Below are 60,948 nucleotides of genomic sequence, written 5' to 3' on the forward strand. Positions count from 1 at the left end.
AAGAGGGCAGAGTCCCTTAGGAGAAAAACAGGAAGGTCAGGCCAAGCCCAAACCCAGAAATAATTAAGCGCAGTGTGGGGAGAGTTGCAGGTATGGGGCAGTTGAAGGCGACATGACAGCCATTGGATATGGGATCAAAAAGACCTGAGTTCAAATCCTGGCTCCGCAATCTGAGCCAATATATTTTAAGTCCCTAAGCCTCAGTTTTCCCATCTCCAGCAGTACCTACAGTGACAGATGCAGAAGTTCCTAGCCTAGTACAGGACTCTAAGCAGGACCAGCTACATAATCTGCAAGTCCAGCGTGAAATGAAAATACGGGGCTTTTTCCTCCGCAAAAAATAATTTCCAGAGGGCCTTCTAAGGTACAGATCACACACGTGAGAAGCTGGCCCTCACCCTAAGAACACGGCAGATTGTATAATGCTGTAACATTTTCTCCATCTTTGCTACTCTCCTTCTCCCAGGTCTGTTTCCCTGTAGATATCAGTTGAGAAAAAAAAAATTCCTTTCAAAAATAAAGAACCTCAAAAGAAAATTGAAGGGCCTTACCAACGTTAAATTTACTTAGGTTGATAACCATACCCTGCTTATATAAGAGAATGTCCCTATTTCCAGGAAATTCACACTGAGGTGTTTAGGGGCAAAGAGCTATGAGGTACGCAACTTATTCCCAAATTATTCAGAAAAAATAAGTGTGGGGGGTGGAGAGAGAGAGGATGCGCAAATATACAATGATGAGGCCAATCAGGTAAAGTTAAGGTAAGTAAATCTGGGTAAAGGACGTACGGTGGTTCTCTGTTGCACTCTTGGTCTTGCAACTTTCCTACGAGGATAAAACTATTTCCAAAGGAAAAGCTAACCTAAAGTTTCCATGTGAGCTGCAGGGGCGAAAAGAGGGAACAAGAAGATAACAGCAAATATAGGCAAGATTGTATGCCCTGTTTAGACAGGGGCCATTTCTACTTTGTTAACTGCTAAATCCCCAGCACAGAACCAAGGTCAAGACATATTTGAGGCAGGAAGGAGAAAAGGGAGCAGCATCCCGTGTTCAAACTGGAGCGGGGAATAAGGACCCGGAGCAGGGACAAATGACTGATCGTCACACCAGTGCTTGGCAGTCAGCGAGCTGCCTCTGTTTAGAATGAGACCAAGGAATCTTGTGAACATGGACACACAGTGTGACACGATACAACCACACGTTGCACTACGCTGCCCAAGGCCTTGGTCCTCACCACTTACTAGGAGTTTGGTTAGACCCTGCTGGGGCCCACCAGTTACCCTTTCCAGATTCTCAGAGTCCTGGCTGATAAAATGTAGGCGTTACTAATTCATCCACCAAGTACTCACGGGACATCTCCCAAATGCCAGGCCCTAAAGTCATGTTCCCTGTTCTCTACAGCTTCCATTGTAGAAGGAATCTCACATTAAATAATTTCTCAAGGGCCTTTAGGTCTTTTCCAGCCCTGGAAATTCTGTGCAAAAACTGAGGCTTTTTACTTCAAAAATAAGAGTGATCATTATAGGATAACCTCTCTCTAAAGTACTCATAAGCAAATGCATCTCTCAAAGGTGAAAATATATTCGAGATGCCCTATGTTTCTTAACTTAGAAAAAAAAAATCTGTACACACAGGCAGTAAAATGCTTCAGAGCAGATATAATTAAGCCTCCTGCCAAAAATCAGGTTGGTTTTAGTTGCCAAAATTCTCATTCCTTGGCAAGTTATACAAATAGCAAGAATTCTGAAAATCTAACAGAGCTCTGTAGCTAGAAAAAAACATGATAAAGGTAGAAACACTTTTTCAAAAGCAATAAATTTATCAATGAGAGAAATAACTTTGAAGTGCAGATTAACAATTAGTATTAAAATTATAACATCAAACATATTTTAATTTTCTGCTTCATCAGCCCCCCTCCTTCACAGTCCGCTAGCACAAAGATGGTTACAAAGGCTAATTTTGTTAAAGACCTTGGAGAAAAGAGGAAAGAATTGCTCCTTCATGAATACTAAAGATGATCAAATAGGAAACCAGTAACATTTTAGCATCTTATATAAGTTAATCTAATTTAGAAATAATTTAGGACTATGATTTATGCAAAACTTATTATCTAGCCAAGAAAAAATCTTGTATTACTGGTATCAGAAACATGGTACCTACAGTTGCCAGGTAGGACACATCAACACAGATTTACATAATTTAGGAGAAATGGTAAGGGAAAGGCGATCAAAAACTATCAAAATGATCAAAGTAAGAGGCAAATGAGAGTATTATTTTCCAGACGGGTTCTCGGGAGCTAAAACAGGTGCACACATCTATGAAAGACGGTCTTAATCACAGGCTGCAAGTTGAGACACTGAGATTGAGTATTTGTCCTTGAAAAACCACTATTCTCCTGCCGCTGTCATAACTCACAAAGATCTAGACACTCTTACTATTTCTCGGTAGACGCAAAGAGGGACCGCTTTAAAGAGTTAACTTCCACAACTAAAGGCTATTCATCTGTGGTTTTGCAGAGCAGCAGCTTTAGAAGTTTCATCCTGAGAAATGAAAAATGTTCTAAGTGTCCTTTGGAATCATGGAGTCAACACCTTACCAGACAGTAAGTTACCAGATAGTGAAATCATTATTTGAGCTAAATGCTACATAGATTATGTTAATCTATTTGTCAAGTTCAGCACCTGGTTCCCCACGGAGAGTTAATAACCATTTACTGGCCATGAAGACACAAAAAAGTCATTTGGGTGCCACCAGGTGGGGAGAGCCCTGTCATACAGAGCCCCGCTGCCCTTGGTGATGGAGAAACCAGGGTGACACTCAGGATCCCCAGCCCTCCGGCAGCTCTGCAATGAACACTTGGCACTCATCTGGTCAACACGCAGAGGCTTTGCTATATTTTCTTGTAAAACTGCTTTTATGTCACAATATTCCAATATAATAAAGCTGTAACCATTTCCAATAATCAGAAAATGCAGAGATTTGAGCTTTATTCCACAGAAAATCCACTTAACCTTTCATAATACTCAGCTCAGATCATAAAGGCCAGTTGAGTAGGAATGGCAGAATGTTGGCTTTTAGAATTAACCCTGCTACTAGCTGGTTGGTATGAATATGAATATGCCTTCTCATCTATTAAAGGAGAGTGGCTTTAGTCAGAGGTTTATATGGTTCAGAAGGGGCAAGAAGTAACAGATTACTTTGAAATATGATGAAAGCTGAGGACTTTGTTCATAAGAGGGGGATGCCCAAAGTATATGCATGTACACATAGTGTTTGGAATTATGTTTTTGAGATTTCACAATGTCCTGAAGCCCGACTACAGGTTCTGGTCAGAATTCCCCAACCAGGTGGCATCTCAAGTCCTTCCTAGTGTTGTTATGCCATGCATCACTGTGGACCAAGGTGTTGCTTATATCCTTAACCTGATCTTCTAGGAAAGCTGTCTTCTAGAGGCTCACGTTTTAAAGCTCATTCTACATAGAAAACTACCTGGGCATTTGTAGCCTTCAAGAATCCTAGTCAGGAATCTGAGCATTGGGACATCTGAGGTCTTTGCCATCAGCTGCCCCTCACATACAAGCCTCCATCCTCTAAATGTGCTGGTTGGTGGGAGTTATTCCCTTCCCTGTAACTCATTCCTCTCCCACCTGTTTCCTGAAGAAAAAGGACTGATCCCTCACTGCTGAGGACTCACACCCAAGCCCTGTGGTTCTGTAAGAGCCATGCTGCTCACCCTTTACTGCGCCATCACCTGGGGATCTTGTGAAAATGCACATGCCAATTCAGTAGGACCCAGGTGGAGCTGTGAGACCGCATTTCTAACAAGCTCGCAGGGACCACCCCAGCAGATACCTGCTCTCGTCCCCCACACCAGTTCCCTAAGCCCCCTTCTCAGCCTGAGGACAGCACACCATGGTGTCTCTTGGAGTCCTCCAGTGCCCTCTAAAAGGTCTGGAAGCTCTTTTAAAATACTTAAATCCATCACCCACCCCCAATTCCCAGTTGCTTTAAAAGAGAAAACTGTATGTGACACACCATTGTGTCACAATAGCGAAAAAAATCTGGATTTCAGAGTCTGACAAACCTGGCTTTGAACACCATCATCTAACGATGTAGTTTGTGGCAAAGTGTTTACCTCTCTGAGTTTCACCTGTCAAACTGTCCTGCAGAAAGCCTTAAAAGGGATAACACTGGTAAAGCAAACAGCATCACCAGTTCTAATGACCACCTTCTTTCAGCATCAGCCCTAACATTTCCTGATGGCGCCCCAAGAATATTCGAATACAGAATCCACCGATTCGTCCTGACAAGGGCTAAACTTAGTTATCTTAACATCGGCTTCAAATTCCTGCGTCCCCCTTACCACTCGAATGTGCAAAGAAGGTACCATCACGCAAAACAAGAGTGATCTGAGAAGACAAGACTTCTCCCTCACAACTCTGCACTTGAAGGAAGAATGTTGGGACCCTGAGCATCAGTTTTCTCACATGTTAGGTGTTGGGGGTAGAACAGATGTCTGCAGGGACTGACAAAGTTTGCCATCCACAGTAAAATGGGTGCACCTCTCTAAGCCTCTGGGTAGCCCTTAGTTTTCCAGGGTAGACAGACAAGCACAAGTCTCATAATCCTCGAGATTCATCTGACGCACTCCAAACAGCGGTACTGTTCTCCCAGTTCCTGTGCTTATCTAGAGATAAGCTTCTGCTGGTTTACTTCTGCATCAGTCCTTTCAATTATCCTGCTGTGAACGGTGGAGTCCTCATTATGGATGAGTCAAAATAAAACACTTAATACATTCTCTGCTGCTCACTGTTAATAGCCTTCCCAGAGTAATTCTACTTACCATCAGGAGGCCATGGAAAACCTTGTGAGATAAGTTAATGCTCAAAGGTATCTATTTGCATCACGAAACAGATGTATCAGCCGTCAAGCTAGGACAAATCACACTTTAAAGGCACTAAGAAAGCAACGATTATTAAAAGGAATATGAAATAAATCTGTTAGTGAAAAAAAAGACCATATGAAGGTGAGCATATCACCTGCCCCTCCCCACTCCTCTGTATAAAACCGAGTTTCATGTAGCACATTTGCCCAAACTAGTGAATAATTACAAAAGATACCAAATCAGTAAATTAAAACCTGATTTAGTTCACTAACCCAGATCAATATTTTAGTAAATCTACAACTTCAGTCCAGTGACTCTCACCCCTTCACAGCGCATCAAAATCACTTGAAGTTAAACAAATACAAAGATACTGATATAAGGAATGAAAGAATGAAGACCCCAGGATGCCAGCCCCATCCCGCAGAGATGATTTAACTAGGATAGCATAGGACCCAACTTTCGGTACTTTTGAAGCACCCCAGCAGGTTCTAATGTATAACCAGAGGTGAGAATCAATCTTCAGTCTTTGGGTTTTAAGTCACCTGAAGGAAATGCAGGCTTAACACATATTGAGATTATAGATTATTTCTTTAGTCTTTTCTGTGCTCTCCAACTTTTCAACAGTAAGCCTGTATTGTGCTCAATTAAGTGAAAAAAAGAATTTTACAAAAAATGAGCATCTACAAAATCCCAAGTGTAAATGACTCTACGTTTTCTGCTTCCATATTCAAACACATACTTATATCCATATTCTTTTGAGATGTCCCCCCTTCCCATACCTTCAGTATAAAACTGGCTATCATCACAGAAAATAACCATTATCAAATTCATGAATTCTACAGTTCCATTGAGAAAGTATTTTCCACCTTAAGTCTGGGGTTCTTAACCCACCAGAATCTAACTGGCTGCCCACTGGAATTATGTGCAGAGTTCCAAAAATTCCCCGAGGCTCTGGCCATACCCCAAATCAATTAATCAGAACCTCCGGGCTGGGACCCAAGCAACAGTTTGCTGGGTTTTGTTTGTTTTTTTAATATCCTCAGGTGATTCCAATGTGCAGCCAAGGCTGGGAGCCACTGGCTCAAAGAGTTAATTAATACAAGTCTCTAGAGATAAGCTTCTGCTGGTTTAAAAGCACAACACCTTGAAATTCTGACAGTGGTATAATTTCAGAAAAAGTGGTCATCTGGATACGCATTGATATTCAACTTCAAGTTGCCAAGGAATAAAAATAAGACACTAAATAATAAATATGTTTCCTCTTCTCCATTTTAATTGGGGATAAGTCACCATCTTCTACATTTAAAGACAAGTTCTGAGAACACTGTTATATGTCAGTCACATATTCTGACCAAGAGATGAATATGGACAAAACAATTCTGGACCAAAAAAAATGTTTTCACAGGTTCTACATTTATCCTCACAAATAGGTGTTATTCTCGTAGTAACTTTGCTACCTGGATGTCAGAATTGTACTCTCATGCTGCTTTAGTTTCTTAGATAAAAGGCCTTAATGCCAACCATTTTTCTTCTCTGTAAATCTGAAGTAAAAATGCATCTTCTTAACTTTTAAACAAGCTATGTGCTGTTAAGTTATTCTCCTCGCGTACCCCCAGGCCTCCTTCCCTCCTCTTACTGACAAAACTGGTGCTTTTGTTTTGGTGCAGGTCTACTCTGACCCCCCAGGGCAAGAATTACCCCACAGACAACACTCACTCCTGTGCCTGGAGATTTTCAGACCCAAGCAGCAGAGAATTTTAATAGTATGCAGAATAACTGCAATTAAACAGCTTTTAATAACAGTGTTATTTTAACAGACAAAACCTCCATTTTCAGAGTCGAATAAAATAAACACATACATAACCAACATGGAAATTCTGGAAAGTATTATTAAATGAATTCAGAAAGTCTAAGAAATTCTTTTAAATACATGGCTTCGCCCCTCTCCATTTAGAGGCATTCTCCATTTGCAGTCGTCTTTTCTAAAGCACACTAGGATGCTCAGCAGAGCGGCCTTTCCCTTCTCAGTCTCAGCATGGCACGGTTTATACGTATGCTTTTGTTATCCAAGGCAAAAGCATGGGTGAGGAAAGAAGACAGTCTGCAGCCAGAGAGCGATGCCTTCCAAGCACCAGGATGAAAGGCTAGACTGGAGAGAGTGCAAAAGTAATGCAACAGTAGGTGGTGCTTCTCTCCCCTGTTAATTGCCATGTTTTAATGAGCACCTACTGTATGCAATGCACTCATTGAGGTACAGGAGATGGAAGTCGGAACAGTCTCTGCTCCCCTGGAACTTAGACGTACGAGGAGGGCAGAAACTAAACTGGTTCTCACGAAACTGTTTTATGACAACAGTGATCACACCACAAGGCAGTGATGCAGGGTGAGAGGAGAGTCTAAAAGGGGGGCTGACCGGATCTGGGAAGTCAGAATCAGCTTCTCTGCAGAGGGGGCCCTTACTCTGGGATCTGAAGGATGAGGTGGCAGCTGGCTAAGCAAAGAAGGGGTCAGTTTTGTGGGAAAGGAATGTGAAGGTCAGTGTAGCTGTGGTGCCAAGAGGGAGGGAAGGCACAAAATAAGGCTGGTGAGGCAGCCAGGTACCAAGGGAAGAGGGGGTGAGTGTGAAGAGCCGGGGGCCTCTGCACAGCTGCGGGGAGGAGGATGCGCACCTGGGTACGGCGCACAGAGGGATGCGCTAAGCCAGGAACACACTGTTGGGAGTTACTGGTGTATAGATTCAAGTTGAAGCTGTGGGAGTGGGTGAAACACACACACTGGGCTATGGGCTTCAAAAAAACAAACAAACAAAAAATCTGAACATCCCTTTGAAACCAACAGTTTGCACATGTGCTAACCCTAACGATACTTGCTGAAAGAAAGAAGCCCTAAAAAATATAAACTATGGCAGGTTTTGGGGGATGACTTTTCATGTACACAGTATAAAGGAACAAACTGGAATTTCTAACCTTTGTTTTGATAGATGGGAGACAGGAGGGTTTTGTGATTATAAATAACAATCACTAATAATTATTACTGTGGTCCAATGAAAAACTCTGGATCTTTTGTATAACTAAATTAAATAATTATACTGCCCTGAAAGAACCCCGAATCCACCCGTGGAAAGACATTTCATCCTCCCACCCATCTCTGTGCATACTTTAGGCACACAGTAGAAAAGACAATTGGGAAAACGAGACAGCAGAGGAAAATTAATTATAATTATGGAAATGCAGCTTAAAGAACAAAGGCTTAAATTTGTAACAGGTCTGAGGGGATATAATTCTCATAAGTAACCACTTAAAACGTGAGAAGTCTACAAATCTGAAGAAGTTGACTGTTTATTAGTTATATTTCTTCTTTCTAATTCAGTAATTAGAAAACTGGTGTTCCCAAGCATAAAAGAACACAATCAAGGACCTTTCTGCTTGGCTGGACTCCCAGTGGCCACAGGTTTAAGAGAATTTGAGAGTCTACTGGGAAAGGCCAGCCAAGGATATCACTTAACACAATAGGCTTGTTTCAGACAACAACTAAAGCTAGAACTTCAAAGACTGAACATTGTTAACTTCTCATCCACCTGGCTTCCCAGGTGTCCAGATCTTCAATTTGCCCTTTTGCAATGCACTCTACCCGCATCTGTCCATGCCCTCCATCATTACGAAGTGTGAATCACCTCGACACAGAAAGCATGACAAAACAGAACACAGTGGGTTCAGTTACCCAGCGAAATCCCCCCATCAAGTTAGATTCCTAGTGGGGAAGAGAGGCTGGGACACCTCACCATGGGTTTTTCTAAATCTAGACAATTGCTTGGTTCTAATCAATCCAGCTACACAGCTTGCAAGAAGCAAGCACAATAAAGAACACCAGTACCTTTGGGGAAAGGAAGTCACTCTAATCCAAAATGTTAGTGGACAAGGGCCAGCCTGGAGTGGCTCCAGAGGGGCCCAAGCAGAACTGTCAGGGGTGAGGAGGGTGGGATTCCATCCATTCCATGTCCCAGTACCTGAGCCCTATTATGTGTACAGCCTGGGTGCCTGGGGGGGCAGGCAGTGCTCTGAGGACTGAAATCACTCCTAAAGACGAGCAGGGGAACAGCTACTGAAGAGTAATTCAGAGACTTCCTAAGGCTTATGGGAGCAGCCCCCACGGCAGGTGAGACGAGACGGAGAGACTGCGTCAGTAGGTCTGGGAAGAGGACGGAGCGACTGCATGCCCAGCCCATCCTCCACAGCCTGCGGCAGCCAACACAACTCCATATGGAGAAACACAGATATAAGAGAAAGGGCAGAAAGGGCGGGGACTAAGCGGCTGCCCAAGAGTCTGCAGGGCAAGGGAAGCCATGCCTCAGCCAGAGGGAATTAGAAACAGACAATGGGTGGGGCCGAAGGGGGACAGGGGGCCTCTCTGAAGAGCCTGTGGTGACAGAGGGGGCCGGGGCAAAACCAAATATCCAAAGAAGGTGGAAACAAAGAGAGAATTATTTCACCACCAGTGATGTACCAATAGGTGCTGGGATGTGGGTCAAAGATTTCTGCTTCACCCGGTCTCTTCCTTGTACCCAAATCTGAAGATCTAGGCCTTGAATTCTTCCTCAAGGGGAAGAACTATAACAAAGCCAGATGAACCCTCACCCTCAACCCCCAACATTCAGGTCAGGCCTGTGCTGGACTAAGGGAGGAGGTGGGATTTAAATGAGTTTGAGATTAACATTTTAAGCCAGATTAGACCCTCAGTGACCAAAAGGAGCCAGAAAGTAATAGAATCTGCCCAAGCTGCTGCAAAGATTATTTTTTTAAGTATTAATTGGAGAAAAAATAAAACATTTTTGTGTATATGCTGCATTAAATTGAGAATGCTCAATAAACCAGTTACAAATGGAATGCCCATCATGGGGAAAGGCTCCCCCAACCCCCCTCAAAAAAACCATTAAATGTTAATATAAATAGCATTTCACTGAGGCTCTCATTGAGAATTTTCTCCATCTTCAAGAGATGAAGGAAAAGCACATGTTCCGAAAAGGGTACAGAGTAGGCTTGTTTCATACCAGCTCACAATACAGTTTGTGTACTAACTAGACGGAAGCAACTACTTTTGTAAGGTCTGAATGGCTGGCTCTGCTTTGTCTCGGGCAAGGAAGAAGGACAGAAATCACTTTGGTCAGTCAGTTCGCAGCAAACTCCCCAATCAGCCTCTGTTTAAAAGTAGCCTGAGGAGAGGAAGTAGAGAAGCAAGCATTTCTTGAAATTTTCCCACTTAGAAAGAAGTTTAGAGGTCATGTGTCCTAAATCAAATCTCTTGGCTGACATGGAAACTTAGTCCCAAAGGGAACAAATCACCCAAAGCAACCTTGCAGGAGGGTGGCCCCTGCAAGATGCCACAGCTGGGTCAGGCCTTGCCTCCCTTAGCCGAGCCTTCACTGCACCTCTGGCATGTTTGCAAGATGCACCTGAACATCATAGATCAGAAAAGACACCTGCCCTCCATGCTTTCTGCCTGGTGGCCACAGTGGGGTGACTTGAGTGTGGGGCTCAAGTGGAAATCCACTGGGCAAAGCTGCTTCCAGAATTAGTTCTATTATAACTTATAACATTTAAATGACTCAAGTATCTTCTCTCCCTTTAAGATCTATCTCCCCACCCTGCAGTTTCTCAATTTGTCTTTGAAATTTTTTCCATGCAGTGTTCTTCTCCAAGAGATAATACTTTTGATCTTAATGATGCTCACAAAATCTTGACTATTATTGCATGAGTAGGAATTCTCTGTGCACTGGTATTTTCCTGGACTTAGAAGAGGATGTTTATACAGTCATCATCAGCTGGAAAAACCAGGCTTTGACTCAGTAAAGGAATGACGCTCTAATAAGAAATCTAGTAATGTCCCAAACCCCTACAGCAGGCAGGCTGCTGAACTCATAACTTGCTAATAAACTGGCCTAAATCCACTCCTGCATAATTTCATTCTCCTTTCATATTTACCAGGCAGGATCTGGCATTCTTCTTTCTTTTTCCAGTGAGGACGGAATTGCAGTGAGGGGCAACTTCTCCACTCCTTTTTTGAATATCATGACATTTGTCCTGAAAGCTTGTCAGTCCTCGATCCTGCTCTCTGCATGGTCAGGAGGGACTCAGGAGGTCCCTGCACACACACACACACCTCTCCCTAAAGGGGAAATGGAGCTTTCTGCCAGCGCAAGGGTAGCTACAAAGTTTACAGTCAAACAGGACTCTCACCCCTCCTCCTCACCATCTAGCCAGGCTTCCCACCCCGCGTTCTGGCCTTAGGGCCCTTCCGTTCACCCCACGTCCTGCCCGACTACACGGAGACTGCCACGTTTCTGCTAGAATGGAACTTTGGAATCTGGTAAAAGACTCATTTGAGAAATAGGGAAACTGAGGGTCCCCTAGGTGACAAAGGCTACATCAGTGAGTAGTAAAGCTGGAGACAGAGCTAGTCTCCAGGATCCCATCCCAGCCTGTCTTCCTTCACACCGGCCATCCAGTTTCTATCCTCATATCACCAACGAGGCCTCTGGCCAGGAAGGGAAGGCTGGGGGAAAAGTAATTATTTAATTAAATCAATTGATTAGTTTCCTTAGAAGGTTGTTAAGAGGCAAAGTAAAAGTACACAGAAGGCACTTTTTAAAAACACATACTACATAAACATTTAATATGAGAAAAATCCTTAATTTTATCCCTAGATAGTGAAAGATACTTGTAATTTCTAGTCTAGATTTATGACAGTCATTCAGAAACATTCATGTAACAACATGATAACAACAGAAATAAATTTCATCATGAAGTGGGGTGATACCATAATAACGTGCAGGAAAACAATTTTTCCAACATCACAATTATAACTATCAACGCATGAAAACAAAAATTGCCACCTCCAAGTATATTACACTAAGGAACTCCAATGTTTGAAAAAGCTTACATGCATTAGAAATAGTGTGTATTAATTGCAAATCCACTGATCACTGGTATAAGAATCTGTGTCCTAGGATGGAAAAAAGTGCTGCAATGCGTGACAACCAAGAGAAAGAGCCGAGGGTAGAGGTAATTTTCAAGTAATAATAATTCATGAAAATATAAGCCATTAAAACAAAGATCATACTACAGAAATCATTCTTTGCCCAAGTTTTTTCTCTATGAAAACATATTAGAACAAAGTCAACTAGAGAAAAACTCTAGCAATTGGCTTCTTTGATAGGCACACAATCCCTTTGACTTCAACAGGTTCCCTAAAAATCTAGGTAAAGGACAGACAAGTGGGAAACACAAAACCAGCCCATCATAATTCCTACAGGGGTCCTTTCCTCACTGACACAGAATTAAGTCAATTCCAGCAGCTCCTTTCTGGTGGCCAGCATTCACCACTGCCGACCTTTCCCAGATGCTCCATCCCTACGTCAGGATTGCTATGAAGATGAAAGAGTAGGTAAGAGACTGGACAGAAACAGAGAACTAGTGTTTCTCTTTGGGTTGTGAGTGTGTGGGTAATTCTCAAAATTGTTTCCAATGAGAACATACCTCTTGCATACTCAGAAAGTGAATATGCTTTATGAACTGTCGAAGAGTATACAAATGTTACATTTTTATTTTTACCCTTTTATTGACCACTTAAGCCCACCTAGTCCTCACTTTAACGTAGCTTTTTTCTCCTGGGAATACTGCCTAAGTCTAGCACATTTTGCCCATTCAAGGCTGCATATTCTAAAAGTCTATTATATTGCAGGGGAAATGGCTCTTTCCTGTTTCTAATGGAAGGGGTTTTGTTTCTTTTTATTTCGATTGATTTGGTTATGTAAGAAGAGTTACTGGCAGACAAGAAGGTCCTCCAAAAGAAATCTGACATTTCTGACCCAGAGGGGTCCTGTCCCCTCTACTCGCTCAGAAACGTTCTGAAATCCTCTGCAAAGTTATTGTCACTAGCACTCCCTTGGCTTAAAGTATACCTCAACTCCTCACACCTCTCCATTAAGTTAAATAAATTCCTATCTTAACAGACATTAATTTTCTGCAGAGGTAAACAAAGAGGAAGAGCAGAAGCATCATACTTTCCCAAATTACATATCCTTTGGCACGGAGATCCAAAATGGTATCTTACACTATCAGAGAGACTTAAAGCTATTGCTTTGTCATAAGTGAATATAATCATGATTCTAATTGGCTTTAATACTTTTAATCTTGGGAAGATTTGATATCTCTAAATCCTCTCAAAAGAGTAACTCTTGAATGTAAGAAGTAACCAACTCATATTTTAAGTATTCTACTGCCCCCTTGTGTACCTCACGTTTAGTGACAAGACAGCTCGCAAAATATGTAGTCATTGTGCTTCACAGAAATACTTCAATGTAATTTCATAGACTAGAACCAGAAAGAACCTCAAAAATCATTGAGCCCAGGACACTCACTTCACAGAGGAGAAAACAGATCCTGAAGGATTATACAACTTGGTAAAGATCAGACACTGCTAGTTGATAGCAGAGCAAATACTGCTGAATAGAACTTAAACCTCTCAGAGTGTTAATTTCTCTCCTGAAATGGGGGTGGAGCCTGGAAGAAAATAGTGGGGTTTTGGAGTTAAGCAGATGTGAGTTTGATTTTACATCACTTCACAACCTCCCCAAGCCTCTGTTTAACCATCCATAAAGTAGGATGAATAGTAACATTTGCAAAAGTGTTGAAAGGATTTAATAGGACAACGTTCTTCAAGCCCTCGGCATAAATACCTGCAATCCAGTGATGCACTAAGTGGTAACACAACTATAAGAATACATAGGAAGTTGTTTGTAAGCTGTTACAGCCTTTGAGATCTTGGGACACAGGGATTCTAAAATGATGAATGGAGGCACCTCCATCTGACCTTGTTCAAAATTCGCACAAAATTTGGCAAATTAAAGCTGATCTGTCTAATTCCTATGTTTCTTTGATTATCACATTTATTCTTTTTTAATACAAGTAAATTTGTAACAGAAGATACCACACAGCAAACGCTGTCAGATGAGATTCACAGGAAAACAAAGTAGAACTCAGAGTGTTAAGTCAATACTTTGTCTCCTTTGCTAAGAGGCCTTTACCACTGCAATGCCAAGAGAGCCGGCCCGGAAAGGTAGAGGCTGGCATTTTAGATCTGACCTTATTAACAACTGGCTGTGTCATCTTGGGCTGGTCATTTCATCTCAACTTCCCTTTCTTGACCTGTAAATGAAGCCATCCTCCAACTAGTCAAGTCCTACAGTGAGGAGGTATCATGAACAAGAAAAACACAGCACAACGTGCTTTAACAAAGTAAACAGGGTTAAGTTTGTTATCTTAAACTTAATCTGAAGCAATAAAAAACATTAAGTCTGTCTCTAAATTGGGAAAGAAAAACCAAACTTAGAAAGTCGAAGGCAGCTAAGATTACAGGATTCTGTTAAACAGCACTCCACTCCCTGTGAAATCTCTCGCTTCCCTCTACAATTCCACCAGCTTTTGATGGAGATTAGTCCAAAAACTCTGGCAACACATAAATCTCTGACTCGTAAGTAAATTTCATTCAAGGGCATCCTGATATCAGCATTGACAGAGCTGATCCCTGACGGCCTCACAAAACAAATACACCATCAGGGTAAAGGCGATTCGTCTTAGTTTGCCATGAAAATGACTAATATTGATGATTCTCTGATACACAGCTGCAGTAATCCATCCAGATAGTTATGGTTTGTTGCTGTGACCTGCTCTGTTTTTATCCAGAGTCTGACAGAAGGGACACAGCATGCTGGTAATAAGCCCTGACTGGTGAGCCACCAGTATTAACCAAACACTACCTATGGCTCTAGCTCCCCAAATTTCAAACATCAGAAAGGGGTACTACTGGAGCCGACGGTGCAGTGGAAGAGGAAAAGCACTGACACAAACTAACTTGCCAGGTAGGAGGTGATGGCACCATCACAGTCATCCGGATGGGCGCTTGCTTCCAGCTGTGGGACACGGGTCCCGTGGGGCTTCTTGGGTACTTTTTCATCAACAGGTGAACTCAAGCTCTTGGTTCAACCCAACAATTATCGCCTATTTGCATCCAGAGTGCTGGGATAAAAGTGCTATCAGAAACAAAATTAAAGCTCTAAGGACGGGAAGACAAAACGCAGCTCACCATGAAACAGGCTGTTGTCCACCAGGAAGTGCCTGCGGTACTGCACGCTGTTCTTTTTCTCCAAGTTCCAGTAACTCATTGTCAGAAGATTCCTGGCACAGCATCAAACCCAAACTGCCCTGTCAAGGGAAACAGAATCAGACCAAGATGAAGCCAACGGCAGCCACACACCCACATGGGTCACCGGATGCCGTCAGCCTCCGGGCATTAGGGGGCAGCAAACGGGGCTCACGGCTTCTCCACACAAGGAGCCGGGACCCCCCAGGTCCCCAGAAACTTTCCAGGTAGTAAAAGGTCATTTACAACATACCACAGCAAGAGCTTTTTCAAATAGCTCCCTACAGGGCTCAAAGTTACCACTGCCCTGGAGGGGAAAAGATCAACCCACCATCAGGGAACCAGTTTCAGGATTAGTTTATGTGCTCGAGGCCTTGCTCACAGTCGGCCAGGACTCAAACCAGTCTGTGCTAGTAACTTTTCAGAAATTTCTGTTGCAGGAGGGTAGATGGGACAACAGAAGGGTGACCGGTCATTCCCACTGTTAGCACCACTCTGGTGAACTACATACATGATCATTTTATAGAAATCTCAGAAGTTGTATGGGCATCCACATAGCTGTAGGCAAAGGCACACACAGGAACAAAGCTTACGACCCTCTTGTGGCTTCAGCGTGGGTGTCCATCCAGGACCACTAAGGCCTGCCTCTGCCCGGGCTGACCTTATTGGTGTAACCAGAGCCCAGTGAACCAGGAGCAGGCCTGCTCCTCCGTGAGGGTTGGCCCTGCACAGACAGAGAAGCACAGTGCTAACCAGAGCAAGGACTTGAAAAGCAGAGATCTGAGCTGATGAATTCAACTCCTCCAAAAGCTGATGTGCATAACCCGGAACAAGGCTCCCTTTGTTCATGGGAATGGGCTGAAGCAACTTTTCAGAATTCCAGCTTCTCTTCTGGTCACAGAATAAAGCCAGGCAAAACCAGGCAAGGCTGGCACAAAGGAAAACCCACAGGTGGGAAACAATTTGTCATCACGTTCTGAAAGCAATCTCGAGTCTTGTAAAGGCACTCCAGGATGGAGGCGGTACTGAAAAGAGTGGATGACCAGAGCTGGGTCTATTCACTAATGGAACCACAAATGGTGTAGGTTCCTAAAGCTTTTGCCAGAGCTTCCCCTTCATTCCCTAAACCTAAGTCTTATCCCTCCTTCCTCTAACTGCAACCTGCCCGATCTTTTCTCTGGCTCCATGCCTGACTCCCCTTTCTTCTTACCCTACCCCCATCCGGCTAACTCTGGCCCCTGCTCCCATCCCCTCAGGCGGAGGGTGAGCCCCATCTCACTGAGATAACATCACCCAGGGTAACCAACTCTAAAATATGACAGAAAACAGATGACTATGGAGACAACCCTCCCTGCTCTTTCCCCACCCAATACTGCATATGACAGAGATTTCTTTAAAAAACATTTTAGTTATATAGATATATATGCTCATCGATTTAAAAAAAACTCAAATATTAAAATTGATCACAAATTTTTTTTTCAGTGAAAATCCTCTCTTTGAAAAAAAAAAAAAAGAAAGAAAAGAAACAGAAAATTCTCTCTTCTCTCATTTCATGTCCCTTTCCTGGAATGACCACTTCGGGGTGTATCATTCCAGTCTTGTTTGTGCATTTACTTATCTATACATATATTTACGTATTCAGTGTTGAAGACATGTTTTTAATAAGAATGCCTTTTCTCAAGAATCAGAAATAATTTCCAGTGCTAACAATAGTAACTATTTCCTACAAAAGTGTATTCATGATTTATATTAGAACTATTTTAGGTTACATGGAATTAAGGAGAACTCTATTCATGCTAATTTTTCCTTTCTAACTTGATCATAATTACAGCTTCATGTGTCATAATTTTGCCCTCTCTGTTCATTACCAATCCAAGGACGACAGTGGAATCAGAAAATCAAATAATAAAGGGCATTTGTATATAATTTAAAAAATTCAAGCACATCCCTGACTATCATTTGATCATTCCTTTTAGCCAGATGAAAGAAGGAGAGAAAAGGATGTCAGAATAAGTGACTCACTCATGCTTCGAGGAAAAGTAGCAATGGGACTTGAAACCTTATCTTTGGATTCCAAACTCTGCTGGGTAGGTGTTTTTAAGAAGAGGCGACTGAGTTTAAATGGCTGAGCCAGACACAAAGGTGTGAGTAACTGAACCGTACGGTCTCCAGGCTGCGTGCTCCCTATTTTGGTTCATTACTAGCATGTCTTACCTCCCCTGGTGTCTGTTTGCTGCTGCAGGGCAGGCAATAAGCTGCCTCTGAGTGCCAGACCTGAGCTGGGCACACATCACAGGCCCTCCGTAAACATCAGAAACTCCTCCGTTATATGCCCTATTTCCTAGATCCCCTCCAGTCAGAGACTGGAGGGGGACATGTCCACTCTGGCTTCCAGAATCAGAGCGAATGATTTCAAAATGTAGAGATACTAGAGGTGGAGATAATGACTGAAGTTAGAAGGGCTGAATGAAGCAGGGGATGAGACAGCTGTGCAGTAAAGCCAAAGCATGCAACAAAGCTGTTTTCACGTGTGAGGCAAATCCATATCACTGCTTTAGCATGAGTTTCGTGGAACACTACAAACCTGTTCAAGCCACCTGAATAGCTTAATAAAAGGCAAACTACTCAAGTTTGTGTATGTAAATCGGAGTTCTAACACTATGCTAAAGGAAAAAAAGAAAGTCCTAAAAGAGAACTTTCGGAGGCAGAAAACATATGTACTTACATTTTTATCTTTAAGTACAGGGATTTGTCTACTACATGCTGACTGTCTCCACCTCTTCCTCTGTGACTACTCCCCCCAACAGCCCATTCTCCTCTGGCACCCCTCCACCATAAAAACCAGCACTCTCACTCCCATTAGTTTAGATTCTTTCTTAAAAATAATTCATTATTCGTAAACTATTTTGTGGGTTATACAATATTCCCACTCATGTCTTGTCTGGACTTTACAATAGCCCTGGAAGTCACGCTTTATTAAGCATGAGTTCAAAGAGGCCAATAGGAAACAGTAGATTGCAAATTCATGACTTCTGGCTCCAAATCCACTGTCCCAGTCCTAGGGTTACACTCTTTCTAGCCTCCCTGACACTCTGCTTCCTTACAGAAAGAGCCTACGGTTGTATTACTCATGATAACCAAGATTAATTCTTCCCACCTCCACTACTCAACCCATCCCCACCGTGGGCCAATGAAGGAGAAGAGACAGGAGAAGAAGAGTTGACTAAACCTCACTTATTCAAAGAATACTTACCTTGTCCCCCCCGGCAGGAGCCTTTGGAGTAAACACATTGGAGGGGATCTGAGCAAAATGTCAGTCCTTTGAGTATCAAACGGCGGCACTTTCTTTGCAGTAAAATTTGCATGAGCTACTTGGACTAAGTTCAGAAACACCAGGGCCAAATTTTCGAGCCAGATGCCATTGTGAAAACTGTCTGAGGGGCTCATGTGTTTTCCAAATTGCTAACAACAGGGAAGAAGGCTATGGCCAGAAATTAAAGCAGTGCATCAACTCCCCCTGTTGTTGGAACAGGAGTGACTAGTTCATGGGATGCAGTAAGGCATCAAGGGGCAAGGGGAAAAGGACCAGTGGTCAAGACACCTGAGCTGCAGCCCAGGTCTCCCTCTAACTCAACTGCCTCAGGTGCGTCTCTTCACGCCCGTGCTTGGGCGGCCTCATCTGTGAACAAAATGGGGTGGTGGTGAGCGAGATGCTCTCTCCCTCTCTGAGCTCGCTAATAAGGACTATGGGCAACTCCCCCCCCCACTAATATCCCAAACCATTCATCTTTAATTATAGATTAAAATAGCCTTGAGAAACTACAGAGTTAATTCCCATTAGTATAGCCTTTAACTCGTACAGAGAAGTGCCAATTTCCTTCTCTTTAAGCCTCCCTGAGACACAAAAGACATAATTAATAGGCTCTGACAGTAATATTTATAAAACAGTAAGTTCTTAGAAACAGGAAGGCACAAGGAAAAAGGTCCCCAAACTGTGTCCTGCACCTCACAGCCTCTGACACAACACATTTGGGAATTTCTGCACCAAGGTCTCCCTCAAGGTTGAGAATTCAAACACAGTCCAGTTAAAAGCTGCAATTTCAAGGACATCTGCTCTTCTCACACTTCTGCACTAACGTTGAGACAAACAAATCAAGAGAATTGCACAGTGCAGGGATGGGCTGGGAGAGACCACGGCTCCTGTCCTCTGGCCAAGGCCTAGACTAACAGGTTCCAAAGCAGTTCAGAGGCCTGGGTCAGACGGGCCAGGTCACTGTCCTCCCTTCCCCCATCATAATTTCCCTCCCCCACTCCCTACAGGTTTCCAAGCACTGCCAAACTGGTTGTTAAAAGGCTCTGCAAACAGCCTAATTCCAGAGCTAGCCCACCTCCCAGCTATGTACACACAGAGGAAGAAATAAAAGGGGACTTTGTTCATTTTTTAAGGCTCACAGGGGACACCACTAAACCCCAAGTTCCTGGTCTGTTTTCTTTTCTTTAAAGCGATCAGGAGCTGAAAATGCTCTGAGCTAAGTTAAGCAGTGAGATACAATCACCCTCCAAAGACACATGGTTGCTTCATTTGAAAGGGCTGGTTTCAAGTATATAGTAGTATGTGTCTAGTGCTTGAAAGAGTTCATACCTTTTGGTTCAGCAATTCAGCAGCTGGAAATACATCAACAAGAAATAATTAAAGATACAGACAGAAATGAATACACAAAAAATATTCACTGCATCATTTCTTATGTAGGGTAGATATTAACCACTGCATTTGCAAAAACTTTGTAAATGAGCACAGGAAATGCTCATGACATGAAGCTATACGGAAAAACATAGGACAGAGTATAATATCAACTGTCAAAAGCAATACTGCCAAACATAATGGATCTCAATCTTAACAAGAAACAAAATGCTTTTAATATTTCACCACTGTAATATTTGCTGTAGGTTATTTGTAAATATTCTTTATCATGTTAAGAACACTCCCTTCTGATTTTTTGAACAGCTTTTTGCATAATTCGACATTAAACATTATAAGACACTTTTGCTGTATCTACTGATAACATATACCTCCACTAATCTGTTAATATGAATTTTCTAATGTTAAATCAACCCTGCAGTTCCAAGATAAATCTCATTTGTTCACAATGTATTATCTTTTTAACATACTGCTGGATTTGGCTTGGTTTGATGATTTTTACATGTATATTTCTAGGTAAGGCTGGTCTATAGTTTCCATTTCTCATATTGTTCCAGACAGGATTTTTAGGCTGAGGTTATCATAATGTCAAAAAATGCATTTCTATCCCCTGGAAGGATTTATGCAAGTTTGAAATTGTTTCTGCCTTGAGCACTTGGTAGAACTTGCTCATAAACCCACCTAAACCTAGACCTTCCTTTATGGAGAAATATCTGACTACTGGTTTATTTTAAAAATTACAGACTTATTCAGTCTATCTTTTATAATTTAATTTTGGTAAGTTATACTTGTCTGGAAATGTATTCATTCCCTCTAAGCTCTCAAACGTTTTAGCATAAGGTAGTTCCTAATATTATTTTTGTAACATCTACATCTGCTATTCCATTCCTAATATTGTTTATTTGTGCCTCTCTCCTGTTATTTAAATCAGACTTACCAACTGTTCATCAACATTACTAATTTTTTTTTTTTTACACAGAGCTGAACTATTGTTTCTGATCCTCTCCACTGAATAACATGGAATTATTACTATTATTTCCTTCCATCTATTTTCTCTGGTCCTATTTTCCATCTTTTTTCTAACTCTCCGACTTCAACATCTAGCTATATTTTCAGGCTTTCTTCTTTTCTCATATAAGCTTTCTTCTTCTTTCATTCATTCATTCATTCATTCATTTAGTGGAAGGGAGATAATTAGGTTTATTTATTTATTTTTAATGGAAATACTAGGGATTGAACCCAGGACCTCTTGCATGCTAGGCATGCAGTCTACCACTGAGCTACACCCTCCCCTGCTAAGCTTTCTTCTTTTCTAATATAAGCATTTCTACATGCTTTAGCTGCTTACCCTCACTCCACGTTTTGACTCATAGTATTTTTGTTATCATTCAGTTAAAAGTATGTTCTGATTTTCCATTGCAATTTCTTCTTTGATCCAAAGGCCATTTTAAAACATATTTCTGTAATTATTCATAATCATCTTTTGTTACCAGTTTCTAGCTTAATCGCACTGTGGTCACAGATCTGGTCTATACGATACCAATCGTTCGCTGTTAAGACTTGCTTAATGACAGAGTTTGAGGTCACTGGTTATAAATGTTCTGTGTTCGAAAATAATATGTATCCCACGGTTTTGAGATGCACTGATCTTCACATGTCTAACAGCTCAAACTTAACTGTATTTCTCAAATCTTCTACGTGGTAACCAATCTTTTCCTCACTTTACCAAGTACTGATGAAGTATATTAAAATACCACTGAGAATATACTGGTTTCCCATTGTAGTTCTCAGTTTTTGCCTAATATATATTGAGACCACATGATAAGAAGCATACAAGTTCTTTCTTTTCTGGTGAGTTCAAACTTTTCAATCAGTATGATCCTCTTTTGTCTCTAAAAATGTTTTGACATTTAAAGTCTAGTTTATGTGTTATCAATATTGCCAGCTTTTAGTTTTTGATGTCAATATTTTCAGCTTTTAATCACTGGTTTACCTTTTTCTATTACTTTACCTTTACCTTTCTGTATACATGTCTTTTACAAACAGCAAATGGCTAAATTTTCAGTTTTCATCTAGTCTAACAATCTTTTGTTCTTTAGATTATAGTTACTGATACATCTGAATTTACTTCTACATCTTATTTTGTGTTTGCTCCATGTCTTGCCTATTCAATATTTCCTTTCTCAACTTTCTCAACTTTGAGATTTATTAATTCTCTTTTTCCCTGTTAACTGGAAAGTTACTCATTCTTTTACTAAATTTAGTGGTTACCTTAGAAGTTTTAACATACACACTTTACTTATTCAAGTCTAAATCTCATCAGTGTGTCTAACTCCCTCCCAAACTATACAGCAACTTTAAAAGACATTGACTCCTTTTGCTTCTTCAACTTACATCCTTATTTTATCTAGTTCCCACTGAAGACATCATTATTATTTTATACAGTCAGTGTGTGTGCTTTAGTTACAAATTTTCCTTTTCTTTGGTCTTCATTTCTTGTTTGAGACCTTCCACCTGGGAATAATTTTCTTCTGCTTGAAGTGTATCCTTTTCATGAGGATCTGGAGAACTCTCTAGGTTTTTGTTTTTGTTTCGTTTTTTGAGTCTGAAAGTCTTTATTTTGTCTTTGTTTTTAAAATTATTTTTAATGAAAACTGAATCCTAAGCTGATAGTTAATTTCTATCAGTGCATGAAATTTAATATTCTACTGTCTTCCAGCTTCTATCGTTGCCGTGTCAGGATAATTTGTCATGTCTTTGAAAATAAGCTGCCTCTTCTTTCTGACCTTGCTTAAGATCTTCTCTTTATCTTCTGTGTTCGGCAATTTAATTATATTTTGTCTCTGTGTGGATTTCTTTTTCTTTATTCTGAACAGAATTCAGATGACTTCATGAATATGCAAAGTGATGCTTTTTATTGGTCCTTGAGAATTCTGTTATTATCTCTTTCAGTGTTGCCTCTTCCCATTTTCTCTCTTCTGTCTTAAATTATATTTAAACATATTGAATCCGAATTACCTATCTTTCACATTGATTAACCTTTCTTTTGGGTTTTTCATTGTTTTGCCTCTCTATTGCTGTCTGAAAACTTCCTTCAGCTCTGTCATTCAGCTGAAAATTTCCTTGTTCAGTTTGGGTTAGTTTGCTTGCTATATGTATTCACTGAGTTAAATTATTTTCTTGAAAAAATTATATTTGGCTTTTTTTTTTTCAAATCAGCTTGGTTAGTCTTTACAGTTTCTTGTTCTCAGCTCACATCTTGTGTTTAGTGATTTTTTTTTTAATACTCTGAGATGCTCCTTTTCCTTCTAATTTCATTGGTAGGGGTTCTTTGAAGTCTGGGATAAAAATAGATTCGTCCAGAGGGGGTTGAGCCAAGATGGCAGAGTAGAGAGACTCACAGCTCGTCCTCTCCCACAAATACACCAAGAATAACATCTACAAACCCACTGAATTCACAGAACACCTACTGAACTCTAGAAGAGTGTCTCTTATTTTGAAATACAGGAGGATTCTCACAAAATCTAATAATCAACAAGTTTATACTGTATAGCACAGGGAACTATATTCAATATCTTGTAGTAACTTATGTGAAAAATATGAAAATGAATATATATATGTTCCTATATTACTGAAGTATTGTGCTGTACACCAGAAATTGACACATTGTAAACTGACTATACTCCAACAAAAAGAAGAAAAACGAAGATTCCTCCAAAAGAAGGGGGGACATTGGTGTTTGCTTAGTACCAGGGACAGTTATAATGTGGGAACTCTTTAAATCAAATTTCCATCTTTAAGTTTTTCTGACCACCTCGTTATTGGGATTCCAGCTACACCTGTATTAGAGCTGATTCAGAATCACAAATTCTCAGGACCAAATAATCAAGATCTGCTCAGAATCAAGATTTTTGATAGGTGATTTTCTTTACAGTCTTATAGGGTTGGAAAGAGGGTAATTAACTGCTTTATTTTTGTTTCTGCTTTTATTCCAATACACCCTCGTGACGAGGGAGAAGCATTTTGAAGACCTAGGCTTATAAAGGGTCCCTCTCAGACTTCTTACCTTATCTCTTGTTGTCCCTGTGCCCTCAGGCCATGAAAACAGAAGTTCAAGTTAACCCGGTTTGGCAACTGTCCTCAAGACAAAAAGCCAGCTTCACTGTTCCGTAGACCCCTCTTCACTTAGCATTTGGCCTGAATATTCATTACTTTTTCTACAGGTCCATTGCATTTAAGAAAATCATCGTTCTATTGTACCCAACACTTTTAAATAGTTTCAGTAGGAGTACTGGTGACCTATTTTGCTAGACACAGTATTCAATTCTGGGAATTCATATTGAAAGCCACAGAACCTTGCAGTCTGACAGCCAAATCAGGACCTGATCTAGCCCCAAAGTGTACTAGCTCCCTGCCTGCTACTTTGTAAAAACTGCTGATACATTTTAGTACCTCCTATGTGCCAGGTGTTGTAGTAAATATTTTACAAGTATTACTTTATTTCCTCTTTACAACAATCCTAAAAGCTAGGTAGAATTACCCCCATTTTACAGATAGAGAAACTTAAGTACAGAGAGGTGAAGTAATTACCTAAGGTCCACAGCTGTCAAGTGTCAGCACTGGTATTTGAACTAAATAAAAATCTAACTCCAACGATTGCACTTTTAAGGTCTACGTAATTTTGCTACCTAATAATGAATATAAGAGGTGAAGCTTTCTTTTTCTCTAAAAAGAATGAGAGAGAGAGAGAAGAGAGAGGGAGAGAACACACTACTAGGAGTGGCAGAGCCAGTAGTGGGATCTGGACTTTCCAATGTACAGTCCTTTCCAATTCCCTATGCTCATGTCAGGGTTGGCATATTTTCATCATTTATATATTTCATCATTTTTTAAGTGGGCACAAAGTGCAAATTGGAAATTAAAACTACACTGGAAAAAAAAAAAAAACACCCAAAGGAATGACTGCTTGGTAATTAGATTTCAACTTTTGGTGGCTGTCAGTCTTGAAATCCAGCCCAATATTAACACCTTGGATCATGTTCAAAGACTCTTCCTGAAGAAACATTACCAGCAGACTTTTTTTTTTTTTCCCACAATTCTGGTTTTCATCTACTTACGTGTAGGTCTAACATCCTTGATTTATATTGATTGCCTCTAAACCAATGATTCCCATGCTTTTTAAATATTAGAAATGTATTTCAGAATAGCTCCACCCCAATTTCGCTACCTACACAAGGTTGCCAAAAATTCAGACGCAGAGAGGGCAACCCCCAGAGAAGGGTAGATCTACTAGTTTTCCTGAGTTCATCTTACCCTCTATCCTGCCCACATCCCCACACACTAGTGAGACGAGGGAGCTTACCACGGGGAATGTGTTATATTTCCATCTTTGCCTGCATTCCCTACCCCTTCCATCAATAATGGCAGCTCTAACAAGAGATTTGCCCTTCAACTGGGCAATTAAACCTCCAGTCAACACCTTCTCTCCTTCCCAACCACACAGCAGGGTATGGAGGGAAAGTGCCCCCCCCCCTTTTTGTGCTCAAAAATAGGAGTTCAGGAGCCCATGAGGTGAAAAAGGCTCTAACTGCCCCCAATCGATTTATGAATAAATAACCCACAAGGATGCTCTGGGCCCTACTACAGGCGCTATAAGTACTGACGGGATGGAGAGATGCCTAAACACCTTCCCAGTCATCAAGAAGCCAATGATCTCGATGAGAGAACAGTGCACAGATAGAATCAAAAGGTTTATACAAAACTTGCACCAAAAATGGCAGAATGTATGCTAGATGGCCAATGAAGCATACTGTAAGAGTTCAAAGAGAGGAAACCAAGGCTGTCAGGGAAGAGTTCCTGGAGGGTGGGAGGATAGAACCAGATCTCAAGAGAGAGCAGTACATTTATAAGGGAAGATGAGAAGGGAGGGGAGTGAGCAGGGCAGTTTAGGAGGAAGGCACTGTAGGTGCCCAAAATCCCGCTCTCAGTTATCAAGGTAAAATTTACTAATGTACATTATTCACATATTGTTTAAACACAATGTAATGTAACAAAGTATACATAAGGAATTTGTCAAAAATAACATTTCACCAATAATGCCTAAACATAAATTATTCAGAATGTAAATCTTGAGATAGATCTCTCTTTTAAAAGGATAGTAGTGATCATAAAGACAGTAACTCTGCAAAGATTTTAGCCTAAGATAATGGTGGTAAAGTTAAAAAATCAAGTTTAGTTTCTCTAAAGCCAGCAGGGATGTTAACCTTCTAACTGTTCAATAGAGAACTTATATCAATGCAAATATAAGAATATCAGAAAAAAATAAAGATCATAAAAAGGAAATACAAAAGGTCCTTAAAGCAGTAAGCCCCTTAAAGCCCCATCTCCTCCTAATTTGGTCACAAAAATTCTCAAGCTCAAAAGATCATCAAAAAATTTTAAATTGTGGCAACTCTGCTTTGTTTTTCATGTGCTGAATCCTTAATTTTCAAGAAGCTCTGGGGAGAAAAATCAGAAGCTGATGGAGGTAACCCAAGTTCAATGTACCCAACACACTTCACGTTAACTTACTCTCTTCAATCTTATAAGTTCTTGATTCTTTAAGGCTAACTAATAAACAGCCCGTTTGAAATTGCCATCTGAAGAAAGTGTCATAGAAAGCGTTAATAAGACAAAATAGGGAGATAAAACCAAACCAATAGGGAGTATTACAAACTCCTCAGATTAAATTTATAGTGTGGGTTTTGGTAGGTTTTTTTTTTTCTTAAACTAGTGCAAAAAAGATATAGATACAGCAGCATTATTTACAATAGCCAAGACATGGAGACAGCCTAAATGTCCATCAACAGATGACTGGATAAAGATGATGTGGTATATTTATACAATGGAATACTACTCAGCCATAAAAACCGACAACATAACGCCATTTGCAGCAACATGGATGTTCCTGGAGAATGTCATTCTAAGTGACGTAAGCCAGAAAGAGAAAGGAAAATACTATATGAGATTGCTCATATGTGGAATCTAAAAAAATAATAATAATAAATAAGTACAAAACAGAAACAGACTCATAGACATAGAATACAAACTTGTGGTTGCCAAGTGGGCAGGGACTAGGAGGGGACAGACTGGGATTTCAAAATGTAGAATAGATAAACAAGATTATACTGTATAGCAACAGGGAAATATATACAAGATCTTGTGGTGGCTCACAGCGAAAAAAAATGTGACAATGAATATACATATGTTCATGTATAACTGAAAAACTGTGCTCTACACTGGAATTTGACACAACATTGTAAATGACTATAACTCAATTAAAAAAAAATTTAAAAAAAAGATTATAGATCCAGTAATGAACTCCTGGTTATTTGCCCCTGGCCTACCTATTTTCTTCTATTGTATTCTGTTGCATAGTTTCCTTCCTTTGAATACCTAATATGTTCACGCTAAAATCACGGGAGCTGGAGTGAGACAGAATATTCTAGTGGCCGGGACCTGGTTCACTGCTACCCTCAGCATCCTCCATAACTCCAATAGAATCTTGTCCACATTCAAGGAAGAGCAGGGATCCCTAGAGTGTCCAAAGAGCATCAGAACCCACCAAAGTCTGAATGCTCAACATATCTTCTTTCCTTCAGTAATGCTGGGACACAACCTATACAGCCACAAGAGCCATAAGGAATTCAAGACAGCTTCAGTTCCAGGGAGTGGGAACCAAGCAGCGCTACCGCCAAGCCCAAGGTTGACACCATCCTGCTAGGACTGGAGATGCTTTAGGGTACCAAAGGCATCAGCTCTCCTAGACCTGGGGAGATGAGTGAAATGTTGAGACTTGGAAGAAGTGTGAAAAGGAACTAAAAGCCTATTATTTAAGAAAAGTAAGTGTACTGACTTTGATCCTCTATCATGCAGTGGTTCACTTGCTTCTTCAAAATTGATTTTTTAATCTCTACTAGAAAAAAATGAAGTGACACCTTCTACTCTGAGGCTCTGCTCAAAATAGAAATTTGTAAAGATCACCTGTAAGTGAATATGAGAAAGTTTTATCTATACCAAGATGCTAACTTTTTTACCTATCAGATTAGCAAAAGTCAGAAAGTTTGATGACAAACTGTGTCGGTGAGGGTATGGAGAAATCATCATATAATACACTTCTGATAAGAGTATGAACTGTACAAATTCTGTGGAGGCCAATTTGACAATATTTATCAAAATTGCAAATGTAAATACCTTTGCCTTGGCGATCCCACTTCCAAAAAAAATCTTACACACTTGAACATGTGCAAACTATGTGAATATAGGGTTATTTACTGCACTGTTGTTTTCAAAAGATTGGAAGCAGCCTAAGTGCCCATTAATTCAGTTAAATTTTAATTTATCCACACAATAGAAAATATGTAGCTATTTAAAAAAAAAGTATCCAGAATAGCCACCACAATATTAAAGAACAAAGCTGAAGATTGACACAATCCAACTTCAAGACTTACTATAAAGCTGCAGTAATCAAGACAGTGTGGTACTGAAGAAAGAACAGATAAATAGATCAATGGCACAGAGTGGACAGCCCAGAAACAGACCCACATAAACAGCATCAACTGATCTTTGACAAAGAAGCAAAGGCAATACCACAGAACAAAGACAGTCTTTTCAACCAATTGTGCTGGAACAACTGGACATCTACATGCAAAAACAAAACAAAAAAATCTAGACCTCAACCTTACACCTTTCACAAAAATCAGCTCAAAATGAGTCACAAACATAAATGTGAATCACAAAACTGTAAAATTCCTAGAAGACAATGTAAGATAATGTAAGAGAAAATCTAGACGATCTTGGGCACGGTGATGACTTTTTAGATACAACACCAAAGGGATGAGAAACAAAGAACTGATAAGCTGAACCCCATTAACATTTAAAACTTCTGCTTGTGAAAGACAGTATAAACAGAATGAGAAGACAAGCCACAGACTAGGAGAGAATATTTGTAAATGACATCTGATAAAGGGCTGTTATTCGCCATATACACAGAATTCTTAAAATTTAAAACTCAGTAATAAAATTTAAAAAAAAAAAAACCTGATTAAAACCTGAGCCAGAAATCTTAACAGACACAACGCCAAAGAAGATAAACAGATGACAAGAAAGCATTTTATGAAAAGATGCTCTCCATCATGTATCATCAGGAAATGCAAATTAGAACAATATACTACAATAGACCTCTTAGAACAGCCAAAATCCAGAATGCTAACACCATCAAATGCTGCTTAGGATGTGAAGCAACAGGAATTCTCCTGCATCGCTGGCAGGAATTTAAAATGGTACAGCCACTTTGGAAAATTGTCTGGCAGTTTCTTACAAAACGAAACATATTCTTACTAAACTATCCAGCAATTGGGCTCCTTGGTATTTACCCAAAGGGGTTGAAAACTTATGTGCACACAAAAACCTACATATGAATATGTGTAGTAGCTTTATTAATTGCCAAAACTTGGAAGTAACCAAGATGTCCTGCAGTAGGTGAATGGATAAATAAACTGTGGTACATCCAGGCAATGGAATATTATTTGGCACTAAAAAGAAATAAAGTATTAAGCCCTGGAGGAATCTTTTCACATTATTAAATGAAAAAAGCCTATCTGGAAAGGCTACATAACATGATTCCAACTATAGGACATTCTGGAAAAGACAAAACTATGGAGACAATGAAAAGATCAATGTTGCCTGAGGTTGAAGAGTAGGAGAGAGATGAATAGGCAGAGCGCAGGATTTTTAGGGCAATGAAAACAAAGTGTATGACATCATATGATGGAGACAGGTCATTATACATTTGTCCAAGCCCAGAGAATGCCCAACACGAAGAGTTAACAGTGGTGTAAACCATGTACTTAAATGACTATGATGAGTCAGTGTAGGATCATCAACTGAAACAGATGTACCGCTCTGCTGGAGGATGTTGATAATGGGGAGTCTGTGTATGTGTGCAGGGCAGGGAGTATATGGGAAAGTTCTACACCTTCCCCTCAATTTTGCTGTGAACCTAAAATTGCTTTTAAAAAATGAAGTTAAAAGAATTAAGAAGCTCTATATGCTGATATGGAATGATACACAAAATACAGTTACAAGAAAAATATGCAGAATCATATGAATAGTGCATTACCATTTGATTTTTTTAAAGCATCCATATGTATTTGCTTGTATATATATATATATATATATATTTCTTTCTGAAAAATTACAAAAGACACTAACAGTACTATTGGTCTTTTGGAGAAAGAACTGGATGGCTGAGGGACAGAGGTGTGAGAGAATTTTCACTAAATGTCCTTTAGCTTTCAAAGAAAATTCAAGCATGAGAATGTATGATCTATTCAGTTACTCTTTTCTAACAAAAGTAACATAGCAAGAAGAATTCTGTGAGGTTTTATTTACTTCAGCAAATCTGAGATGAGTTGTTTTCAAGAAAGTGCTGAAAACTGATCCTGACTTGTGTCATTGTTTTTGATTGAAACTTGGACGCTAAATAATAGATTTCACATTTCTCTCTTTTGAAGAGTGAAAAAGAAGTTGGTACACAGTTTGTGTTCACTCTCCTCCAAGGGTGCATTTTAATAGTTTACCCAGCAAACAGAAAAATTCTTCCAATTCACAGGCTATTTCAAATGAGAAAACCATGGTTCAGGATAAAACATTTGGATGCAATTCTATTTTTCCGTTTTCAATTTGAGAAGACAAGATCTATCTGACATTCACACACTCATATTAAGACACTGCTCCGGAAAATAAAATAATCACATTACAGGGAAGAAAAACAAGGGGTGGGGGAACTTTCTAGCCTTGTCTCCAGAAACACCCTAACAGCATAAGACAGATTCAGTGGCTCAGGAGTGGGACAGGTCTGACTCCCATTGGCCTCCTGAGTCTGGCTGCAGCCAATAGCTGATGTTTTCTGAACAGGAAGAAAACTATGAAAATTCAAAAACAAACAAAAAAAACACCTCCCCAAACCCTGTTATCAAAATCCAGAAGAGCTTAAAGAACACTGCTTTTAAAAATTATTAAATATGAAAAAAAGATTACTAAATACGAAAAAAGGATTACTAAATGTGAACTTCAGTGAGACCTAAAAAGATGGTAAAAAAGATAATTTCTTTAAAGTTGCTTCCCAGTTTCCTATTTCTACCACTTAGGAGCCAGGAGGTGGTTACTTACTTCTTTATTATTGAAACCCAAATATTTTTGTTTAACTTTAATTTTACTTATTAAGTTTCAAAATCCAAAGGCATAAAAGGGTATACAATGAACAGTTTACCTCTGGTATCTGTCTCCCAGCAACCAACATTATTAGTTTCTAGTGTACCCTCCCTGGGATATTCTATATGCAGACAGGAAAATCTCCTTTTTTTCCCTCAACTCTCCTTTTCTTTCTGTTTTATCCAAATGGTTGTATGGAAACAAAAGTCTCTAAACTGAAATAAAAGTTAAAGGGTCTTTACATAATCCTGACTCCTTTTTCTATAAAGAAATCTCATTTTTTTTAAATTTCTTTTCAATAATTCCCATATCACTCAAAGTTAAGTAACAGTTGTTTGGCAAAAAAGAAATAGGTGGTCTAGAAAATCAAATTACATACAATTACACAGCAAATCAACTCACTTAACTCCTGGTCCAGTATTCTGACTCTTGAAAAAACTGTATTGATCTTCAAAGTTCCCACCAGGGGTAGTTTTGCACAGGTCCCGTTAGCACTCCAGAGAGACCTGTTTCAAAGTCCAGAGGCTCCTTCAGTTAAATTCAAGAGCAAGAGAAGAGGGAAGTGGGAAGCAGAATTCAAATGTTTGGTTCTTGTGGACTAGCAACAAGGAAGTGAAGGCAGATGAAAGAGAAACCATGATTCCCTTAGATCAGTTAATCAGTAACTCACATGTGATCGCACCAAACTAGACCTTTCTGCCCTCCAGAGGCAACTTAGTAGCTAATGCAAGGGCACCTGAACAGCTGGACAGGTTAAGTCCCTTGCTAATCTCAAAAGAACGAGCCACAGAGAAGAGAGGATGCTAGTAGGTAAGACACAGAAAAACTCACGAAGAGAGAAATCCAGTGCACGCTCCAGGGTCCTAGGCAGTGCCTGACCAAGGCTGGACTGAATTCCAAAGTGGAGTCCATCATCCATTCTTCCCAAACCCTCAACCTTTTCTTCTCCCTTGGCGTCAGAGACATAGGAAGGAAAGAAGGCCCAGGAGAGAAGTGTGCTTTTAAGGCGTGGTGTGCTAATAAGGTCACTAGACCATGTCTGCTGGCAACGGCAAGGTTCAAGTCCCAACTTGGCTGTGTGAGTGTAAATATTTCTGAGACTCTGTTTCTTCATGGGTAAACTAGCTCAAATTTACTGCAAATCTGGAACCAGCTCAGGAGTCTCAACACCATGGCCAGAGCAGTTGTGAGAGCACCAGAGCTCCAGCTTCTGGCCTAGGTTTAGAAATTTTCAGCAACTGTCCAACATTACAGAAAGACACCATCTGACTCTACCCAGCAGTAAGTCATTCTATTTCAAGAAAAGTAAGTGAGCAAAGTTTATATAAGATCAAATCAATATTTAAGTCTTGGGATACCAGAAAACACACATTAAAATCATGAGGGGTCCTTAAACCCAGGGCTATTTGACAACAAACTCCAAGTGATAAGTGGGCCACTTTGATGTGGAAAAGCATTTGCAGAAGAGAATCTAAACACCACTCACTTCTAAACAAATAGCCAACACAGTTTATAAACAAAGTCTTGAATGTTTTTCTGGAACCAGGCCTGAATTTATAACCTCCTCAACTATATCTAGGGAACACAGCTTCTCCACTCACCGAAAATCTAATCAGAACAACTTCCAAATGTCTGTATTTTGAATGGCATGGTGAATTTGAAAAGAAAACCAGCTCAATGTTTTCTATAAATTTAGCTTTGCTTTTCTGAGTGGGAACATGTTGTAATAGAGCATGGACGAGGCAGACAGCTCAAATTCCAAGACAATTCCATCCTCACTTAGATCTTGGGCAAGAAACTAATCTCTAGGAACATGGGATTATAATTCCTGAATCTCTTGATTATTATGAGTTTTAAATAAACCTAAAATAAATGCCCACACCCATGGTTGGAATATATTACTGTTCATATCCTTCTTTTCTTCCAGAACCCCTTGTTTAAGATATTTACTGGACAGTAACCAGAAAAGCTGTTCTGCCTTGTATTAAATCCTAATCATGGCAGAATTCCTCAGGCCAAAATACAAACTGAAAGAGATCTCTTTTGCAGTTATGCATAGGAACCATGTATGTTCCCATGATATACAGGTGCGTATAACCAAATATCTCATCAGGAGAGGCCTACTGTCAGTTCTACTCAGGGAAATTAGACTAAGCCATGAAACATTGCTGATGTTTAACCATTTTATAATTACAACTCTAGGAATTTCCCATCGTTACAGATACCAAAATCTAGAGCAAGGGTTTCACGTCTGCCCTCCCTAGACTTCTTGGAAGCAGCAGGATCATTCGAAATTAGAATATGTTCATCCCAGTTCTTTCATTTATTAGCTGTGTGACTTTAAGAAAATCATTTAGCAACCTTGGGCCCTGGTTTCCTGATTTATGTAAGGTACATGGTAGGGGTATTTTCCTGCTCTGTAATTTTATGAGATTTAATGAGGCATAAGCGTTAAGTGCATTGAAAATGCAGACTTGGTGAGAATTTTTTTTTTCAACTTTGCTATAAAAGTTTTCTTAGTTGTCCCTTCCTTATCCATCCTGCCCTCTTTCCTTTGAAGCACACAAGACAGAGACCTTGATGATAATAACACAAAGCTGTGTAAACTTCTTCACGGGCTTCTTGAAATGCACTTCTAATTCGGCACACCGACCACAGCGGTGCTGGATTTCTCCTTAAACAAAAATGGTCACGGGTGTCAAAGGGATGTGAGTGAGTGTCCAGTGAACTGTGTCTAAATGATTTTCCTTGTGAGCAAAGCCAGCCTGGGATAAGCCCCTGCTAGTGAGGAGACAGAACATGCTTCCCAGGCCGAGGAGGCATTGTTCGAAGTAATGAGTTCTGCACCACTTGGGCCACAATTCACAGCTGAGTCGGATTTTCCGAGACAAAGAGCAATAACCAAATTGGGGTGCTCTTCAGCAAGCTTCTCCCAGCTGATAATTTTAAGTAGACTCATGAGGTGGTGAAGGAAAGGAGGCTTCGTTCTCCCTAATCTGCTGTGTCTTAACTGTGTCCTAGGAATGACAAGAGGAAACGTTTCTCTACCTTGGTCAATATTATGCCAGGGGTTTGTCACGGCTGTAATGGATTTCAATAGAGTCTAAACTTACGAAAAACGCTGAGAAATTATTCCAGCTCAAAAGTTAAAATGTTTAAATACCCTACTGTATTCTTTTTATCCAACTATCATAATTTTATATCCCCACTCCCTTTTCTTTTTTGCTCAGAGAAATTATAGTCATGATCCCTCAAGCGTGCAGACCGACACTATTCTTTGAAGGGAGCTGCAGGAGGTTTATGATGTCATGAAACACGGAGCCAGAACAAAGGACTACTGAATCACTCACCTTATCTTCATCTAAGAAACCTGAGAATTCAAGGGTTTCTGTTCCTCCCCAACTCAGAGCTGTACTTCCAAGACTGCAGGTTTTAGGGCTGACTCTCTACTACGAAAACGTAAGAAAATATCTGCCACAATGCTTCTTAGCGTATATAGAGAATCTTATCTAAAATGCTTAAAAACAACGTTCAGGGTTTTTAAAATCAAAGTTTAAGCAATTTGTTCCTGAATCTAGATGTCTGAGTGCCTGGCACTTCATCAACTGCTTTCCTTAAGAGAACCACAGATATTATCTTTACCCTGAAAACCTGAAACAGAACTAGAATTATTTCAGAACTCACAACGCTTGGTTCATTGAGGGCAGAAATCTAGATTTCTTTAGGTCTTATATATAACTAGTTTTCAACATGTATTTATTGACTAAATGAATAAATTAAGAAGAAAACATGTAAGCATTTTCCCAGTATAGTACCCTAACATAAACTAACTTTACCTATTCTATTTTTATAATTCTACCCTTATAGTTATTGAGAAGCTTGATCCTAAAAATAAGTTTCACTGATGTTCATGTGAGAAAATGTATCAAACAGAAGCAATGACTGCAGCAGCTTTTATGAAGAAATCCGGTGGAGCTATAAATCCTGGCTCTGCCCATCAACCTTCCCTCCCTTTGTCTCATCCCACTGCCTCTCCCCAGCCTTCCCCCAAGCACTGCCAATCTCATTATCCCATGATCTGCTAAACTGCAGTTTACCTCCTGGAACCAGCAGAAACACATGTCACTGAGAATTAGGGAATTGGAGCCAGTTACAAGCCACCAAGTAGGGTCACAAAGTATCTGAACCTGAAAATTAAGTTTTTCTATTTTTTTATTTATGAAAAAAGAAAAAACCTTAATTGGCCATTTTTAAACATTTCAGCTAGATGGATTGCATAATGTCTCGGCTTTTATAATGAATGGGATGGGAGAGAGAACTTTAACAGCATGTTATTTACTAATCATCTGGAAAGTAATATTATGTTGACCTCATTTGCTGATGGTGGAAGGATATTGTCTGAAAATTACCACTAATCAACATTTACTGTACTTGAAGGCAAATTATTTAAAAATAGGATACTGCAAGACAGTACTCACATATTACTTTATCTATTTTTATGCCACACTTTATCCCAGGAAGAATAACTCCGTTTTAAACTTTCACTAGCAGTTACATTAATTTTAACCAATATTTATTTAACAGCAACGAGGTGTACCAATCGTGCTGCCAAATATTGATACACCCTAAGAAAAAGCGAGCAAAGAAGCCACAGCTCCTTCTACATACCCCTTGAGTTGTGCATCCTTGCCAAATGCTAACCTGTGCGTAAACAAATGGGATTTTAAAAGGGGGATAGAGCTGTCCAGACACAATTTTAAGAAAAGGAAAATGACTCAACAGAAAGCTTGAGGAATCTGACTAGCTCCTGTTAAGGTTTCTTGAGACATTCCCTGCAGAAGATTAATCCCCTAAGTGATCAAAACGCCGTCGCAACTGGAAAAACAATCACTTCTTCTGGGAAAGCCTTTGTTTTTTTCATTGGCATTTTACTTTGGTCCATTTTGGAGCGCATCTCGTTTTCATTAACAAGCCAAAAGGAGGACACAGGTGTTGCCAGTTTGTACACGCCCGGCTTTTCACCTGCGGTAAGGCGGCACAGGTCTGTCCCCTTAATGCTCAAGAGCCAGCACCTGGCTGAATTCTTTTTAACGGCCTCACCAGGAAGTAAATATATTTTATTCGTCCCCACTTTCATGGGCTAGAAGAGGGAGGAAAAAATCTCAAATGCTACCCCCAAAAGCAATTTCTCACCTTCGTCTATGATCAAAGTGGTATTGTGTGGGAGGTGGGAGAGGTCTTTAAAATTTTAGTTGGTTACTATTTTAATGCTGAACTCCTAATTTCAAAATGAGATCATGAACTTATTCCGAGTTACAAACAAAGAAAATGTCTGGGGGAGCGGGGGATACGCGCCACAGACGCTCAACTGGGAACAAGGCTTCGGGGGCACTCCGGGCGGCGTCTCAGACTCGCGGCGCCGTCGCCATGGGAACCCCGCGCAGGCGCGGAGCGCGCCGCCAAATGGCCGGGACTTGCCCCCACCCCCTCGCGCCGCTCTGGTGCTCCTCGTTTATTCCAGGAAAGGGCAATGGAGTAAATCCTCCTCGAACTGAGAGCACCTGGTCTTCTCTCCCTGAGAGGTTCCTGAGTGGGGTCACCGGGCGCAGGAAGAACCGTGAGACTGCAAGTGTAATGGACACCGCACTCCCCTTGCTGGGAAAAGAGGACGTGCTCTCTCTGCGGTGTCTGGCGGTCAGAAACCAGTCCCGGGGGTCCCGTGTGGGAGGGGAGCCTCCTGCAGAGAGCCATGCTTTACCCTACACGGGGCGCAAACCCCACTCACCAAAAGAGACTCGAGGATTAAATTCTGGCGCGGGCTCACACATCCACATCCTTTAGAATTACGGTACCCCAAGACCAGCCGTGGTCCAGTTCTCCGCACAGGGGTTTGGGGAATTCCTACTCACACCACCACTCGAGAGCGTGTGCCGGCCGGAAACACCTGGACTGCTGTACCAGTCCTCTCTTTCTTTCCCGTTCCTCCTCAGTCCCCCAAAATCACTGACCTGTTCAACTTTGAGCGTTCGCAGATGAAGTATTCCTCAGAGTCCCGGACAGAGGGGCAGCCTCCAAAGTGCCGGCGTGATGAGTTATTAGCTCCTGATACTCCAACTCCAAAACCGTGTCGAGGGGCAGAAAAGCCCCCCAGAGGAGCACTTCTCCACACCAGCCTGCAGAAAACCCCGAGACAGGCTGGGCAGAGTGGGGCGCCACCGCCACAACCTGCTTTCTCATTCAAATCCTCACGCTCACTCTGGAGCCCCCTCCCTCCCAGCCCCGCAGCTCCCTCGGAAATCAGGAACTGGAGCTGGGGAGAGTGGACTGGAGTTCCCGCCACCTTCCACTGGGTGTCGGGGGCCGAGCTCTGCGCCTACACCTCCTCAGAGGGCAGGCAAGGGCCAGAAGCACTGGGAATGAAGTCTCCCTCCACCCGCCCCCTCGCTCAAGTTTCAAAGGTTCCCAAACTCAGGGAAACCCCCTTGATACTCAGTTTGGGGCTGTGCTCCAGAGAGCGTCTGTGGTGGAGAGGTAAAGGAGTTTGGCAAAACAAAGTTGGAGAGGAAGGGCGCAGAGATTGTGTGCAGTTTGCCCCAAAGTAAAAAGTTCCAGAACCACATCTTAAAGGAAATTTTGAACTGCCCATCTTATTTCGCCTCCTGTTTTTTAGCATTCTAAGAAAATAGCATCTATTATGCTGTTAAAACCAATGAGATCTGCTTCGAGTAGAGTGCAGCTAACACTGAGAAAGGGGAGGTATTTAACACTCTGCTTTTATTCTTCCCCCTCCCCCATCCACCCCCCCGCCCCGTCTTTCTCCAGGTGCTTCTCCTAAGCATTAACAGGCCATTCAATCAGATAAGTTGGTGGCAGGTGGACTCAAGCGGCCACCGTGCGATGACGTGGAGTCACGGCCCTGGCAGAGGAAAGCTTGCACACAGTTGGCACTCAAATGATGCTGAAACGATGAAATCTAGTCAGCGTCCTAACGTGGTGAGTGACCAAGTTGGTGCGGCTGCTGGAACGCGGACAACCGCTGGCCCAGGCAGCAGCGGTGTGATCCGGCTTCGGGATTCCAGGATTTGCATTTATCAGCCTTCATTCAACCTGCCCTATTGTTAGTTCAAAGCCTGGCTGGGAGGGACTGGGAGACGCTGCTCCTCACTCACCTTCAGTTTAAAATTCTCCACCAATAAGAAGGTCCTAGAAAAGCTGGCAGCTTGGAGTTGGCAGGGATTTTTCTGGGCTTAGTGACAACATAAACTAAAGTCATTTTCTTTTTCAAGCGTGAATTTGCTCAGGAAGTTACAAATGAGTGTTGGGGCTCCGAGAACCCGGCCTGGCTGCCCGTCAGCTTTGATGGACAGTTGGTGTGGGGTGGGGGGGTAGCACCGTGACCTCTCAGAGCGAGATCTAGGGTTTCACCTTTTCATCCCACTTCGCCGATACCATAGAAACAACTCATTTGTATTATTCAATTCAACAGAGGCAATTACAATGTTACAGCAAAGCACCATGGGCAAGAAGAAACTTTATCCAGAAAGCAGTCCTGGACTCTCAGAAAAAAAGGAAAAAAGCCACCAGAAGAGTTTTGGATTCCTTCCTGCCAGGGTACCAGGAAGAAATCAGTTTGGGAAAAGATGTATAAGGAAGGTCCTTTGGCTCCATGGAAGGAAACCTTCACAAATTTTCTTACCGCGCAGCAAATCCCCAATTTATAAGAAATAAAACAGATAACCTTCTACCCCTAGATTGCTTTTTAGAGATTTGTTTGGCTGGTAATCTCCATGGTGACTAGAAAGTACCCCCCTCCCTGGCAAAAAAAAAAAAAAAGAAGAGAAAGATACCAAGACCACCACTAAGGCAACCATGGAAGTTATCCACCACCACTCCCGCCAACCTCCTGTGTTTGTCTCTCATATGTGAAAAACTGCAGATGCCCATGGTGAAATAAACTCAGATACAAAGTTCATAACAAGCGCACTTGTTTGCTATGCATTCTTTATTTTGATGGTTTTAATAAAGTTCCCTAATTTTGAGAACTTCACATTTTTTAAATCATGCAATATTTCAAACCTACCAAAAACAAGGCAAACACCCATATAATAAACATGCTCCCCCGCCCCTTCTTTTTTTAAATAAAGCATCACAGATACAGCTAAAAACAGTATCTCCGGGCCCTTCTCCCCAAAGGCAACTATGCTGAAGTTGGTGTGAATCATACTTAATCAGGGTCTTAAGTGTATATATCTATAAATCTTAACTGTAGCTTTTCCCTCTGAATCTCTTTTTTTCACCATTAATCAGAGAAAAATTACCAACCAAAACCAAGAAAATATTGTTACATTGCTAAATCTTTAGATGCAGGACAGAACAATTTTTCCCAGCTTGTGACAATCAGAGGGAACAATAAGAAAGGGGTTAGACAGCGGGTAGTAAACAGCCTCTCTAGGTTACACAGACCCTTCCATGGTTACCAAACAGTCAATAGGAAAACAAAACAAATAATACCCCCTTCTTCCTTCGCTGGTTACAAGCGAATTGGAGAAAATGGGACCTCAGTTAATACTTCTTTGGGCAAGTAAAACAAAAGCCCTATATGGTAATAAAGTACCTTTTTTGAATGGTCTCTTGGTCACGTAAGCTAAAATCTTTTAGTAAGGATTTCCAAGTGTAAGGGACTCCTACGGGTAGCGCAATTCAAGGTTGAAAACCGCCCTGCTGAAAAGTCTGGGGTTGAATCCTCCTTGCTTCCCTATACACAAGGACCTCCATCCATGTAGGGAGCTACAGAAAGCCCTTTCCAGCAGTCCTTTGACTTAACCTCCTCCCAACAGTAAAAGGGCTATGAAAGCACCAATTTTTCTTAAATGCCATTGACTGGTGAAAGACATCCTTCCCAACCCCCACTCTCCTCTCGCTTCCAGAGCGATGACTCTCATTAATTATACTGGCACAGCACTGCCTGGCCTCCTTTCTAAATAGCTGCCAGATCTCTACATATCACCTCTGCCTTGATACAGAATGTGCCCTGACACCAAGATCACAGAAAATCCTGTAAAAGGTGCCTGATACATGGTAAGATGATTGATGTGCCTCATGGTGGGCCTGGTGTGCTGCATATCGTAAAGGCTTTCTTAGAAAACTGCACTAGAAATCTGCATTGGAAATAGCTTTTTCTAGCTGTACAAAAATCGTGCTTACAGCTGCAAAAATAGCTATATTTTAGAGAGTCAAATTTAACCAGCAGTCATCTTTAAGTTACATGCATGAAGTAAGGGAGTGAAGGACATGACTATCATCCCTATTTTAATCAATGCACCAAGAAATCAAGAGAATGACCGGAGAATTTAACAGTTACCTAGGAGTTGTTATCGCTCTTTCAACATCTATTTCTTAAGTACTTGCCATGTACCAGGCACTGCTTTAGTCTTGGCTGGAGTAGAGATAGTACTCCTGAAATACAGAGCAGTAGCTGTCCTTATAGCTCTGCATCTTGTACTGTTCAAGACTTCCAGATAAAAACCCCAAGTCAAACTAGCTTGAGAGGAAAAGGCAGTGTACTGACTCCTACCTTAAGATAGGAGAAAGGATAAGGGCTTCCGTCATAACTGGATCCAGGAATTCAGTCATCATTTCTCTCACACTCTTTCTCATGTTTGCTCCTACTTTTTCTCTCAGCTTTTTTCAAGGGTTTGATCCTATTCTCTCCCATTACCCATGAGCGTCCTCTACAGGCTAGTGGAGAGTGGAGCATAACCAGGGACAGATCCAGCTTCAGTCATCTCAGCTAATGATCCCAGGGGTAGAGAGGCCCTCTTGCTTTTACCATCTGTAAATAGGATTGAAAGGATTCAGACAGACCTGGTTCAAGTCACGTGTCCATCCATAGGTCAATAACTGATTGGCAACAAAGAGTATATATGTGGCCAGGCTCTGACTTTATATTCACCCCTATAGCCAGGAAGGTGGGATACTCTGAGTAGCAGCCCCACCAGAACTTCATGGAGTCAGGGAGGATTTGCTCATCACAGAAAAGGGGCTGCTTTTCCCAAAGGAGGGTAGGAAGGGATTTGGGCAGATGAAAAAAGCAGGTGTCCCTTACAGTGCCTTCTCCTGAATGTGCCACCAAAAAGACATGAATGCCTCTATGCAGATTCACGTGTGTATGATAGAGATAAAAATGAGAAGAGAAACTTCCTGAGTTCATCAAGAAGGATGGGGGATGGGGGCAGGCCAGTGTAAGTGCCACCAATCTTTCCCTCCCCAAATGGAGAGGCCTGTGTCCACATGCAGGGCCAGCTGTCATGCTGAGCTGGAAATGGGGGGGAAAAGGAACATAAGCAGGATAGATGATCTTGGGAAGAGTTGCTTGAGTTTGTGTTTTTCACTTTTTACCATGGAAATTTTCCACACAAAAGTAGAATAGTATAACGAAGCTCTGTGTATTACCCAGTCTCAACAATTATTAATATTTTGGCAATCTTTTGTCTATTCAGGCATGTGGGAAATTCATCAGAATACTTAAACTCATAAATTAACACATTTCTGCAGTGCTGTGATCTTAGTTAATGGAAAAAATGCGTGCCTCCAAAATAACTAAACTGAGTAAGACCAGTACATATGAGCTCTCACAAATGTTAATTATTTTTACTGTTATTATTGCCAACCTACCTAAAGCTTTTAAATGCTAATAAAGTCTAGACACTGAAATGTATTTGGCATACAAAAGAAAAAATTTAAGGCTAAACTCCTTATCAATAGACAATAAATAACATTTTAAATGATCCATTTTCAAATGAGCTATTCATATTTTTTTCTGTAACAAGCCCAAATATTATCCTTTTATACAGGAATGTCAAAATATTACAAGCAAATGCAATTTTCACCTTACAAATAAGGAGAAAATATAGGTTAATTTATTTGTCAAGCTCAGGAATGAGTTTGGACTAGATATCAGAATTCTAAACTCCAGGTTCCCTACTTTAGTACCGTGGCAAAGAAATTCATCCAGTGAATGCTGGGTGAAGGTAAAATAGCAGAGTTGTGCCTGTCTAGGTCGTTCAATTCAACTAAGATCTTCTTATACACCAGTTATACATCTCAGGGGAGTTTCAGATCCCAGCAGAGAATGAATACTTTTTAAAAGGCAGAAAGTGTGCTAATTAAAGTGACTTTTCCCCATTTTCTATTTTTTTCCAGCTTGTTTCACTGTTTTTTCTCTTGGGGGTTGGGGGAGGGAATTAAGTATTTTAGAGGAAACAATAGTGGCAGAAAAGGACATAGCCCCTTTTCCTTGCTCCTGAAAGCTTCACAACTCAGCTGTGTGTTTTGTTTCCAGAAAGGCCACCCACAGAGCCAGTATCTACAACTTTCGAGATGGCCAGAGCCTGATGGGCAAGACAGGCATATCACTGAAGTACTTTCTACAGCTCAGGAAATAATTTTGAAACTTTGAAATTAAATATTTCCATTAGGGAATACACTAGGTTTCCCCTTCCCATATGACCATTAAAAATACCTGCAGAATCCCATAATATAATCAAAAGAAAAATGAATCTTCATAATCTAATTGCAAACCACTGTTCTAATACAGCAGTCATTTTTATAGACATTGTGAACAAAAGTCTAGGCAAATGGGCAAATTGTATTGAAGAGAGAAAATGAAGAAACTGTGGTAAGACAATGCAAATTCTAAAACTTTGAAAACTGGGAGCTAGGGGAGACAAGTTATACCAGGAGGAAATTTCTTCTATTTCTGTACTATTTGGGATCCTAATGAGGCATGAATTTTCTATTACTAACACTTGTTTTTTCAACCAGACAAATGGTAATGTTTACCCGCACGAACACAGTGAAAGGATAAACTGCATTTTAAAAACCGTATGTTGGTTTTTGTTTCACTTATTTGCATATTTAAACTAAGTATATACTGAGGGGGCTTGATTTGTCCAAAATAAATATCACGTTCAAATTTGACAAGTTTAAAAAAATGTTCTTTCAGATTAAGGCAAATTAATCTTCTTGGGGTAGGATCATGAGATGTGTAGCGGGAAATTAGACTGGAAAAATAGGTTTTGGTCAAAATGAGAAGGCAACGCTGCAATGGTCCACTTCATTCCTTATTACATTTCTTTATTTAAAAATATGTATAGAGTCCCTAGTGAGCAAGAAACTGAGCTAAATGCTGTGGAGAAAACAGAAATGATCCAGAGTTTAATAAGGGGTGGTTTGAGTAACAGGACCCACTGTAGCTTGGACGAGAGAGAAGACAGGTAGCCCTTCTACACAAAATGTATCAAGTGCTAAAACAGGTACGTGTACAGTGTTGTAGAAAAACAGAAGAGGGCGCTAATTCCTCAATTTCCTTGATGAAGTCTCTCCAAGCTGTGCTTTGATAACCAAAACAGAAAATAGAAAAATCCCAGTACCTCAATTTTTTAAAACTCCATTTCTGAATTCCTTGCTGTCCTAACTTAAGTTATAAAAATCTATTATTGATCAGGCTTCTTCAAAAGAGTGTGCTAGAGAATGTGATCTTCCGTACTGACTTTCAGTAACCCTTATCTTTTTGCACTCCAAGCCAGTATACACATTCAAATATACTTGTAACAACAACAATAACAAAAAAAATTAACAAAACAACACTTATCTTTGCTATATGCAGTGCACTGATAGTTTCTGTTCTGTTCTTTTTTCTTTATCTTTTCTAACTACTGGTGGCAACGCATTACATTGGTTTCACATCTCACTAATAGTTCACGGTCTGCAGGTGAAAAACTGCTCCAATGTATCCTGTAAAAGTGAAAAAGAGGCAAAGCAGTAATGTTGCTGGAGAATAGGTTCTTGCAGGAAAGAACTCAAGAGCAAGGTGTAGTAAAGTGAAGGTGAGTTGAAAAAAAGAAAAAAGGGTCTGTGATTGCTCAACCCTTTAGCCATGAACCCACATCAACAAAGAGGGGTTTCTAAAGTTGTCCAGCCCTCAAAGGGTGGAACCTCCCAATGCCTACTTGTGGAGAAGCTATGGAAGATATGAGCAGTCTTCCAGAGAGCAGAACTGGGCACCCAGATTGACTCAGAAATTCACACACTGCCAGGAGTCATCACTAACCCTGTCAAGGACCATGAGACATACTGACATCAGATTTTCCCTCCACATTCTTTCTCGGGTGCACTGACATTTTGGCCTTAGGCTTCCAGATCATATGGAACTACCTCTGGACCTGAGCAAAAGGAATTTATATCACTCAGAGATCCTAAACTAGGGCATGGACTTACTTCCTAGATGAACCCCACCTTTTCTCCCAAGGAATACTGAACCCTAGAATCATCAGTATCTCAAACTCTTCATCGTAGTTTGCAAAAATTCAAAATATCTAGCTAATTAATGGCATTATTGACACATTGTTTACCATCTTTTTTTTTTTACATTTTTAAAATTGAGTTTTAGTCAGTTTACAATGTTGTATCAATTTCCAGTGTAGAGCACTATTTTTCAGTTATACATGAACATACATATATTCATTGTCACACTCTTTTTCACTGTATGTTTGCCATCTTTGTTACCATTTTTTTCTATTTCAACTTTTTTTGATATTTGGACATTATTTGAATGGAAGTTAAATGAGTGATATAGTTGGTTCATTTTTAAGTTTTACTATTTTACTTTTAAAGTTCTGTTAACATTTTAATTTTTAATCCTGGGTTTTTTAGTTGTCATCTTTTCATAAATTGGCATTACTTTCTTCCTGTGATTTGCCTTCATTGAACATCTGCCTTAGTAATGGCATTAGAGAAGTTCCAAACCACTGGTAGGGTTCAGGACATGTTACCCCAAAATGTGGTACCTTAGCATACAGAATATTTTAAGCTGAAGGAGTTTGAGAAAACAGAGGCAGAAGTTCACTATGATCTCCTCCTTCCGTTGCCCCTCTTCCCTGAAACAGACCATAAAATCCTTACATAAGATGTGCCCTCCCTGTAGCTGGAGGAAAAAAGCATCTTTATCTCCAAAGACAAACGGATGCTAACAGGAATCCTAACAAACAGGACTTGCAAAATTTCCCCTGGTTCACTACAATGATTTCATATGCCTTTCCCTATCACATTCCTCAAGACTGTGCCCTCTTCATCAAACCTACCATAAAGTACTCAGGTCTAGCTATTTCTTTGGGTCTTTATTTCCTTATGAAGGCTCTCATGTCATATAAAACTTATATTTAATAAATTTGTGCACTTTTCTGCTGTTAATCTTCATCAGTTTACTTTTCAAACCCAGCCAGGAACCCTCAGAGGGTCGAGGAAAACTTTTCCCTCCTCATACCACAAAAAAGAGCTGGAGAACCATCTCCACCTCGGCTATTCCAGGAGCACCTGCTTCTCCTTAGTATGTCTGCCATTCTTTTAATGATGGCCTGAACAATAATGATTCTGTTGGTGCCCTGAACTTCTGAAATGCTGCTGTTCCTTGGCTTCTTGACTACGCTGTCCCTATAAGTAAAGTTACTGTCTTCAAACAAATGCCATACACAACCATTGGATTTAGGACACTGTCAACAACATGCCCCTTGACAGCACATGGAATTACTCCAGGGAGGGACTTACTTAAAAGATGCAAACTTCACTTTGGTGAAGAATCAGAGGATGCTGGAGAAATCCAGAAGATACAAGTCTTGGCACACCATAACCTGCCTGTTTCAGATGCAGTTAACTCTCCTAAAGCAGGTTTTGCAAGTGTACCAGATTGGGATGAGATGCTGATCGGAATCTTTAGTACACTCGGAGTTACCAGAGATGAATAATAGCAGAACTATTGGGATCGATGGCCCTAATTTTTATTTGAGTCAAGTTTTTAAAAGATAGCATTTCAAGCAGCAGATTCCCCAGGGTTTTCCCAGTGGCAGGAAAGGTCAAGCCCATTTAGAAAGTTCCATGACTGAGACAGGAGGGCAGAGGGCAGGGCACAAACATTATAAGAATGACACAGCAATTGAGGGTATGACATAAACTGGTTAGAACCAACCAGGCCCAAGATGGCAGAGAATATGACTTCCAGTGGACATTGAGCCTCATTATACACTCACTGTAATACATTAACATGCTAAATGACATACCCACAGGCACCATGACAGTTCTGAGGCTGACTATAAAAGGCCAAAAAGTGGGTGAGGGGACCCAACCCCCTCCCCAAAATAATTGGAATAATCCTCCCACTTGTCAGCATATGAAATTAACAAGCCCATAAAAACTAACCACCCCCACACCCTGGGTCTCTCATTTTCCAGATGGCCTGTTTTCTGCCTGTGGAATGTGTATCTCCTAGGCCACTCTCACGTTTCAAGACAACTCCATCTCCCACCTCCTCTCTTGCCATCTGAAATGGCCTGCACTGTGTCTGTGGAGAATGTATCTCCCTGAATAAACCTACTTTCACTTTACTGTGGTGGCTCTCAAATTCCTTCCTGCATGAAGCCAAGGACAGTTACTTGGCGGGGCACATCTCAGGGACTTACCCGAGACCTGGGGCATGACCATCCTCTAATGCCCCATTTTCCTGCAACACAACCAAGAGAGAGAAGAGGTTTTGGAGTAAGGAACTGGACAGTGAGTTTGTCAAGCAGCAACCATCCCTTCCCTCTCCTATTCACACAGGAGAGAAGGATTTGACATTAGCGCCCCACTCCCCTTTCTACAGGACTGAAGGTGCCATATATCCTGTTTCCATTAAGTTGGGAAATAGTGATTACCTCTTTGCTAACATTTGCTAAGCTACTGGACCTGCCAGGACCTCATTTTCCTGAACAAGGAGAAAGAAATATGATAAAAAGAGGGAAACAAGGGAGGAAGTGCCTGGTGCTTATTTGGTGACTACAAGAGTTCCCTATAAGCTGGACTAACATAGAAAGTGGGAGGGCTGAACCAGACTTGCGAATACACCCACACACACCATGCATGGAGTAATTCAGCCCAGTCACCATGCACAAGCAAACTCATGTGTCCTTCCCATCCCAGATGGTGAGCATCCAGCAGTCAATGGCTGTAGGCCAGGCTGCTGTGGGAGTCAAGCAGGTGGGGAGAGAAAGAGCTAAGAATCTCCCACGCCTGGGGAGTATGATAGGGAGCCTCTGTGGACCCCTCATTGAACAGTAACTGTGACCAAGTGTGCTACAGCAGAGATAGTATCTGCTCATCTGTCTCACGGACAGAACTAAGAGAAACATCAACACAACAATCAGACAGCAAAATGTAAGCAGCCCTTAGTTGTCTGTTACACTTCTAAATACACTTTTAGTGCCAATGATGACAGTGCCGAAACTATGGGCATGGTTTTCACTCTTCTTCCAAGTTTTGTTCACCATTAATTATGATAAGGCTGCTACTACTGTCAAGAAGTATGACTGAAAAATGAAAAATAAATAAAACCCCCTAAAGGAAATGTGGATCTAAGAGAATATAGATTGAAAAGGATCATGAAAATCCAATCCTTTAGAAATAGAGTAAGAACTAAAATTATTTGATAGAAATATATTTAAAAAGTAAAGGTGTCTAAATACCTAAGATACCAAAAGGAAAGAAGGCTAAGGAGTAAAGGTGGTCAGGGACCCTATTGTTTTGAAGACAACAAACCAAGAAGTAGTAAATCCTCTACTTGAAAAAGGTAAAGAACCTGGGCTTTGGTCATAAATTCAGCCTAAAAGGACTTTTCCACTTTTTCAGATGGCCCTATTAGAACTATCTCCAATGACAAAGTTGTAGCCTCTCTGCAACTGTCCAGTTCACCTCGCCCTTGGACCATCAAACAAGTGGATCTAATCAGGGCTCCCTACTGTATCTTCAAGGGAAAAATTAGACCAGGTCTTTGACCAGAAAGACCTGCACAGCCCCACCTTCACATGCTTAACTGGAAGGACAATAGTGCACTGGCTGGACTGGTAGAGGTCATCAGAACTAATTACCGTGATAACTGTGATGAGATCTGACATCACCCGGAGGCAAACTGGAAAAGAAAATAAAGCTCCAGAGCTTGCCACAAAACTAGTTTAACATCTCTATAAATAAAAATCTTGTTAACATCTCTGTAAATAAAAATGAAACATCCCTTCAAGACAAAACAAAAAGCTGTCGAGGCATTAGACCCAGGGAGTAAAAACTGGCATACAACTTCCTATCCTACCCCAAAGATGATGAAATAAAATCACACACAAAAAAAAGAATCTTTGGAAGATTTGAGACCAAACTAAAAATTAATGTTGTTTAATTAGAAAATGCTGGGAAGTCTACTTTGGTATGTTTTCATCAGGAGTCAGGCAACAGCAGTAAACTTCTCATTTTGTATTACTGATTCTGACAGGAGTCAACTCTTTGGACCAGATGATACCTCTGACTTTGGTCAGCATCACAAACCACTAAGGAAAACGTCTATAGACATTGTGGGTGGATTATTGTTGATGTTGTGAAAAAAGCTTATACTGTCAGGATGATTCCAGCAGCAAGTATATGTGTAGGTCAAATCCTCAAGCCAACTGAAGCCGGCTTTAAAAATTAATTTACTATGTCTCATAATGAGAAACTGGAGGCAAGACAGTTCAAGGATTGGCTATCTCAGGGGCTCGACATTGTCAGAAAGCATCCCTATTCTTTCTATCCTCTGTACTACCATCCTCGGCACATTCACGATTCTGTCTTCAGGATTATCGCCCTCAACTGACAACAGGTAGAAATAAGCCACTCTTCATTACTAGAAATGGCCCAACTGATCGTCTCTTGTAGCTCTGCCCTGAATGAATTCACAGGCAGTTAGAAAGCAGCTGAGAGAAGAGAGCAGCCTCAGACGTAATGCTTAAGAGTTCCTTTATCATAAGCAATCAAAGTTGTCAAAACTGGAAAAATCAACAAATATTCTCTTTAAACGAAAGTTAAATACGGCTGCCCAAAATGACTAAAATAACACAATGACCAATAGTTAAACTCTCTCTTCATATATTGTTAGTACATGTGTACCTCCTTCAACTGGATAACTTTTTTAGGGTGTTTCATTTTTCCTAAAAGCACAGTACATGAATCACAATTTGTTTAAATTATTCTGATATTACATTGATAAGAATCGTCTCTTAAATATTTAAATACCATTGGAATGCAACTTTGATCATTTGGGGAAACTTCCACTTCAACTCGATGAGAAATATCCATCATATTTACATATTTTATTCTTTTTGAAGCAGGTCACCACCAGACCTCTTGGACTACTTCACCCTTTTCTACGGAAGTGTATGCGACTCATGAGTTCTCGGAACGTCAGTATTAAGGAGTAGTTATTCATGTTCTCCTTCCACGTTTCATAAGTCCTTCTCAACTTGTCATAATAACTTTCTTTCTTCAAGTTGAAATCTGATCCAGTTTTTTTTAAGTAACTGTCTTTTTTCCATATTTCTCTCCAGGAGCCTTTGAATTTTTCAAAATAACTTTCTTTTTCAGATTCTTCCTTCCATATTCCTTCTCCTTTTTTTACAGCTGTTAATTCAGCTTTAAGTAAGTTTCTGTGAATTCTCCAATAGATTTTAGAATCATAATTTAGCCCGTTAACAAGAACAGTCTTGCCAAGGCCTCTTCTCAAAATTTCTTCATTCAGACTCACACTAAAATATCTACCCTTGAATAAAAAATAACACAAACCAATTATTTTTAAAAATTACTAGGCTACCCATAATATGCTTCTTACTTTAAAATCATTCTGCAACTTGAGTTCTCCAGAGAAAAGTAAAAAATGTAAAGCAAAGGGGTCCTTAAGAGCTTAAAACAGACAAAGCTAAATCCAAGAATTTCATTACTAGAAGAGACCGCTGTTCAAAGACAATTCACTCCTTCATAACATGTAGTTCTCCACAGGCTCACATCTCCCAACCCAAAATGTGTAGAAGCAATAAACAATGAAAAGGGTTCTGGGTTTTTTCTGTTGTTGTTTGGAGGGGGAATGGAGTACACCAGATAGGCAAAATGACAGGAGGCCACAGCAAAAGAAACTAAAGAAAACTAATGAAACTAAAAAGTAGACAAATGTAAAATGAACTGAATCATCATTGATCTGTTAAATTAGGTTCAGAATTCTAGTGTTTAGGAAGGCACTGGCATGTAAATACATTTTTTTTAATCCCATAAAATAATTAACATTAAAATAGTCCTGGCCTCTGAATCTTCATCCTTCAGTAAATTTCTTTCATGGAACACCTCACTGCCCAAGGAAACCAGCTACATGGAATTTTTTTGTCACTAATTTACAGTGTAAAGGGGATCCTGCCTAACTATTTCCACAGTCTTTCTACCTAACAAGATTAATTTTAACAAAGTATTAAAAATTTCATAGTTTCAATAGACAAGTAATTCACAGTTAAATTTTTTAAATATGAAAACTCCAGGTTAAAAGTAGGAAACATTTTCTAAGACCATCCAAAGGAATAAAGTAAACTTTTGTTCCTTGAAATGGAGGAACTTTTGGTAAATAATGATAATCAGGTAAGAAATATAGCTTAAACGGTTTATATTATTTGTCTCAATCTTTTAAATTTTATAGGCAGAACCAAAATCAGAATAATTAAAATTGACCTCACACAACAGCAAAATTCAACAGGAGAAGTAAATTACCACTAAACGCATAAAGTACATTTGGTCACCTTCCAGGAAACAGTATAAAGTAAAGACAGAGAAGATGAAGTGTGGACTCAGGAGCCAGGAAGACCTGGGCTTGAATACTGGTTCCTCCACTCAGTCACCCTGAGTCCTACCTGCAAATGGGAATAAAATGATCTCACAGGGTGGTTTTGAGGATAAATAAAATAGACTTCTCAACTGAAAAGAGAAGCTAATATTCTGCAAGGCCTTTGGGATCTTTTACATAATATTGTATATTAACTTAGTTTTCAGTGTAAGATGCTTCAACCAATCAGTATTGGATAATTCTTATTTTCAAAAAACTGAAAATGATCTAGACATGCAAAAATTAATGGATTTCATTAAACTTTCTATTAGAAAGTCAAGCAGCTTTTAATAATTAAAATGGTTATAATTCTAATCACTTTAATATGAGGTTATTGTTTTTTTCAGATTCTTCTTTCTTGTTTGTTATGTAACAGGGGACTTTAAAAATAAGAAAAACTGCTCTTAATCCTGTCATAATCGTATTTCAACTATTTCATTTTTCCATATTCTTTTCTTCAGTAATCGTCCACCAAAAGAAATTTGGAGGAATTACAGACTAATAAACTATGCTGTTTGGTACATGTTGTATGAGGCTAGGTCCTTCAGCCAGCTTTATTCTATGTGTACATTTGGCATGCACAGAATTAAATTACATTTAAAAAGTTAAAAAAGTAAAAAAAGCAATTTAGAGGAAGACACATCCAGGGACTCAGGACAGTGACAGGGCAGCAGCAGTGGAGTTCTGCAGCACCCGCAGTTACAGAATGGCTACGGCCGGTCACAAAAGTGAGGACACGCTGAGGCAATCTTCAGATGGCTGACTACTGATCATAAACAGGACTTCAATAGGCTCAATTTAAGTATGCCCAGTAGTATTAAATATGCTCACTGCTTTCAGAACTTAAAGACTTATATGTTAAGACCTACCAATCTACGAGGTACTGGGCCAGACTGAGCAATATTTACCTTCAGAAAACGCCCTTGCTCTTTGCAGATGCTAGTTGACAAGTCTCACTCAATGAGTGGTTTCTCATAACAAGTGTGATATATTATACTTACGCAAAAATAAATGTATAAGATACTCCTTAGGGGGAGGGTATAGCTCAGTGGTAGAGTGTGTGCCTAGCATGCACAAGGTCCTAGGTTCAGTCCCCAGTACTGCCATTGAAGAAATAATAACAATAATAAATAAATAAACCGGATTACCTCCCCCTACCAAAAAAAAACAGATACACCTTAAATTAGCAATGTCCAGAGTCATGAATAATTTGAAGTTTTTTCTTTTTCTTAATTCTCTATTTTTTCTATTATAAACATACATAACTAAAATTTTATAACAAAATTTATAAGTGAAACACCTGGTCATCTATACATAATCACTATAAGTAGTTCAAAAAGACCAAAAAAACCTCAGTCCATTATATATTCAAGGTTCTAACTAATGACATATCTATGTATAAATAATAAAAATAAAATATCACTAGTTATTTCTTCACACTACTTACCTTATTCACTAAAAGGTAGCAAAAGAGTGCTGAATTCTCCTTTCCAAGAAGTTGGAACCATAGTACTTGGGAAGGTTTTAGCTCTTTTTGTAACCACACCTTCCCAGTTTCAGTGAGTTCTACTCCCGCCAGCTTAACCAGCAAGAAACCACATGGCTCTTCTAAAAAGATTAAGTAAAAAAAATAAATAAATAAATAAAATAAAATAATAAAAAGATTAAGTAGAATAGAGTTTAGCTTTAATATCATGTTGCAAAAGCAAATTCCAAAGTCATATGGCCCCCAAAAAACAACCAGTTATATTCTGTGTACTTAGAAATACCCCATTTATTTCTATAGTCAAGTTTTCTTTAAAAATGATACAAGTATTTAATAGATGAAATAATTTCAAAAACTCATTTCAGTAAGCTCCAGAACAGGATGTTGGTTTAACCAATTTACCTTTTTTTTTTAATTTTCAGATTTATTTCTACGTATATATACACATAAAGCTATAGAGCCAAAGCTTTTTGGTTACAATGGACTTAATTTGGGGGACCTGAATCTTAGCTCTCCTTACAACAAAGTCAAAAGTCCATCTCTATCCTATAGAGCAAAAGTAGTGAATGGAACATAAGCTTTCAATTAATAAGCCATTTTTAAATGAACAAGATTATACTCTGGCTTCTTATTACATCATCCAAAATGGTGCTTGGGTAGCCACTTTCTAGTTCTACAATCATTTTATGGGTAAATATGTTTAACTAATGTAAATGCAAAATGGTCTCTTTCACATGAACAATTTATACCAGTTACAAAAATAGTATTAACACTATCATTACATTTGTATTGGTTAACATCTGCTGGGACGCATAACACATATGCCTGATTCTGTCAGTTATTAGAAGGCTGCATATATGGCCTTTAACGTCTATAGAAAATACTAAATACTAAATACTAAATACTAAATAAATAAATAAGTGAGGGAGAAAAGTAAGGTGAGAATTAAGGCTTTCTGAGGTTCCTTTCAGCTCTAAAATTTTGATTGTAGGTACCAAGTTGATAAACATCTTATCTTGTGATGTGAAGCCCACTCATAACAATATGCATATATGGCAATTACAGTGCTGTGGCACTGCACAACTTTTGGGGCAGATTCCCAATGAATACCATCCCTGGAGCTGTGCAGTGTACAGCCTGAACAATCAACAAGCAATGACCTTATTGTCTAAGCACTAATGAGTCATTACTATTTCAGATAGGAAAGACTTAAATTATTACAACATTATTACAACTGACAAGGTAGAGGACTTATGAAGTGTAAACCATCCTGGGAGCTGAAATGGCCAACAGATAAACATCCCAGGTAATCTTTCTTTAGGGAACAATAGTCATTCAAATTGTGTAAGTTCTGTTTGATTTATTAAAAGAATCAATCACGTCAGGTATGTTCATGGGGAAAAAAAATCAATCCTATTCCTTTACAGCTATATCTCATTGAACAGAGTGCTATTCATTCATCTTAGGGTAAAGAAGTAAGAACCCCTTACTACAGAACACTGAAGTAATATTAAGAAGATCTTTAAATATAACTCAATTAATTCATTCAATAAATTGTGCCAAGTCTCTGTTGGCTAACAATTATTTTTCTAGGAACTGTGAATAATGAGATAGAAAGGAAAAGGTCCCTGACCACCAGGGGCTCACAGTTTAGTAGGAGGATATAAACCTAAGTACATAATTACAGGAAAATGTGTTTCAGTACTGTAATTGCAGTGTGTACAAATTGCTGTGGGGCACAGGAAAAAAAGAGGCTAATTCTGCTTGGGACTTAAGGAGAGCTTCCCAGAAGAGTTGACATTGAGCTAGATCCTAAAGAATTTACAGGAGCTAAGGCACTCCAGGCAAAGAACCGTGCCCAGGGCATGAGGACACGTGGACATGGCAGGAAGGTCTGTGTGGCTGGGGTCTTTGCCATGAAGCAGGGACAAACGGGAACTGCAGCAGGAAAGATCTGGTTTCTGCCCAGCCTGCCAACCTCCTTTGGGGCCACTTGTCCCTTCTGCCCCACGCCCTGGCCACATGAGCTTTCATGAGCCACGCTCACTCCTACGCATGCTCTTCCTCGCCAGGCCCCTCCCACTCTTCTGGTCCCTGATTAAACAGCAGCTGCTCAGCGACCACAATGTGTATTGGTTCCCCCTTTGCCAACCTCCAGTAATTCTCATCCTTTTTTCTTCATAGCTTTTTGGATAAGTTTTCATTTGTTTGTTGCCTACCTTCCACCTGGACTGTAAGCCCAGAGGGGTAGATGGTCTTGTTTGTTTCACTCAGCACATAAAGCTGGTATAGAGCCTAGAACATAACAGGGGCTCCGTATTTGTGGGATAAATGCTTGAATGCCTGAATGAACTACCAAGTGGTTGAAAGAAAAAAGGAGGGAAGGAAGGAAGTAAGGAGCCAAATTAAACAGTTCCTTGTATATAAACCATGAGTTTGGACTTTCACAGACAAGGGATAGTTATTAAAACTTAAAATGACATTTTTTGCTTTTTTATAAATAACTTTTAAAAAAGAAACACTAAAATAGTTACTTAGTGTCAGCATTTTTGCACCTTACTTACTTCTCCATGAAGATATAATAGGTACAGTAATGGGAATATGTTCAATTTCCAAACCATTCTCGGTTATGCGGCGAAGTCGTCCTCGTAGTTTAACATTTCTTCTTATAAACTCTACTGGAATATCTGAAGAACTTGTGAATTTTGATGTCTGTTGATTTACAAGGAGAAAAATGCAATATTTTATTACTATTTTCATTTTAAAATTAAGTATGTCAAATTCTCCAAACATTTCAAAGAAGACACTACCACCGAAAATTCTGAATTTGGTTCTGAATTTTATATTAATATTAATATGATTTAACAGAAAATGTCTACAGGAACATTATATAGAAATCTTTAGTCATAATTTTACTATTTCAAGTTACTATATAGGGAACATTAAACAAACTCCTAACTTCTAAAAGCTTATGTCCTCAAAATATGACACAATTCATCAAAAAGCAGTGAGTCTGAGCCTGGCCCCACACAAATCAGGTTAAACAGTCACTATTCTATTCTACACATGCACCATCTGTTCATGCAGGTACTGCTGGAAGGATCTGACCAAAGCTGAGCAAGTTAAATTACAACTCCTAATCAACAAGTTTTTTTTTTTCTTACTTTTTATCTCATAGGAGAAAAAGGCAAAAAAATAAAATAAAAAAGACCAACAGTGGGAATTTATTTAAATTACCTAACACTTAGGTAACACCCTGGGGTTAAGGTTAGTCAACATTTTACACCTATGTCTTCCACATTAACAGTAGTGTAGGGACAAGCTTCATTCATAATCAAGGCTAAGTAAAAGCCTCAAATATATAGAAAGATAAATTGGTACCCAATTTCCTAAAACAGTAAAGTTGACCTAAACATTTAAAAACAAATTTCCACACAAGAAAAATACTGTAGCAAACAAACTCAGGATGTGGACCATTCAATGGCATAAATGACTTAGTTGCTCTAACAAATCAATGGCTTGAGGAAAATAATGAGGGGGAGGAAGGTGACAGCAGACTGTTATAAAATAAATGAGACTTAAGAGATATAACAAACAGATACCGTATATGGATTGTTTGAATCCTGATTTGAACATATCACCTATTTTAAAAAAGACACCATTGAGACAATCATGGTCTGGGTATTAGATGATACAAAGGGACTATTAATTATGTTAGATGGGATAATGTTCTGGGAGAGACACTGTATGTCTCCTGATGCAGGACACAGGAAGTAGTACACACCATCACCTTTTTTCACTGAATCTACTAGAGGAACACGAATCCAGATTGTAGGACATTATATAAGACAACAGCTTCTTGGAGGGAGGGTGTAGCTCAGTGGTAGAGCACATGCTTAGCATCCATGAAGTCCTGGGTTCAATCCCCAGTACTGCCATTTTAAAAAAATAAATGAATGAATAAATAAACTTAATTACCTCCCCCCAAAATAAAAAAAAGAAAAGAAAAGAAAAAGTTATTCACAAGAGGCAAAAATTAAAAATAGAGTCAGAGTACTCCTGGGCATATATCCAGAGGGAATCTTAATTCAAAAAGATACATGCACCCCAATGTTCATAGCAGCACTATATACAATAGCCAAGACATTGAAACAACCTAAATGTCCATTGACAGATGACTAGATAAAGAAGCTGTGGGTATACTTATACAATGGAATCCTACTCAGCCATAAAAAAAAAATAATGCCATTTGCAGCAACATGGATGGACCTGGAGATTGTCATTCTAAGTGAAGTAAGCAAGAAAGAGAAAGAATATACCATATGATATCATTTATATGTGGAATCTAAAAAAAAAGGCAAATGAACTTATTTGCAAAACAGAAACAGACTCACAGACATAGACAGCATACTTACAGTTACTGGGGTAGGGAAGGAGGTGGGAAGGGATAAATTAGGAGTTTGAGATTTGCAGATACTAACTAATTTATATAAAATAGATAAACAAGTTTATATTGTATAGCACAGGGAACTATATTCAACATCTTGTAGTAATTTATGGTGAAAAAGAATATGAAAGCAAATATATGTATGCTCATGTATGACTGAAGCATTATGCTCTACACCAGAAATTGACACAACATTGTAAACTATTCAATAAAAAAAAAAATAAAAAAAAAATGGAGTCAGAGTAAAAGTTTAAAGGAGACTAAAAAGCCATGAACAACTAAATATAGGATGGAATATTACTCAGCCATAAAAAAGAATGGAATTTTGCCATTTGCAACAGTGTAGATGGACCTAGCTGATATTATGCTAAGTGAAATAAGCCTGAGAGAAAGACAAATACTGTATGATAACAATTACAAGTGAAATCCAAAAAAAAAAAGACAAACGAATAAATATAACAAAACAGAAACATAGTCATAGACACAGAGAACAAAGAGGTGATTGCCAGAGGGGAGGGGGATGGGGGAAGGAGAGAAATATGTGAGGGAGATTAAGGGGTACAAACTTGTAGTTACATAATAAATGAATCACAGGTATGAAATGTGCAGAGTGGGGAATACAATCAATAATTATGTAATGTCTTTCTATGGTGACAGATGATAACTAGACTTATGATCATTCTGAAATTTATTGAAATATCAAATCACTATGTTGTGGGACAGGAAGTAATGTAGTATTGTAGATCAATCTTACATCAAAAACAAATTCACTCATAGAAACAGGTAACATTTGTGGTTATCAGAGGGGGAGAATTTGGAAGTTGCAAACTTCTAGTTATAAGATAAAGTACTAGGGAGCTACTATACAACCAGATTAATATAATTAACACTGCTGTATGTTATATATGAAAGTTGTTAACAGAGTAAATCTTAAGAGTTCTCATCATAAAGAAAAAAATTTTCTTTCCATTTAATTTTGCATCTATATGAGATGATGGATGTTCACTAAACTTACTGCAGTTATCATTTTATGATGTATGTAAGTGAAATCATGCTGTATACCTTAAACTTACACAGTGCTGTATGTAATTATATCTCAGTTTTTAAAAAAAGAGTTCAAGGCACTAAAAAAAGAGATAAAAGTTCTGAAATTGGAGGCTGGGTGAAAAGGTAACAGCTAGTAAAGACGCAGTATGGTAGAGTAATGTGGTGCAGTCAATGATAATGCAAAACAGTACAGAGATAATAAGTGAAGGAAATAAATAAATACAGGAGCAATAGCCCCATCCCACTTAATGACACTGAAATTACATCCTAAGGCAACAATCAGGTACATTAAAAATTACTAATAAATCTTGAATTACCAAATGGATTTTTACAATGTCTTAAAATATTATTGAAAGGGCAAAAAAATACACTAAGGGAAAGCATAAATTATTCCACTCTAAGGGACATAATTCAACTGTCATTTAAACCTAAAGCCACTATAGAAAACACTTTTGAGATCTGAAATGCAAATTGAGCGATTATATCGTTCTAGCAGGCTAAATCTTTTTCAGATTCCTTTTTATCCACAGAGAAAAGTGATTATGGAAATACAGGCTGTGCAATTACATTCCATAAAATCCCGTGGATGTGTTACTTTTAAACCAAGACCTTAAAGTATGTTCATTGTTTTAAAAAACTATTTAAAAGCTTCTAATATGAATAACATAATGATACACTGCTTAAGATAAAAAAAAGTCTGAAGTGAGAAAAATTGACTATCTATTGCTTATTCAAAATGTCTTTTTCATATTTTAACTTACCAGTCGGACGCTTCTTAGAAGTAACGTTACTCCAGCTATGGCCATTACAGTGCTGATGCTCTTCAGAAAGAGATTTAATGATTAATTCTCACTAATTATTATTCACAGTAGTAAAAGTACTAATTAGAAGATTAAAAAAAAAATCCTTTCTACACCTAACTACCCAAATAAGGCATATCCTTCAACTAAAGGCCCACTTCTTCCCAAAAAAAACTAACTGCCCACCCACCCATTAATTTTCCCCTTTTTCTCCCAAACCATCTGGCAAGCACAGTAATTATATACATAATATTGTACTGTTTTCTATTGATTATACTGCTTTAACCGTAAGTTCCTTGAATATATGAATCAGTCTAATACTTCTTGTGTAAGGCCCACAGGAACTCCATAATCCTGAGTCTGCAGGGGGAATTTAAGTATCTGGTAGAAAACTTTATCACCAAAATCTTAAAATAGAGCACCCTGGGAAATACATGTGGGCAAACAGTTGGGAAAAACTTAGCGATGTTTTTAACGTGCTTCATGGAAACTGAAATGTACCTAAAGATGTTTAAATAAAAATGATCTTGCAACTCCCTCATTGACAGTGGTCCTCTAACACGTCTTCCCTAAGCATGTACGAAATGGAGTTGAAAACCTACACAAGGGTACATTCTGTGATTGGGTTATTTGGAATACTAACTATATCCATGTGCTAACTTAAACACTGTTTCCTCTCCCATTCCTGCTCAGGTTATTTTTTAATTTGAAATTACCCATGAATTTCTTCCTGCTTAACTGGGAGAACCAAGGCCTTGTCAATTAAGATACGTATATATATATATATATTTATATAAAACACATATAATACGACTCATCAAAGCTACAAATATTTATCTAGCACTAAGTGGCAGGCACTACTCTAAGGACTGACGCTGCACTGGTGTGTGAAAACAGACAAGGTCCTGGCTCTAGCGCTGCTTGGCTGCAAAGTATTTGCAAAGCTGACGATCCTACTCAACTTCCCAGCAGAATTCAACACAGTTAATCATTTCATCTGAAAACATTCTCTTCTCTTCCCTTGGCTTCCAGGACACCTGCTTTTACTGATATTCCTCCTCCTCCCTGTCTGTTCCTTCCAAGTTTTTGCTGGCCTCCTCCTTTTCACTCCCCCAATTTTAAACGTCAGAGAAGCCCCCAGGTCTCAGTTCTAGGGCTTCTTCAGGAGCTTTTCTAACTCTCTCCAAGACATCATCCAAGCTTTAAATACTACTTAAGGTTTATGAAGCTCATTCCCAAAGTTGTATGCCCAGTTCTGATCTACTTTCTCACATGATTCCTCTGTCTAGTTGCCTACAACATGTAGTTACGTTTAGAAGTCTAATGACCATCTTCAAGTTCACATCTTTACTGAGAAAAGTTCACATGTGCAATAAGCTCTCTGGATTTTCCCAACAAATCATTTATCCCAACTCGTCCTTAGCGATTTACACCACCATCCACGAAGCAGGCAGCCCCCTTTGATTCCTCTCTTTTTCACAAAGAAAAAAATCATCACCGTGGTCTTGGTCACAGTCCTCTCTAGCCTGGTCGCCTAAGACGTCTCCCGCCCGTGTTAGAACCCTGTAGCCTCTCGCTTCATTTTTTAAAGATAGGAACACCCCTCTCTCCCCAGACCTACTACTGGAGCTACGCGCCCTCCCTCGGCTGCTCTCCAGGACCCGCCGGCGCCCGGCGCTGGGCTGAGGCTCGTTCTTTGAGGTGTCAAGCCCGGCGCCGAAGCGCGCCCCGCGCGGCCCCGCACACGCGACCCCGGCCGGGCAGCCCGGCGGGCCCGCTGCCGGGGCCTCCCCACGACGCGTCTCCATCCGGCTCGCGCCGCGCGGCCCCGCGCCCACCAACTGCCCCGCCGGCGGGGTTGCGGTACCCGGACGAGGCGCAGGTGGTCGTCGGCCCACTGCGAGATTCGCGCCACCACGTTGGGCGCCGCTCCGTCTCGGTCCGGCGGCGGCGAGGCTGGGGCCGCGGGCCTCCCCGCCATGTTCCCGGCCTCCTGCGAGCCCGCGCCGCCTCCTCGACCGGGCGGCAGGGGGCGCCGCTCTCCGCAGGCGGGCGGACGGCAGCATCCGCGCTCCTCTCGCCGGTGGGGCCGCCGCGCGAGATCACGAGTCTCCTCCGCAGCCTAGGAGTGGCCCGACCGCCGGCTATTCGCGCCTTTCTTCGCTGGGGGCGGGCGTCCCAGCCCGTTTGGAGGCATCTTCTCTGTGACCCCCAGCATTTATGCAGGGTTTTCCCACAGCGCAGGAGATCTCCGTGGGTCGGGGATGGGAGCCGCAGGATTCCCGGCCAAGCTGGTGGAAGAGGTAACTTTCAACTCCCTTAACTCAGTTCAGTGTGGGTAGTACGTGCCCCACAAGAAAGAAAATTTAAGTAGACTGTACCTT

The 60,948-nt window shown here is 40.1% G+C and overlaps 1 protein-coding gene and 1 long non-coding RNA gene across 7 annotated transcripts; one reads left to right on the forward strand and one right to left on the reverse strand.

The window, feature by feature from the left end:
• Window positions 1-34,371: 34,371 nt before the first annotated feature.
• On the forward strand, window positions 34,372-38,876 carry LOC140696046 (uncharacterized). Of its 2 annotated transcripts, none has more exons than XR_012071994.1 (3): window positions 34,372-34,493; window positions 37,857-38,027; window positions 38,521-38,876. It is a non-coding gene; the product is annotated as an uncharacterized lncRNA (long non-coding RNA). The 2 variants fall into 2 exon arrangements; XR_012071995.1 differs by lacking the exon at window positions 34,372-34,493 and adding an exon at window positions 36,496-36,728.
• Window positions 38,877-43,143: 4,267 nt separating this feature from the next.
• C1H3orf33 (chromosome 1 C3orf33 homolog) lies at window positions 43,144-60,605 on the reverse strand. Of its 5 annotated transcripts, none has more exons than XR_012071990.1 (6): window positions 60,432-60,603; window positions 58,526-58,585; window positions 54,835-54,982; window positions 52,232-52,392; window positions 49,161-49,683; window positions 43,144-43,829 (listed from the first exon to the last, which is right to left on the reverse strand). XR_012071990.1 is itself a non-coding variant. In XM_072959543.1 (5 exons), the coding sequence occupies exons 1-5, from the start codon at window positions 60,543-60,545 to the stop codon at window positions 43,794-43,796; spliced, it is 519 nt and encodes a 172-aa protein (XP_072815644.1). In that variant the 5' UTR covers window positions 60,546-60,605; the 3' UTR covers window positions 43,144-43,793. The 5 variants fall into 5 exon arrangements, 3 of the variants coding, with proteins under 3 accessions (XP_072815644.1, XP_072815620.1, XP_072815636.1); XR_012071989.1 differs by having other exon boundaries at window positions 46,547-49,683; XM_072959543.1 differs by lacking the exon at window positions 49,161-49,683 and having other exon boundaries at window positions 60,432-60,605.
• Window positions 60,606-60,948: the final 343 nt, after the last annotated feature.

The sequence above is a fragment of the Vicugna pacos genome, chromosome 1 (assembly GCF_048564905.1).
Source record: "Vicugna pacos chromosome 1, VicPac4, whole genome shotgun sequence".
Classification (NCBI taxonomy): domain Eukaryota; kingdom Metazoa; phylum Chordata; class Mammalia; order Artiodactyla; family Camelidae; genus Vicugna; species Vicugna pacos.

Coding starts and splice junctions, on each gene's coding strand:
- C1H3orf33 (XM_072959519.1), bottom strand. CDS start 60,545: ATGGCGGGGAGGCCCGCGGCCCCAGCCTCGCCGCCGCCGGACCGAGAC. Junction 58,586..60,431: donor ACCACCTGCGCCTCGTCCGG/GTACCGCAACCC, acceptor CTCTTTCTGAAG/AGCATCAGCACTGTAATGGC. Junction 52,393..54,834: donor TATTATATCTTCATGGAGAA/GTAAGTAAGGTG, acceptor TAATCTTTTTAG/AAGAGCCATGTGGTTTCTTG.